Source organism: Arabidopsis lyrata (genome assembly GCF_000004255.2).
Source record: "Arabidopsis lyrata subsp. lyrata unplaced genomic scaffold ARALYscaffold_8, whole genome shotgun sequence".
Classification (NCBI taxonomy): Eukaryota; Viridiplantae; Streptophyta; class Magnoliopsida; order Brassicales; family Brassicaceae; genus Arabidopsis; species Arabidopsis lyrata.
Window position 1 is genome coordinate 18,066,095 of NW_003302548.1, and position 68,002 is coordinate 18,134,096.

The following is a 68,002-nucleotide window of genomic DNA, read 5'->3' on the forward strand; positions in this document are numbered from 1 at the left end:
GCAAGCGCGACACTCCTGGATTTTACCCCATTTGGCCACTGCCACATCCTTAGCGATGGGATAACGTGAACCCGGTATGTAAGGCCACCAGGACCACACTTGAGGGCAATGCCCAATACGGTGCTAGTCGGGACCATAAGTGGTGGGGCCCGGACAACTTGCTATATGGTCAATATATATTGTTCTATATAATTTAGCCTGTTTATACAGTTATACTCTCATTGATGCTCTCAAAACTTTTTTATATTATGTTTTACTCATGTTCAAAAACTTTCTCTTTTTCTGTTAGACCATACGCAACGGTGCACTCATCGACCGGGTGTAAGTATTAAAGAAAAGAAAAATAATGGAAAAGTTGTCTCTCTCTTCTCACTCGGGTGTAAGTTTACACTCGGATGTAAGACACTCTCTCTCTTTCTCTCTCTTTCTTTTTCTCTCTCTTTTTTCTCTCACTTTAAATTATAATAATAATAAAAATTTCACACTCACATCCACACTTATCCTACTGTGGGTGATCTTATAGTGCTTAGCATGTACATCTGCCTATATAACAATCATGCATGTCACATACGAACTGTGTTCAAAACTAAAGGTTTTCTCAATAGTAATAATTTGGAACGTATTACCAAAAATATTTTGGTACATAGTCTTTAACGTTTTTTTTTTTTTTTGTCATCTAGATTTGTATTGATAAAGGGAGTTACATCAAAGGCCTGGACATAAACCAAATGCATAAAGGTTAGTGATACAAGAATTTACACTAACCACCAAAAAATGAGACTATCTAAACGTCCACTTAGTAGTCAAAAGGGAAACTGATCTCCACAATCATCAGAAACAGAGGCAGCCCTTTAACGTTTATCCCAAAAAAAAAAAAAAAACGTTTATCCCTGGCTAGTAATATTCCTTTCTAATAGGTAGGTATTCTAATTATTAGTTAAGATACAAATATAATTATGAAAAATAATTAGAAAAAAGTTGGATTGTGGGGACAAATTACGCAGCGTTGCAACATATGTATCGTGAAATGATGGTTCGTACAATTTCACGTACACAATCCACTCAAAGTGACGTAGTTTCTTTGGACTTTGCCTTTGATGCATCTCATGTTCTCCTGGTCCCACGATCCTACCTCAATTTTAGATCACACAAACCCATCCTAATTGCTTCATAAAGGTTATTAGTTTTTGTAAACACACTCAAAAAGTCTTAAAATTAGAATATTACTTCTTTTTTTGTTCAAAAAAGATCCTTAGGCATTTTTAAATGTACATACAAAATTCCTTTAATATATATTTCTAGATTTTCTACTTTAAACGTTTTAATGTGTTTAACACTTTTCAATCAACAGTATACGTGTATGAATAAACATGTTTTCGACATTCCACCTATGTCAATATCAAATACAACACATAATTTTTATGGCTAACCCTTAACCACCAACTGATGTGTAAAATCACACTTTGAAGTTTATTTAGCCTACATCTCTCTACTACTCATGATGCATTGGCAATAACAAGATGACAACAAATTTTACAAAATAATGCTCATAACATGTGGCATAAGAGAAAAGACCAGCAAATTTATTCGAACCCAACATAGTGAAGAGGTCTTTTTTTATATCAATCCTCTCCTTTTAGTATACTTTTTTTTTTTTTTGGTAAATTTAATTTAGTGAATTTACGTTCATCTTGAATCATACTTTTTATTTTCAATTCAGTTTTGTTGACAGTATATAGATTATTTCATGAACGAACAAGGTTCTAAAAGATAATAATAATAATAAAGGGTGAAACAAAACACATGATAACAGAATCTAATAAACAAGAGAAATAAAAAAGAAATAAACTCGAGGTGATGAATAAATGTAGAAATCGAATCATACAAGGGGTGCTTGTTGAAAGATCGTTGGACCAACGCCTATTTTGATATTCATGTTCGTATTCTCAATAGTTTTTTTTTTTAATCATCCCAGTACAATGTAGTTATTTATTTTTTAGAAAATTACTATACATGAATATCTGAAACAATTAATCATGATATTATGGAATTTTTTCCTCTTTCAAAATTTGTATAAAGAAAAGGAATACTATAGTGGGGGATTTTAGCATCTCGTGGAAGATATGAATGAATAGAGAATTTTGCAAAGTGTAAAGAAACAACCGACCAAACCCACTTGTTCTCTCACGTCCTTTTTTATGTGTTGAAATATCTTGAGAAATCAAGTTTCATTTTAAATTGTAACACATAAAATAATAATTGGTATTTTTTTAGTTAAAAAAAAACTATATAATGACAAAATTTATATGATTTTTATATTTATTTCAATAATACAAGTATGATTTTTTTATATATTTCAATAATGCAAATGAAAAGCGCTATATTTTACACTTTTGTTTAATCTTTTCAATTGAGAATTTATTTTATATTTTATGGCATTATATTACTATATTAGTTAATAGTTATATAGAAGGAGGTGAAGAAGGTAGGGAAAAAGAGAAGGTGACTAAGAATTTTGACCTATTTGCTAAGGGAAAATATAATGCTACGTTAAAAAAAAAAAAAAAAAACAAAAAAAATAACGCTACGTTGTTTTTTTTTTTTTTTGGTCAAAGATAATGCTATTTTGTTTGTTGTTATTGTTTATATAAAACTAAACTTGCGTTAAATCTTAATTCCAATTCAGTTGATTGATGTTAGTTTGAAAGTCTGTTTGCACCTATGATATACCGAACCGATTTAATTAACCGGTAGTTGTGAAAAGTTATTGTTTCAACTAACTCCACTACTATTGATCTAACTTTTCTTGTCCTCTGCATATAAAAGGAACATTGCAGAACAGATTAAACTAAGGATAGACAAATTGATAATTGAGAGGGTTTCAAAAAAGAGTAAAAACGATAGAAAGATAAAGTTTGGAAAAATCATAAGAAGAAGTTTTTTTTTTGATAAATGTGAGATTTTATTTGTTCCATAGTAAGCAAGATATGTTAAAATAAATCTTAGACAGTTTTCTATTGCGGAAATAGTGATTTTAACATGTTAGTTTTTATGTAGAAATCTAATTATATTATAAAATACATGAATTTTTTATTATTATTATTTTGAAGTGTTCAAATTTTCGAAGTTTGTTTCGGGAAAGCTATTTTCCAAAAGTTTCCCAAATTTTTGATGAATTACGAAATTCAGTCACAAAATCTCATATTTACGTATAATTTACTGGACTATGATGGGCTTTATTGTACTAAGATGTGAGCCGGAAGTATGCTCCAGTTCATCTAAAGAGTCCAAAAAGTAAAACAATCTACTTGACCCGACAGAGAAATCCGGATCCGGATAAAATCCGACCCGTTAAAACTCATACGGCCGAGATTTTTCCACCAAACTCGACGGTTACCACTCGTTCTTTGTCCACCATCTTCCCTCTCTCTCAACCCCCACAAATCTCTTTCTCCCAGATTTTCCGATTATCTCACGCCGGATTGTTTTCATAATCTCCGGCGACTGAATTTGTCTCGTAACTCTTTGAAATTTCATGGAGTGGGACAGTGGTTCCGATCTAAGCGCCGATGATGCTTCGTCAGTATCGGATGATGAAGAGGGAGGACTTTTTCCCGGCGGCGGACCAATTCCATTTCCCGTTGGGAATTTGCTTCATACGGCGCCTTGTGGATTCGTTGTTACTGATGCTGTTGAGCCGGACCACCCTATTATCTATGTCAACACCGTCTTCGAAATGGTTACTGGATATCGTGCTGAGGAGGTTCTCGGAGGAAATTGGTTAGTTGTTTTTGTTATCTTGGAGATTAGCGTTCTAATTGATACGAGGGATTTTGATTTTTGCTTATTGGCTCACGTATCTGCTTTACCGAATTTTGGCTGCTTGGTGGAGTTTGATTAAGAAAGGATCGTGTAGTTTGAGTTTAGGTGAGGAACGTAGAGTTGTTTACCAATCGATTTTCGTTGGAATTCATGTTTAATATTATCTGTGAATTTAGAGATGAAGTTGCTTCTGAGAACGCTACTATTCATTGATCACTTGATTTGGAGATTTTGGTGGAATACAAACGAATAGATGTCTTGATTGATAATCATAGGTGAGGTCGCGGAATTTCAGATAATCTTTGGACTCAGTGGACTATTTGTGTGTCCATCAATCTTAAGTGCGTAAGCAATTCAGTGATTGTGATGTTTTTATATTAATGGAGCTTTCATGGCTGTTGTTGAGCTGTTTCAGCTGCTACGTGTGTTAAGCAAACTTAAACGTGTATATATATATGTGTCTACCGAGATAAATCGAGCTATCCCTGTGTAGTTTCTCGGGGTGTGTAGCGAACACATAAAACTCTTTAGAATGTTGATGTGTAGTGAACCAGTGACTAGTTGGTTCATTTGAAAGGTTAAGTCCATTGCGTTTCGCTGTGTGTTCGTTTACCATGGGGGAACTGCTAGTAGCTTCCTTTTCTTTTCTCAGTATTGCTAAGCTTAGATCTTACAGGGAGGAGCTGATCAATTCAAAATAGTTGTTACTGTTGAACAGAATCAAACTCTGGCTATGTTATAACCTATGCTTGTTTGGTTATTTTGGTTTTGTTTTCAGTCTCTACATGCACGGCCAAAGTTTTTGTCTATTGCTTTTGCGCATCAGTAAGTTGGAGATAAATTTTGTTTTTGGTCTTATATTGTTTCTAAATTGATTTCTCGGATTTTGCAGCCGCTTCTTGCAATGTAGAGGACCGTTTGCTAAAAGAAGGCATCCATTAGTTGACTCTATGGTTGTTTCCGAGATAAGAAAATGTATTGATGAGGGCATTGAATTTCAAGGCGAGTTGTTGAACTTTAGGAAAGATGGATCTCCGTTGATGAATAGACTGCGGCTTACTCCTATATATGGAGACGACGATACCATCACCCATATAATCGGAATCCAGTTCTTTATTGAGACAGACATTGACCTTGGACCTGTTCTTGGATCTTCAACAAAAGAAAAATCAATCGATGGGATATACTCAGCTTTAGCCGCTGGGGAGCGGAATGTGTCCCGAGGGATGTGTGGATTATTCCAGCTGAGTGATGAGGTTGTGTCTATGAAGATATTGTCACGCCTGACACCAAGAGACGTTGCATCTGTTAGCTCTGTATGTCGTAGGCTATATGTGCTGACAAAGAACGAGGATCTTTGGCGAAGGGTTTGTCAGAATGCATGGGGAAGTGAAACAACACGCGTATTAGAGACTGTTCCTGGTGCTAAAAGACTCGGTTGGGGCCGCCTGGCTAGAGAACTGACCACCCTTGAAGCTGCAGCTTGGAGAAAACTTACTGTTGGAGGTTCTGTTGAGCCGTCTCGCTGTAATTTCAGTGCTTGTGCTGTTGGGAATAGAGTGGTTCTGTTTGGAGGAGAAGGTGTGAATATGCAGCCTATGAATGATACCTTTGTTTTAGATCTTAATTCGGATTACCCTGAATGGCAACATGTCAAAGTGAGCTCCCCTCCTCCGGGACGCTGGGGCCACACGCTCTCTTGTGTAAATGGCTCCAATCTGGTTGTATTTGGTGGCTGTGGTCAGCAAGGTTTGTTGAACGATGTGTTTGTCTTGAATCTTGATGCAAAGCCGCCTACTTGGAGGGAGATTTCGGGTTTGGCTCCGCCTCTACCAAGATCATGGCACAGCTCATGCACCCTTGATGGAACCAAACTGATTGTCTCTGGAGGCTGTGCAGATTCCGGCGTTCTTCTAAGTGACACGTTCCTCCTCGACCTTTCGATAGAGAAACCAGTGTGGAGAGAGATTCCAGCTGCCTGGACCCCGCCTTCCCGGTTAGGCCACACACTATCGGTTTATGGAGGAAGAAAGATCTTGATGTTTGGTGGTCTTGCTAAAAGCGGGCCTTTGAGATTCCGTTCGAGCGATGTCTTCACAATGGATCTAAGCGAAGAGGAGCCTTGTTGGAGGTGTTTGACCGGTAGCGGAATGCCTGGAGCAGGAAACCCAGGAGGAGTAGCCCCACCACCGAGGCTGGATCACGTAGCAGTTAACCTCCCTGGAGGCAGAATCTTGATCTTTGGCGGTTCGGTGGCAGGGCTTCACTCAGCGTCTCAGCTTTATCTACTTGACCCAACGGAGGACAAACCGACTTGGAGAATACTAAACATCCCAGGGAGACCGCCTCGGTTTGCTTGGGGACATGGCACTTGTGTTGTGGGAGGAACACGAGCCATAGTGCTGGGTGGTCAGACCGGACAAGAGTGGATGCTAAGTGAGCTACACGAGTTATCACTAGCGAGCTATCTCACGTAACCAAAGAGAGCCTATGAATGAAAGAGGTGCAGCCATAGAAGAAGATGGATCGAGAAAGGGTTCTCTGTTAGGATACTGGAGCTTTAGGGGAGAGATACTCAGTGGTGGGACTTTGGTGCTGCTCATATTTTTTTAGTCCTCCTTCTTCTTCCTCCTCATTAGGACTTTTAGTTTCATCTCTCTCTATCTGTCTGTAGGGCTTGTTTCTGTTGTTCTCTTTGAAGTTTGAGGAGTGCATTTGTGTTCATATTCTGTAAATTCTATTTATGATTACAAATTTCAGTAAGATGCTTTCTCTTCTTATGTTATTGGAACATAATCTTCAAGTCCAGTTTCATATTTTATACTACTAGGTCGGAGACCTAACTCCTATTTATAAAGGTTGCTTTGTAAACGCATGTTGTGTGATTATTATTATTTTACTAGCGACTAATAATGTATTAATTTATATAATGATTATAAAAAATTGGAAAAATAGAGAAGAAAAAAAAAACCCAAAGTTTTCATTTTTAATAGATAAGAGGGAGAGGAAAAAAAAAAATAATAGATAAGAGGGAAAAAAAAAATTGGGGAAAATTTTCAGTGTCTCTCCGTCGAAATTGGTTAAACCCTGACACTACCACCTTCCTCAGTCGCATCACCACCATGTCAGAGCGCGACCGCCACGAACGAGGGAGGGATAGGGACCGTGAACGCGACCGTGATAGACGCCGAGGTAGAGACGACCGTGACCGTGACCGTGATCGAGACCGGGAAAGAGATAGAGAGCGCGACCGTGACCGAGGGCTAAGAAGCAAGAAATCCCGATCTCGTACTCCAGACCACCACGCTCGTGCTCGCCACGTGCGTTCTCCGGAGAGATATCGGTCTCGTTCCCGCTCGATTGACCGTGACCGGGACCGTCAACGACACCACAGGCGCAGGACTCCTTCCCCAGATGCGTCGTCGCGAAAACGGTCTCGCCAGGGTTCAGTAGACGATGAGAAAGAAAGGAATCGCAAACGAAGTGTATCTGATTTCGTTGACGAGATTGGGAAAGAGCTTACTACTACTAAGAAGAAGGATAAACAACCAAGTGATGCTGCTGCTGATAATGGCGGAGGCGAAGCTGAAGAAGGAATGGATGTGAATGAGGTTGAGATGATGAAGATGTTAGGGATTCCTACTGGATTTGATTCCACCAAAGGTAAACCAGTTGCTGGTGCTGATGTTAGTGGGATTAGAGCTGTGACCAAGCGTCAGCCAAGACAGTACATGAACCGTCGCGGTGGATTTAACCGTCCTTTACCTGCTGAGCGTAATCGCTAGTCTTCTCAAGGTTAGGCTTCACTCTAAGCTTCTCAAGTTTATGCTTAGGTTTAGATATTTTGTCTAGGTTGTACTTGTATGATTCAACAACTAGGACTTAGGTTTTAGACTTGTTGGCTGCATTGAAGTTGAACTCAGCAACATCTTTTCAGATTTAACCCTCTTTCAATCTTTGTTTCAGGACATATATTCACAAGCTCTATATAGATAGTTCACTCGGTTCTTTTTGCCATTTGCATTATCAACTAGTTTTAGTTTTTTTTTATCATGCCTTGGAACATTTGACTCCGTGGTAACATCCTACAAGTTTACAAGATTAAGTTGTGTGAGTCACTGCAGAAAAACGATCCATTTAGAATTTACTTGCCCTTGGAAATGGACATGAGTCCGCATCATTTACTCTGAAGAAATTAACCAGTTTCAGTTTGTTTGATAATTACCTTGAATCTTGTCGTGTCTCTTTATCCTTTTTTTTACTTCGGCTCACCAATTTTCCTCTTCTTTGAACATATCTTGCAGGTCCTTGTCACGCTGTCTTAAACACTAGTCAAAAAGATGAGGGTTCGACCTGCATTTCCCAGGTAGTAGTTACTCGTTACTGCAATTCTTCCCCAGACGCTGTTCTGATATCCTTTAGAGAACAAACATGTACTCTCCAAATTTGGAAACAGCTCATGAGTTATCTATTTCGATTTTTAAAAGTGTTAATGTTTGTGTGTACTCTCCCGGCTCTAACTTTCAGACTATGATTCAGTTGAAATCATGCCTATTCATTTTTGAGGTTTTCACTAGACATCAGAAAGAAATTGGAAATGTGTACTTACATAATTTCACTTCAAAATATCGTTATGGTGTAGAATATCAAGAAAGTTAATAAATAGACCGATTTCAAAAGCATTAATGCCAAAGCTTGAGGCAGATTCCAGCAGGTACAACACCACTTGTTGATGATCTTTTGCTCACTATGCATTCTGAGAATGTATCCACAAGCTGTTCTCCCAAAGAAGGCAGATCCTCCACAAAGGTCTCAACAAAAATCTTCACAACTCTAACTTCTCGGTGAGTAGCTCTTAAACTATACCATGTCAAGAACCTTTCCCTAAAACTCTTGTCTATATGTCCTTCTTGCTCTAAACATCTAATCGTCTTCACAATTTGACCCAAGTCTTTATCTCCTACCCCATTTGCGGCATTATTGATCTCAGGTTTCTCGTTCACCGATATTGTTCTTGATTTGAATCTTTTATTCCCTCCTTGCTTCCCCTTAGAAATATCTCTTTTGCAGGGTGTTACAAGCAAGTCTCTTCCATCTATCTTGTTAGCTTTCCTCTTTACAAGCCTCTCTTCTTCAAGCTTGGATTCTACTTCTCCTGCACTACAGTGTTCGGTGTTGTCCTTGTTACCGTTTTCTTCGCTGCAGCTCTTATGGACATTATTAGATTCATCTTCGTGCAAAGATGGATTACTACAAAGACCACTGCTTGAGTTTGTCAAAGGGCTTTGCCGGTCCCGAGCTTCATCTATATTGTCTTTCAATGTTGAGAACTGAAGCTCGGACTCATCTAAGTCACCTTCCTTGTTAAAGGACACGACTCTGAGACAGAACTCGGTGTCGGGTTCAAGTCCTTGGATGGTAGACCTTGTTTCAGGTAGATACGCAACACAGTTCACCTCAGACGAGCACTCTTCGTCCTTCGACTTTCGACAAAACACCCTGAAACCTGTGATCTGGTTTTGTGTAGAAGAAGACGGCACCTCGGACTCTAATCTCACAGTGACTGATCTTGCTTGAATCTCTTCTACTATCACGGTCATCTTGTCAACTAACGAGAACTAAAGTCAACATCTTCGACTTTAAAACAAAAGTAATGTATGAACACACTAACCTTGTCCTGAAACAGATTCCGATGGTGAGACCACTTTGTCCAGAGCTTCCATTGCCTGAGAACACAGCTTCTGGACTTGTGATCCCGACGAAAGTCTATTGACGATACCTCGAGCCATCTTCATCGCCCAACCCGACAACGGACCCACATCACCTTCGAGCTTCTTCACCGCCTCATCCATGAGTTCCAAAAGATTCCGATACTTCCTTGTTCCTCTCAACAGCTTTTGTCCTAAAGAAAGACGATAACAAAGTATATCCACACGGCGTGTCTCTTTCGCCACCTTCACTTGTTTCCTCCAGCATCTGTAAGCACTCGCATACACACACACACACACACACACACATTACATTACATTATCCAAACATTCTCTTTTCATTTGTATATCCATCATAGATTTCAATATCGAAAGAACCTTACCCGAGCAAGTCATTATCTTTGCCGCAATACGCGCAATAAAACCTACAATCAAGATCATCACTCCCAATCCCATACCTATCTTGCTTCAAACCACATTCCAAATGACAAGACGATCCACAAGCCTCACAAGTAAGCCATAAACTCGGATCCTTATTATCATCAAACTTTTGACAAATGCAGCAAGAACACCTTCTGCAAAAAGTATCATCGCTTCCAAGCGCAGCTCTACAAGCTAAATTCTCACAGCAAATGATGTAACCGATCATCTTCTTCTGCTTCTTCCTCGAGTTTCTACGGTCAGAATAAGAAGTCTCTCCAAGAGGACGAGACACAAGATTGAGTAGATTCTCAATGAGTTTTGGTTTGTTCAGACCAGTGTACTTCCTCTCTTTACCCATCTCAGCACATATGATCTTCATTATCTCATTTCTGCTCCATGAATTCAAAAGCTCGGAAGCTTCTTGTGGCTGGTTAGACAATGCGTGGATCAATTCTCTCCTTTCACTTACATTCAAAACGTTTGGTTTACAAGTCTCAATGCATTCATTATCTGCACCAACCATAAAAGACCAATCTTTTAACCCTAAAAATCTCCTCAAGATAAAAAAAAGGAGAGGATCACCATTTTCTGAATCTTTTTTTTGGGTAAAAATTATGAAAAAAGTTTGAATGAATCTCAACAACCCAGAAACAAAATGACGACGAATCCAATGCGAGAGAAATAAACGTTTGTTGATATTGAATAAAACGGCGTCGTGTTAACGCCCTAAAACGCATGAAACTAGGAACAGTGAGAGAGACGTTCACGTCGAGAAAATATCGTACCTTGAAATGGAGAAGAATCCATGTTCTCTGGACCCACATTTCCATCAAAACGCCAGGTCTTTGAGAGCTGCAGAGATCCGATTTCAGACTAAAGGTTTGATTATGTCAAAGTTAAAGCAAGAACCAAAAAAACCATCACAACAATCCGAGATATAGTTCAGACAACGAAAAAAATGTAACAGAACTTACGGTGATGAAGAACAATCAAGATCGAATTATTTTTTTCGAATTTTGTTTTAAAGTTTTAATCTTTAAACAAGCCAAAGAGATCCCATGAAATACTCCCCCTCTCTCTCTGTGTAAGAACTAAGAACTTATATTCGAGGATGACTCGGTCTTAAGAACAAATATTTGATAATTTCTTGGATTAAAAAAATAAATACTGAGAGAGTAAATAAATATGTAAAATAAATTAAGCAAAAACGAGATTGGTTGGTTGTTTACGAATGAGAAACCTTCAAAACAAATATAACAAAATACATTAAAAAAAAACGCTATTTACCGAAGCAGCTTGCATTTTTTTTCGTTCTTCGTGTTCTTCGTTTTTTTCTCTGATTTTTTTCTTTCTTTCTAGGTTTAGTTTAGAGATCTTTAATGGGGAATTTGTACAAAGGAAAAGATGTTTCTCTGGTGGTTCTTCTCTCTCCTTTTTTTTTTTCTAGATGTTTCTAAGAGGAAACCCTCTAAGGGATGAAACTTCTGCTCTGAGCGCTTTTTTTTTTTAAGTTCTTATAGAATTTTGGTTTTGTATATTTTAATATTAAAAAAAAGTTGGAAATATCTTCACGTGCTTTCGAAGATATTATATACGCAAATGCTTTGATTTGACCTGTAACCAATGCTGGACTGATATTGTATATATATATATATGTATCTTTTCTAGGATATCGCTGAAGACTCCTTATATGTTACAATTAACTTATATTTACTACCGTCATAAAACATTTATTAATATATATATATATATATTTTTTTTTTCCTTACAAAAATGCTTCTTTTTTTTTCCTTTTCTTGCAAACCAAATTCTGATAACAAGAGAGGAGAAGAGATTGTGATAATGTTGTTATGTTGATATTAGTGTACGGAACTAGTCCTTGGTATCTGGGTATTCAGTTCGATTCCAGTTATGTATTTTTGAAGGTTTTGGGTATTTCCGTTTTAGAGTTTAGATAGAATCTTTTTAGATATTTTAAAATTTTGGTTTGGATTTGGTTCGGCTTTTATCGCTTTCGTTTTGGTTCATTTTTTATTTATTGAAGAACTGGCTTAGAACCAAACTATATATCGCGGTTCTAAAACAATTATATAATTTAAGAATTTTGAGTTTAGATTTTGTGAGAAAAAGGTTATTAGTTTTTATGAAGTTTCAAAAATGATAATATTTAAAAAACTTTCACAATTTTTTTTTTTTTTTTTGCATCACATGAAAATGAGAAATCCCGTTAGAACAACACTAAACTACAATTCCACGGGGAAAAAAAGGTGGAGAAACTTTGTTTTCTAAATCAACCGATGCTAAAGATTTCCTTAAATAATTAATTGCCCAGCTCATCTTTAACATTAGTATAGTACTTTCATTCTACAAATACTTTAATAGTTTACATTATAGCTATTATACAAGTACTAATATAGCCAGCCATTAACAATTTAGTTTGCCTATGAAGACGGTCCAGATACCAAAAAAAGGTATTTGCCATGTAACCAGTCTTTTTTTTATTAGCATCCCATGTAGAATTTCTTCAACTAATTCTTGGGACGAGTGACTTTTTGGCCAAAGAATAATCAAGAATCCATATTCGATTAATATGTTAGAATTCATGAACGAGTGATTATGACAAAGACGTGGAAAAATACACTATACTTAGTTTTGTAGAAGATATCCATAAACATATAATTTTCTATATCTGAACCCAAGTTATTTCAGGTTAGAAAGTTGTATTGTGAATCAAAAGAGGGATTCGACTAAAATGTGTTAAATGAGCCATCATTTTGATCGATCATGTTCCAAATCTCTTACGTAAAGAGATGGGATAAGGTGATAAGGGGTGGGGTAGGGCTAATCCGGTCCAAACCACAGTTTTAAATCCGCATACATACTTTTAGTTTGGTCATGTTGATCAACTAAATAATTAGAGTGTTGGAGTTATGGTTTAGATTTCATAATTTCTTGTTTAGATATAGAAACAATAAATAATCAAATGAGGAACAAGAACAATGCTTTTACATGGTAAACACGTAAAAATTCATATGAAGTTTGTACCATAACATATCCGATGAAAGTTTCTAATATTATTGTATCGTTAGCCTTTGTCGTATAAGTAACAACTATATTGCGCTAGAACTTGAAATTAGCAGAAAATGTTAAAGAAAGTTCACTTGCAGTAACATTTTAAAACAACTGGAAGAGAGAAATGTGCTAATACTTGGACACAAATTGGGAAGAGAGCATGGACGAAAAGCAAATCAGGAAAAAGGTTAAATGATAAAAAAAAAAAAAAATCAGGAAAAAGGTTAAATGATAGTTACTAAACATTATGGATGCAATTATGATTTTGAAAAGTGTTTCATGAACAATTAATTGTATATTTGATCTTGATAATAATTTGTGTGGTCGTCTCATAAAAAATGTGATATGAACATTTAAAACAGTATATATATATGATGATTGATTATTGGGCAAGTGTAAATCAAGAAAAAAAAAGCATTTCTATCACGTTGATTATTTCATAATTAATCTCCAGGATGCAAAATATGAAGATTTATGTTTATCAACTTTAACCCATTGAAATGAACAATAAAGGGAGAATATTAGAGATAAAGTTAAAATTTGACGTAGTTGTTGTCATTTTTTTTTTTACTAGTTTGGAATCTTTGCATGTATGATTACTTACTTCTTCAGGCGGCTAATCCATATTTAATGGACTCATTATGTTCACTTCCTTGACCAATTAGTAATTACCATTGCAAAAGATAATACTAATAACTTTGTATATAGTCTTCAAATCTTTAACTGTGCTAACTACCAAAATTAATGTGTTTTTTTTCTTTCATCTGAAGTTTGTTTCTTTTTTCTTCATAGGATAGGAAGATTTTCTTTGGCGATGGTCATCGTGTTGCACTGGTTTGACATCTCACGCTAAACTCTCCGTACAATATTTTGGACGCTTTTATCTACGTTTGGTTTTTGACACACTGTTGAAAAATAAATGAACTAAACCACTTAATATACGATTTAGAGTCACTTAATATTAACACTTGTGTTGATGAATTCCGATGATCCTCCGACATGCAAGGGAACAAAACAATTTTTCTTTCACTTTATTGTATACACACTTTTTAACTTAAGATGTCAGAGGTTGAATTCCAAGATGAAATTCCGAACGTAGGAAGATCCAGATGACTATCTCTTTCACTGATCACATTGTGACAAATATAGATAAATGAAAAGGCCTTCTTCAAAAGGATGTCACAAAAAAAAAAGGCTTTATACATTTGCAGTTTCATATACAATAATAACAAAAAAATAAAATGACGAAACAACACCATGCAGACGATATTTAAGTTACCGAATATGGTTTGATTTCCACCTTTCATTTATTCACATATTGTCCACACAACATAAAAAATGAAAAAAATAAATAAAAAAGTAAATAAAAAAGTTCTGGAAAGTGGAAAGAGAACCCCATAAGGTCATTAAACAAAGAGTTAGTACTGTCAGATCCAGCTAAATTCGCGGTCAGCAGACAAACATAAAAGTGAAAAACTTTATATTTTAAACTACTTAAATAATCTAAGAAGAAAATATCTGATTTCTTCAAACAGAGCCTTTTTTATCTTTCTTTCTTACATCCTTTTTTTTGGTCTATGAGAGAACTCATTCTAACCCAAAAACTGGTGTCTGCAAAACAGAGAGATTAGACTTTGCAGTTTGGTAAGAATCTGAAATGTTGTTATTAATCCAGTTAATGTTTCCACCATACCCTTCGTTACCATTCGTTGTCGATGACAGCGGAATTGCTGAGACCGGGCTCGAATGAGCGGAATGATTGTTATACACTTCAGACCCAACAAAACTACCACCAAAGTTGTTTTCGCCTTCTTGCATTACCGGCATTATAGCATAACCTGGGGAGGGGTTATGAAGATCCGACCCAAAGGTTGCTATTGGTCGCATCTCGGCTTTCGGGTTTGCCTGGAATCCAAAGATGCTGGACCAATAATGATCAGCCGGGTCTGGTTTGATTGGTATTCCAGTGTGGTAAAAAGTTCCTCCATGGTCATGGACCGTTGTTGCCACATTGAAGGTCAGAGACGGTGTCGTCGGTGATGGAGTGTCGGATGGAGATAAATCAACGGTTTTCTCAGCTGCTGCGGTTGCTGGAGACGGTTTAGGCATTAGTCCACCCACAGGGAGATTACAGCTAGCTATAGATTTGACGTCATATCGACTGATGTCGAAATTGGTGACTGCATTTAGACCGCGGAATTTGATCGCTGCTATATCGTAAGCTTCTGCAGCCTCCTCTTGAGTGCCTGAAGTTAAATATCCAATACTTTCTGTTAATTCATAATCATAACAAATATTTCAAATCAGATTCATAAAAATATTGAAATGGGACTCACTAAATGTGCCAAGATAAAGGTCTTTGTTGCCGGCAACTCTTCCAATTCGTGCCTGCCATCGACCATGCTGATGATGTCTGCATAATTGTAATAAAGTTAAATCATTATACTAGAAACATACACGATAGACTATTTCATAGAACTTATCATTGAAAATAAATATCTACTGGTTAGAGAATAAACTAACCTAGTGACACCTCTGTACATGGAGGCACCCCTAGAGAATCCACTGCTTTAAAAACAAATAGTATTTTGGTTAACAAATAGTATTTTGGTTTTCTTGAAACAACTATGAGAAAAAAACATATCTAAGAAAAAATGATTACCGTCTTAGAGAAGCAACGAACTCTTGTCGAGTCATGTGTTTCATCTCTTCAAGTTCAGACTCGTAATTTGATATCTAATCACAAGTATTTATCCAGAAAATTAAAAAACAATCCTGAAAAATTCAGATAGACATACAAAAACGAGAGACAAATTACCGGGAAATTAGTCGTAGTTGTAGGACCCCAATACTTAAGAGCTGCAAGGTCGTAAGCTCTAGCTGCTTTCTCTTCTTTATCATAACCACCTGAACATAACGAAAAAATACATTTCAAAATAATTATTTAAAATTGCAAATTTAAAATCGAGAGAGAATGACAACGTTTCAGAGGGAATTAAATAGACAAGAAAGAGATATAAATATGATGATGAAATAAATTATTTAAAAGAGAATTCATTGGAACTCACCTAAATAAACTGTAGAAACAATTAAAATCATCACAAATTTCAGATCGTCCACGGTTGGGTAATCATTTCACGTCACATAGACAAAACACAACATAAAAAGCGACGTTAGATTTTGCCGTGACCTCACAAGTAAAAAAGTAAAAAGTAAAAGTAAAACCATAAATACAAGATGCGCATTATAGTAAACATCAACGGAATCTTCCTAACACGCGCAGAATAAGCGCATTTTAAGACAAAAATGTACCTTGTCTTCCTTTTCTACTTTGGCCTTCTCTTCGGCAACTATTATCCCATAGATGAGCTTCGTATCTTCCAGTCCATCGATGTCTGTTTAAATAAATCAAAATTCAATTATACATTTTCACTAATAATAAACTCATGAATGAATTTACACATATAAAGACAATGTACAAAAAATGTTATATTATCTTCTAATCATATGAAATAAAGGAACAATTTGGTTAAACGCACCTTGTGACTCCTCTATAAATCGAAGTACGTTGTCCAAAACTCTCTACGTTCTTCTTTGGAGTGGGCGAAGCCTCTGAGACAGCTAGAGGGTTCTGTTGTTGCTTATGAACGCTAGAGACTTCTGACGAGTGTCCACCGGAGTAGTTTCCGAGGAAGCTAGCGGCTATTGATTTGAGCTCCGAGTCGTAGATCTCGGCCGCGGAGGGAGGATGAAGCGGTGGCTGTAGGTCGGAAGAGAAGACAACACCTCCGAGAGATTGCACTTGTTGCATTGATCTTGTTGTCGTCGTTGTGGCTCCTCCGCCGAGGAAGTTCTCAAGTTTAGGACCGCCGGGGTAAATGGAAAGAACCGCCGTGGCATCGCCGGTTGAAACTCCCGGTGACCCATCTTGCCGTTCGACTGAAATTTGGTTTCGTTTTACGAGGGTATTGAAGTAATTAGTGTTTTACTTTGAAGGAGACAATATCTAGTGAAAGATTCTGTAGGAAAAATTTATAGATATTTAATTTTTAACTAGATCTTATAGATAGGAAGATAAAACTAGATCTAGTTTATAAATCTAGATTTTAATAGATTCTATAGGATACACTAGAATAGATTTACTGATAGTACACCGAACCAAAAAAAAAAAAAAAAAGAAGATAAAAGAGATAACTAATTAAAAATTGACTACTTACTAAATCTAAATAAGCAAAAGTTTAGTTAAACCAAAAAAGGTAAGGAACTGGTCAAGGTGCAACAGAACTCAAAGTTGGTCTGTCCTAATTCATACAAAATTTTCAAAAGACAAAAACACTAATAAGTTGAGAGGGGGAGAGAAAGAGAACCTGGAGAAGTGGAGAAAGCTTGAAAGAGAGAGAGATGAGAAGGGTGAGGATGATGATGATCTGATGTAGAGGAAGTGAGATTAGGGTTTGAGGAAGAATTGAAGTTGTTATTGGAGAGAGAGAAAGAGAGCCAGTTCTGGTGAGAGGAAGATGAAGAAGAAGGAGACAAAGAAGAATCATAGCTAGAAGAAGAAGAAGATTTGTTGTTATTGTTCTTCATCTTTGGAAATAGGGTTTTTTTTTTCTCTTTGGGGACTCGTGAAGTCTTTTGGATGAGAGAGAGAGGTATATCTAAATCTCTGGTGATTTCACGACTTTGGAAATAGTGGAAGGTCTCTCGTCTTTTAACTCCTTCCTCTAGGGTTTGAGAGAGAGATAGATAGAGAGAGAAAGAGAGAGGACACGACACAGATATAGAGGGCAAAAGGTGAGAGAGACGAGTGAGGAAATGTATGAGAGAGACGAGCACGAGGGTCGAGACTCTGTAGTCTATATTCCAAGCTAAATAAATTTATATTCATAATTTTTGTTAGAAAATCACATGCAGAGACCACGTATAATCATACTATAAAACAATTAGAATGTCGGATGCATATATTTAGCTAAATGATAGATCTATGTTTACTAATTTTAGTATTTAACACACAATAACTTAACCTAACGTTCGCACATATTTTGTTTTTGGATTACCACATCTTCCACTTAATCTTAAGGTTTTTTATTCTTTTAACCTGATAATAAAACATAAGAAAATCAATTCAAATTAGTGATCTTAATGTAGTCACCAGCTAGCTGCTACAAAAAAAGTCATATGTTTACCAAATAATGTAATGATGAAACTAAATTATTTATAGAAAAAAAAACAGTAAAAAACAAAATGAAAATAGTAGAGCAAAGAGAGAGAGAGAGAGAGAAAGGAAGACAGCAAAAGGGCAAGTGGAAGCTTTTGATGGGATGAACTGGGCGGCGACTGATCTCACGTCACTTTCGTTTTATTTTATTTGCTATTTCATTATTTATTTCTGTTTTTGTGAATTTCTTCTTGTGATGTGAAGGACGAACGGTCTACGTATTATCTACACAAACGGTGAATCTTTTGAACATTTGTTTTTCTAAGTAAATATATTTATAAATGTTATGCAAGTTGGGAACCACTTCCAAAATAGAATCCAAAAGTTATTAGTATCTTATAAATGTAGCATTATTAGAATAACTTTTGATTTCATAAGATTTATAAGTAAATATATTTATAAATGTTATGCAAGTTGGGAACCACTTCCAAAATAGAATCCAAAAGTTATTAGTATCTTATAAATGTAGCATTATTAGAATAACTTTTGATTTCATAAGATTTATAAGTAAATATATTTGTTATGCCAATGTCAATATTGAACCAGTAATCTTGATCCTAGGCTAATTTTTAAAAAATAATTTGAATTATGCTTTTATTATAAATAGAGCTGATTACTACAAAATAGTGCAAGGAAAGTGGAATAATTGGAGATGGTCCAAAAAGGTGACGCGTGTCCCCTCTGTTCTGTATCCAATTATTACAAACTTTGGCCTTCCTCCTAATCTTTTTCGTCATTCTTTGACCACTCCAATACAATGCGATATTTTCGGACATCTCCTTTAAGAAGAAAATATTTAAATGAATAATTTTGGTTCTTTTTTCACTACGTTCTAGTTTTCTACGATTCATAAAAATATTTAAAATACTTTAATTAACAAACGAAAAAGGAGAGACAGAACTCGCGCGTCTTGTGGACTCGCTATTCATATGAAAGCTTTGGCGCCAATTTCCATTCTTTTCATCACCATCTGCTTTTTTTCTTTTAATTTGTAATGATGTTAAATTGCTAGGAATTCGGTGAATACACATATCAAATTTAAGAAAGCATTTTACATTTTTCTAATTATAAAATAAAACAAAATTCGCCAATCTTATCTAGCTTTTGTCGTGGCAAAACAAAAGGTTGGTTGGTATACAAAACTTATGTTTCTCGCAATAATTTCTTATATAATCGTTTGATTAATCTACATTTATGTTACTTCTGTTTCCTTTTCATTTTTAAAAATAAATACTAATATAAGACAATACTTTGCATTGAAAATAATTTATTTAATATGCATAAATATATTGAAGAAAGTCGGAATGCACCTTGTTATAGTACCAAATTTCGTGTGCCACGATGCACTAATGCAGCACCGTACAACACATTAACAAACCAAAACATGTTTTTTTCCTCTATAATTGCCTTTCGGACTTGATGCCATGCCATTAGCAACACATCATGCACGTAAATGGGCTATTGGTGCGTTTTCCAAGTTTTTTCGATACACCAATGACCGAAAATTTCAGTTATAACAATAATAGCGTTTTATGTTTAGCGTTTCGAGTTTGAGCCAAACGCGTGGGAAAAGGAGCGTGAGATTAGGGACTGACGTGAGACTATAAAGAGAAGTGTCAATATAAGGATTATATTCGATGAGATTTGCTAAAACCAAATTTAATTACGTGTTTGGACCTAAAAGAAGAAATATAGATGAGGTTTAAATTATGTGGTAATGGCGAGCACATGGTTTGCATGTAAACCGCCCACACGTGTCACCTATTATACACACGTGTCATCTGCATGCTGCGTTATCCCATTGTTTATCTCTTCACCCTGCACCATTATCTTGTTTTTAACAACTATAGTATATGCTTTCTTTCAATTATTGTTTTCTACGCATCAAGCCATCAACATTATTTTATACACCAGAATTAAAAACAATTAGTCAATACACGTCTTCTTCTTTTATGTACATGTATGTTCTACTGTTATATATAATCTCTTCAAATTGCTTATTTAATATGATCATTGACATACCTATGGCTATGAACTCTGAATCGTATGTTCATGGATACGATTTAATACGATATAGGTGCAAATACACTGGATATATAGAATGTACAATATGAACTTGTTAAATAACACTTTAGCCTTTTAACAGAAAAAATAATAGTAACACTTTTTTTTTTTTGGTTTAAAAAATAATAATAACACTTGAAAACAAGGAATGTAAAATATATGCCCGCTTTTAAAGCACGTATTTGGTTTTCAGGTCGCGTCATGAATTCGGAGTATCACGTGTTAAATAATAGTGTAGCCTTTTTTTCCCTTCATTTTGTTCTATTATCTCTGTAAGTATATTCTAATGCTACTTTTTCCACTTAAAGCGGTCGGGGCTAGAGTTATTTAATGGAATGTGCGGTCAAAGAATGTGAAACCACAAGTTTATTATTATGATTGTGGAACCACAAGTTTAATATAAGTTGAACAAGATTCCAAAAAGAGGGTCACGGTGGATCGATCGAAAGTAATGGCATCAAAACCGGAGTGGGTGTAGTGTAGTTTACTTTTGGACTAAGCAACTCACTTATATACGATTAGTTATTATGTGAAGTTATATCTGTTCTAATTCAAATGCTGAAAAAAATGGAAACGAATTGAAGTTTATGTTTAGTATAATGGTCCAACAATCACTATTCAATTCATTGAGCTTAAAACTTGATTTCCATTTAATGTATAGTTTATCTCTTTACTCAATAACTCATATTTCCTATGTTTGTTATCAATGTATTTTTAAGATTTTCACACATATTAAAAAAATATATTAGAAGTTGATTCTAAATGTATTATTTTTTTGTAAGTTACTAATTTCTATAACTCTAAATAAATAGTATTTAGTATTTTTTTTTTTGAAACTTACATTTCATCAACAATAACTAACAAATATTGCAAAAAGTTTACAATATCTATTTTTTGAAACAACAAACATTTCCTAGAAAATAGGATAATAAAAAACAGAGAGAGTAATAGATTTTACACAAAATAGTATTAAACCGGTATTTAAATCGATATTTTTAGTGATAAAAAATCAAATTGTTTTTATTTAGCAACTGGTATATGGTATTTTTTTGTACTTTTAAATATTTTGTATTTATAAATATGTAACGTTTTACGTTTCAACTTAAAGAAAAGAGAAAAAGAAGGTGTAACGAGGTGTGATAAAAACAAATAAAAAAGCCAAAAGAGAACTTAAAAGAAAATGAATAGAAGAAATTTTGCCAAAGAGTTCGGCGCCGAAATATATTTTACTTATTTGACTATCATGTTTTTAGATTTCATTGTCAATCATGAAAAACAAATACTCTTACATTTTTTCTAAGAAGATGTTATTTAATGATGGAGTTAAAGTTAATTTTTTAAAGTTTAAATTTGCTTTTTAATATTGTTTTAGTAAATGCGGATGAGATAAGATAAATTGCAGAAAATAAATGAGATAAAAACCTTGTTAATGAGGTTCAGTTTTTTCTACTCCCTAGGATCATGTCCAGATTTCGATTTCACTAAAACAAGAAAGCAAATACAATCTATTCGCAAACGCGTTAAACCAAGCATAACCCTCTTGATTCACCGCTCCGTTCTATTAACATGAAATCTTATGGATAAATTTCTACCTTTAACTAAACTCTCATGAGCCTAGATTTAATCAAGATAACCCAACCCTGAACTAAACTCCCTATGAGTCTAGACTTTAATTCTCCAAAGTTTCTCGAACGACCACCACACACAAATCGTCACACGAACGAACCAAACGATCACCAAAATACTCCAACACGTATGTCAACACCAACACACAAATAAGCTTGATCACACAAGCAAAAACCCGCGAAACTACGTCGCACACGATCACACACAATCTCTCACATCGAATGTCTTTGGGATTTTTCTATTCTTCAAATCCCCATTCTCATAAGGTCACGTCTTTTATATATAACAAACAGAAACTTGTGTCTCAAGTTCTTCTAATCACACATAAGAGAAAGTTTCCAAATCTCATGCCAATTTTCTTTTCTCTTCAAGCAAACTTCTCCTTTTATTTACATGATTCATTTTGTCTTCAAAGATAATTTTCCTTTTTCCGACTTGACAAACGCTCCAACACCCAAGTACTCGAGCTCCCCATCAGCAGTTATGCATCTCATCTTCATGAATTACTTCTTGTACTACTTTCTGTACTACTTCGACGACTACTACAGAACACAAAAATAACTGTATCTTCAGTTTATAAAAATCTGTTTTTGTTAAATATGATACACGAAGGTGATTGATTTAAACCGAGCTATAAAAACATTGTACAAACCGATCCAGAATCAAATGCAGGCCTTCTTATCATACCATTTTAATATCAAAAAGCTTGTTTTAAAAACACTAAGGATGTGACTAGTGTGATTTAAAAAGAAAAGAGAAGAAAAATAAGAAAAAAATGAGAATGAGAAGAAAAGAAAAGCAAATAGTAGAAGAAATTTGTATACCATGTATTTATGGGAACAAATTTTTATACTGAAAACTAGGAAAGCAAATTATTGGTTTCTTATGAAAAGTAGAAGAATTGAGAATAAAAAATTTATTTTGGTTGGTGAACAAATTTTTTTTTATTGGAGAAATGATAAAGTAACTGAGAAAAATTATTTTTCTTTCCAATTCTTTTTCTCTATTTATAATAACCAGTCACACCCTAACTAAATATTATGAATAATACGACTACAGATAAAAACAAAATGAGAAAACGAATATAAATGGGTCGGATTTTGAAAAGCTACATCAAATCATTCCCCCACGTTCGCTTTGTCATCCTACTATTTTGTTATAATTGCAAATTGTGAATTATCGCATGACACTTTCCTATTTTTTCATATAATACACACAACACGTTCAGTTTTGTCTTTTTTAACTAGAAAAGACCTTTATACTAACAAATACGATTTGCCGCTTATTGGACAATGAAATAGGCGTTTGTTTTCTTTTCTTCATTTTAGTGGGAGCTATCTCAATCGTTCAAAAATGACATTATTTTTGTTGGCTAAAGAATATCTGACGGCTACAATCTCTTGTATGTTTGGTCCAGTGTATCACAGTGCACATGAGCTGATGCAGTTAAAGCCCGAAGACTTTTTGTAAATTAGTAATAAGTCGACAAATTCTTATTACGTGGTACTGGGTACATCTAATTTATTTCTAACCGGTTTATAATCTTTGTTATTCAGTAACCCAAGTTGATAAGCTCATTTTTTTCTTTGTCCAGGACAATACGCTTACTAAATATGATTTGTTATGTGGAGATGAAATATTTGGTTTTGGATAACAGATAGGGAATGAAGGCAGCTCAAATATTTATGGGAAAAATCATTGCCAACTACACGAATTATACGCCAACACATCACCACACATGCAGACTATTTTAATGTCTCGCTAACTACACGAACTATTGGTATTACATACGGATATACCCGAACTATCATCGGTTATGTGTGCAACACCATAACCATCATTTTTAGATAATATAAATGTCTTGTTAACTACACGAAATATTTTTTTTTTTGTCAATAACACGAAATATTTTCCATCAAATTTTTTTTTAAAAAAGTAATTAAAAAATAAAAAATAACTAAAAAGTAAATATTACACTATTATAAATTATATATATATATATATTATAACTTTTAATGCATTATACTTTTAAGTTAAATTAATTTAACTAATTTAATATTTATTATATTAAATTGTTAAAAATTTAAAATAGTCACTTAGTTAAATTATACATCACTATAAGTTAAATAAAACTATATAATATATCAATATAAATTATATATACCAAAACCATCATTTCCAGATAATATAAATGTATTGTTAACTACACGAAATATTTCCATCATTTTTTAAAAACTAAATTACAAAATGAAAAAATAACTAAAAGTAAATAATACACTATTGTTAATTATATATATGCATTATAACTTTTAAAGTTTAAATTCTACATATGCAATATCCCTTATAATTTTAAGTTAAATTAATTAACTAATTTTTAATGCACACATATGTTTTATATGAAAATAATTTAACTAAATTTTTAAAAGTGTCACTTAATTAAATTATACATGTTCATTATAGGTTTAAGTTAATTAACAAATTTTTAATGAACACATATATTTTTTATGGAACTAGTTTAGTCTTTATTACATTAAAATTTTAAAGTTAGAATAGTTATAATGTACATATATAATTTACATTGATATATTATATAGTTTTATTTAATTTATTAGTTTTAAAAAAAAATTGATGAAAATACTTCGTGTAGTTGACAAAAAAAAGAAATACTTTGTGTAGTTAACAAGACATTTATATTATTTGGAAATGATGGTTATAGTGTTGCACACATAACCGATGATAGTTCGGGGATATCCGTATGTAATACCAATTATTCGTGTAGTTAGCGAAACATTAAAATAGTCTGCATGTGTGGTGATGTGTTGGCGTATAGTTCGTGTAGCTGGCAATAATTTTTCCAATATTTAGTTGGGGTATTTCATGAAACTTAGCAAAGTATTACTGATTTTAGTGATACTTTTGACATATTTGCCAGTGCCACTTCTATCTCATACTTGGATCTACCCAATTGAATATCTATATAGTAGGTTTAAGATAACAGGCCCAGTGACACTACAATACCAATAGAATGTAATATTAACATTTCTCTCCAACATTGGAAAGATGCCGAGTACTATTTGAGAGACCGATGAAGATTAAGAACTAACGATCGAATATATTAATTTTTTTGGTGGGCAAAGGAGAGATAATTGTCTCCCACATTTTATTAACTTAAAACAATAAAGAATTACACACGCAAATCACGTCGAGTTCCTATCCCATTTGCATCTTCTAACAAAATGGAACGAACTATATCAGGACATGAATCAAAAGAATGAAAGCCTAAACTTACCAACGATCGAATATAATCAAATGGTCAAAAGACTATCCGAAAAATCAATTATAAAATAATAAATAAGATTTAGAAAATTATTGATATTTGTCAATTATTTTAATTTAGACCAAATTTAGTTTTTAGATTTATACCTATCTAGATTTGAAAAAGTCAAAATCTATTTTATTTTTATACAAAAGAATGCAATTTGTACAATTATTTTTATGAAAATGTTATAATTCTTCCGTAATATCTTTAATTTTCGTAGCATATCTACAAGTTGCTCATTTACATGCTTATTATTTAGTCAGAGATAACATATTAATGAACAAATAAGATTACGGTTACAAATTTTGATATGCAGACCTCATAATGATATTGACGATTGAATTACGATATTAATTGGGAAAATGTTTGGCAATTACATGAAAAAGACGTCATCACGTAACCACACATCAGTTCAACTATCAAATAAATTTAATAAAAAATGTTAATAATAGTAATTGAAAACTTGATCGATACAAATAAATAAGACAGGAAAATACGAATGTTTACACAATAGTCGGATAACTTTAGATCTAGTCTAATTTTATTATTTTTATATAAGAGGGGGACAATTGTCACCCTCCCTCCATCTATATATACATTTTTGGATGACTTTTAGCAAATAAATCCTAGGGTTGGGCAGTATTTACAAAGAATGCCATTGGCATTTATTATTAATTTTACAAAATTTAAATAAAAGATATTAACCAAACAATATCTTGCCTAATTTGTTTCTAAAAATATTTACACAATCTTTCTATATATCTTCAAAAAAATTTATAGCAAATATTTATATTAACATTTTGCATAGCAATAAAAATACTATTTTATAATAATCAAAATATTCACATAGAAAAATCAAATACACATACAGGAAAAGAACTATATCTATCATCATTTAAGCCGTTTTTTTATTTAAATAAAAAAAAACACAAAAAACTTGAAATCATATACTTTATATGATAAATTTAAAATATATATTAGTAGTATAAATTTAAAATCGTTCAAATAACGGTATACTACGGGTGAGATCCTAAAATTATTAGATTTTATAACAATAATAATTTATTTTCTTGGATTTTATAATACTAATAATTTAGCTAACGAGATAATATAGACGGGTTTATATGGGATGACGGGTTTGGGTCGATATTAATAAATAACGGTATATCACGGATGAAATCCTAAAATTAACAATCAAAATACAATTATACAATCTTAAACACAAAACAAAAGAAACAATATTAACAAAACAAATCCAACTTAAATTTAAAATTTTCAGTTATAAAAAACCCGACCCACGGTATACTGCAGAGTAAAATATTCAAAATTTTAAAATTCACCATACATCGTTACTTAAAAAAAATGTATGTTTTCGTATTTATACTTCAAAAATTGATAAATAGATATCTACATTTTAAAATACAAATTAATATGATATATCTTCAGTTAGTCTTTTAAAAAATAACATTACATTTTTTAAAAAAATATAGCCCCGCGGTATACCGCAGGTTAAATTCTAGTTTAGTATAATTCTGATACTAATTTTTGCTTTTTTTCTTCTTATTGTCTAACTATTAATCTGGTACAAAACAATAATTCAAGAGTATAACTTTAATGAAAACCGGTATGATTGTTTCTTGAATTCCGAGATGGACAACCGCTAAACCATTGACGTGGTGAAGCCTTTATCAATCTCCGATCTTTCGAGGAAGACGACGACGAAGAAGAACATGAGCTCGACCTGTAATCCTTAAACTCCTCGAATCTCTCCAATTCATCACAAGAATTTGAATTACCGTCACGAGAAATATGATAATCTGTTGGATCATACGTGAAAATGTATATGTAAGAGATGTTACACATATAAATTAACAATGTTTTCAAAATAACTAAAGAATCACATTGATTACAATAATACCTATAGTATAATCAATCACACAATTCTATGATATATTATTCCTTAACTATCAAGATTAATGACAAAAAACTGATTCAATAAACGCAACTTTTTTTTTAGTGAATCCGTTATTCTGATTCCGCATTTTACTTTTCACAATATTCTTTCATTTCATATAGTGTAATCATTCAAAATCTAAATTAGTCATAAGATATATTTTAGGTTAGACTTGACCGAAATATCAATAGAAAAATCCAGTACATAAAAGTTATCATAATACACTTAACGTTTTAATTACCTTTATTAAGCATGCTTTGGCTTGACCATCTAGAGAGATATCTCTTACGCAGATTCTTCCATCTCCAAAGCTTAAGATTCGCCGGGAAAAGAGAATGTTTATTAGAACCTCCGACGACTGAGATTGAGGGTTTAGGGAAACCAAGGCTGAGAAACGCCGGAGGAGGTGTAATCGGACGAATGATTTCTTCCGGCGGAGGATTGATCGGTGTTCCCGGCTGCATCTCCCACTTAAAAGGAACTCCTTCGTTGAAACTTCGATGATGGTAGTAATAGAACAATCTAGAAGAAACTCCCACCGATGAGTTTCTTGAGATCTCTGATTCTCTCTTGCATAGATCATCCTCTAGTAACAATAATGAAGCTTTTGGTATTGGAGTTGTGGTATTGTGTTCTTGATTCATGGTGATGGTCGTTTGCATAAAGAGAGAAGATACGTGAGATTTATGGAGATGATATAGAGTGCAAATATGTGTATGTGTATGTATGTATATATATATATATATATACATATACATTTATGGAAAGAGAGATATTCTTGCCCGAGAAAATGGTTGTAAGAATGGATATAAATTGATTTAATGGGAAGAAGAGTTGACTATGTGAATCTTAGACGCATAATGTGTTGTGTAATACATGTAACGAGTTTGATATAATAATGTCTTGTTTATAGAATAATATAATGATGAATGGGTTTGACTTTCTATTATACAAAAAACTTTATTTCTTACTTTCTTAATTTTAGTTCTATCGTTATAGCTGAATTATCAAAATTTATTCAAAGTTTTAATGGTTTCATAGATTTAGAGTTGATGGATAAGATCGATTTATATTTAATGCACATTTGGTTGATGCAGCATTTACGTAGCGAATCCGATATTTATTCTAAAGTACGATTAAAGAAACTCTGTTTTCCAAAAGAAGAAATAAACCATAAGTGTTTAAACATTCATTGTATATATCCACCAAGAAACTATTTATGTAATCTGCTATACAAAGATAGTTTTAAATGTTATTTTTGGAATTACCCCAAAAATATTTGTTTCGTGATTCGGTGGCCTATTGTATATTTTTTTTTGGTTGATCTTAAAATGATGTCAAAAACTAATTATTATTGGAACATATAAAAAGCTATGTATTTTTGTCATTTAAAAACACTAGATTTACTCGCCCGCGCGTTGCGCGGGATACCAAATTTCAACGGGTTACAATATAAAATGTTAAAACTAATCATAATCGTTTGAATTTCAAAAGATGGTTGTAGGTTTGTGGTTTCATCGATTTAGTCGGAGGATAAGACCCATTTTTGTTTGTAATGCACATAAAGTTGTTGCCATTTACATTTACATGGCAATTACGATTAAAGAAACTCCTTTATCCAGCAGAAGAAATAAATCATAACTATTAAACACATTTATTGTATATCTTTTTGGTTTATAAAGAAAGCTTTTAATCTTTTTGGAAAATTTCCAAAGAAAATATTTGATTTCCTTTAAACATAGAGCTAGATATTTTAAAATCAATGTGTTTACTTTAAGATGAAGCGCACGTTAATACAGTTTAAAGGACGGCTGATTTCAAATGCGCATGTGAGGAGGCAATGACCAATCCCTTAAGAGACGCCAAACTTTGCGTACTCCTCAATTTCATATTGTTAGTTCTTTTCTTTAACCCACTTTTGTATTAATCTTCACACTAATAACGCAATAACCACCATCAAAACCCACTTTTACGAAAACATACGAATTAATCATAATTTAAAACAGGTTACAGCAAAAACTTAGGATTATAGAAACACGGTTCTAATATACTTTTACTCTTGTTGGTCGGTAAAAGTTGATTTCATTGTAAAAAGTAAATACGATTTAACCAAATTAGACACCCCTAGTATCTATCACTCTTCTAGAGTTATGAAATTGAGAAAGTTCAGAAGAAGAAGCCCCATAAGTCTCCTAAATTATACTGGACCGACAAAAGCAATCAAATCATGAAATGGTTTCAAAGTGATTTGATTAGTTTGGTTCATTGGTTGGAACTTGGAACAATGAACATGGTGTTCTCTATGACTTACTGTGTGATTACTAATTTAAAAGATATGATAATGTAATAGAGACTACCAACCTTGAATTTTTGACACTAAACAACCATATATAATAAGATTATGGTATCCCAATCGGATAAAAGATCTCTCATTTGTCACAACTAAAAGCTGAATATACATACATAACTTAGATATCAAAGGAGAGTTTTGGTGATACTGAATACAATACTAAGACCACATTTTGCGACAAGTCTCGTTTCGCAACATACTTGAATCCAGAGATTTTTAGCTCCTAGACATTTTCATACTCCCTGTAGAGATACATTATATAAATACAGATCAAGCAAGATTCATTACTAATCTTTTTAGGAAGAACGTAAAGGAGAAATGAAGGAGAGAGGAATCTATAAGTATACCTCGGCTGCCAATGGAACTACCGATTGCCTGCAAAAAGTTTCGCCATTGTTAATTGTTTCACATGATCATCTTTATTTAAGCCAAATCAAAGAATATAAAGTGATACCTTCGCTTCTCTGATTTTGGGAGATGTTTCGACATTATAGACTCCTGCAATAGCATTGCTCTTGTCAGTTTCTCAACAGCAGTCAAGAGATAGTGTTTCTCCAAAACATCATAATGTAGAGAGTAAAAGAGTCTCTGAGCCATTAATAAAGAAAAATGAGAAAGAGGACCTGTTCTTGGATTATGCTTCTTGCCTCGACGAGCTGAGCTTCGAGTTCAAGCTCTCTCTCTGTTGCTTCAGATGTAACAGATGCTCCTTTGGGTGCATCTTGTAACTGAACCATGCGTTCCTTCATTTTTATGTCCAAACAGCAAAAAAAGTTAACCACGGATACGAATTGTATTTCGTTCTGTAAACGCAAAATGTTGTTAAGAAAAAACCTTAATGGAAGCCATCTTAGTGCGCAAACTTTCTTCTATTTGACCTCTAGCCATCCGGTAAGGTAGATCAAACACGTCCTGTGTAATGACTAGTTAGTTAGATTCTGGGGAAATCAATTATATAAGATTATAAACAAGAACCATTCAATTATCCAAGATTATGCATACCGTCTTCCCGCCCAGTGGAGATTGTGAAGCATCAGCCTCACGTTTCTCACTTCCAGCCAATGAAGGATTAGCTGACCCGTTTGGAGCATTTAAGAAATCACGCATATCCGTCTGCAAAAAAACCAAAGATAAAAAACGTCTCTTATGAATAAAACATGTTAAGTTACTCAAGTTAAGGTTAGCATGAAAAAGAGCTTACCTGCATGGATCGAAGTAATGCTCTTAGATTAGTGTTCTCAGCCATCAATTCTTGATTTTTCGCTTCATACGCATCCACCTGCAGGGAGGACATTTGTAAGGAATGCTCTTGAAACTTTGCATAAGTTAATTAATTTGTAGTTAGACTCTTACTATCTTTTTGTAGAAGTCAGTATCAGTCTTCTTGCCATTCCAGGTACCACGTTGCCTCCCTTCTTTCTATTATATACATCAGATAATCAGTCAAGTGGGAAAATCCCTTGAGTGCAAAAAACAAGAAGGTGGTAAAGAACCTGTAATAAATTCATAATCTCCATTCCAGATCTTGATTCTTTCTTTTTCTCCATTAATACTTGATTCAGCCGTTCCTACGAGAGAACAAAGCGTTCAAGATGCAGAATTAAAACAGGATACAGAAAAAAAGTCAGTTCCACGAGATAAGATAGACAACCTGCAACTTAATGTAATCCTTCTCCTTTTTCTTCATTTCGTGTATCTGTTGAGCCTTGACTTGCTATTCAGTGATTAAAGAATAAATGCAGAGAATCCATCAGTACAAATATCCTCAAGATAAAGTAGTGTTAATGCAAGCAGCAAACACAATCAGACCTGGTTACCAATCACCATCCTTTGGAATTCATCCCTCTCCTGCTGTAACTTTTCAATCTGAGACTTCAAAGCTGCAGCGTTTTTGGCTTCCTGTCAAAAGAGTGAATTCATAATCAAACCCTCCTATATCAAGAGCCTAAGTAAAAACCATTTCAGCTGACACTTTATAGGACTTACGGTTCTGGTAATTGTTGCAATTTCCCTGTCCTTCTGTTGGAGTAATGCTTCAAGCCTCTCAACTTTAGCTTCAAGTCTAGCTATATCCGATTGTTGTCTACACATAGTAAGGGAAATCCACATAAACCACAAGAAAACCCTTCCACAAATCAAAGTAGATAAGCTCAAACATCAAACTCGATTAAAGCAAGATAAACCAATAACACTACTAGAATCCTCAAAGAACAATTCAATAACCACAGTGCAATGCAAAGCAAATTGCAAGAAGGAAGAAAAACAAAATTCACCTCTGTCTCAGCTCATTAGCAGATTCTCTAAACTCTATATCACGTTGTCGTTGCTGCAGCAACGAGTACATACAATTGCAAGTCCTTGAGATAGAAACCTAAATCAACAAAACCCTAATTAAAACATCCAAACAATGTCATGATTACGACGAGAATCAATAATAATAAAAAAAAAAAAAACCCAACCGGATCGTTCGAAAAGAGATCGAGCGAGGCGGGAAATCCAAATGTAACCATCGTCTGATTCAAATACTTCGTACAATGCTCCAAATTATCCACATTCGCGAATGTGTAATCCCTTCTCAAAAAAAAAAAATCAGTACTAATCGGAGATTCTAAAGTAAACCCTAGGGGGACGAAGAAGAAGAAGAAAACTAACCCAGTCGCAGATTGAGATAAAACCTGTGAAGAAGAAACCATAGAATGAATCATGGAGCTTGAAAGTCGAGAGAAGTATTGAGAAAAAACAATCGGAAAACAGTAAACTTACTTTGAGATCGTACTCAGCATCATTCGCCGGCATTTTCGAAACGACGATGTGAAGAACTTCCTTCTCCGGCGAAACCGACGGCGTGAGAAACACGATTGAACAGAGAATCAATTCACAGGAACAGATCTAAATCTAAGCAGAGAGAGAGAGCGAAAACAAATTCAAAAATCAAAAATATCTGAAACGGAATGTTTCTAGAGAAGAGCGAAAATAAAGTTTTAAAACCTCTATTTTTTTTCACTTTGCTTTTTATTTCAGTCATAATAATCAAAAGGATTTGGTTTTGATAATGAGCTTTTAAGGTAATGATCCGGTGCGGATACACCCACTTGCTTCAGTGCTCCTCCACTTGATTTTGACGCGCCAACTGTTTAGGCTTTAAGCAAGGAGGAATGTGGGCCCACACGGTTTTAATTAGGGCTTCATAAGGCTTATTGGGCTCCTGTGTAAGGCCTGTTTAGACTTGCGGTAATGTTAGATGAGCATGACAAAAATGATTTATCATTGTTTGGTTAGAAACAGACCAAAACAGCGGGTAACTTTTGTTTTGATTGTTATCGGGGAGTGAAATAAGCAAACATTAACGTATGTCTGTAGAATCGAAAAAAACATAAATCGAGACAAATTAATTAGATGATTAAATATAAAATGTACTAGTAATGTGTTAAACTATACTACTTCTAAATTGAAATCTATGAAACCGAGGTAAGTTTTAAACATTTCCATGCCTCCCATGTCGGATCTTCTAGTCTTCTTATTCGAATCCCAAGTTTAAATTTTAAATGTATAGAATAAATTATTGTTTGCTTCAAACTTAAGAAAATATGCTTCTTGTGCTTCGTTTTATGTCTTCTTGGGTTTGCTTTAGCTTATTCACCTCTCGCTTGTTGGATCCACCGTTAAATTTTTCATTCAACAGACAAAAAGTTCCAAATGAAAATTAACATTTCAGCATAATCTCATAATTGTAGGCGTAATTATTTGACTCATACATATGATTTAAGTATACTTTTGGTCATTGTACTTATTTGCGATTTTAAAATAGTGTATAATGTTTGAATGACTATTGATTTGGAATTAGTAGTGTCCCTAGCTAATATAATTTTTAATTAGTTTCAATTTTCTAACTAATTTTAGGTAGATTGTTCAAACTTTTTATTTGGGGTCGAATTTTATTTATGAACGTTTGTAGACTGCAACTAACGCCAATCATCCGAATTAGTATACGTCCATTACCTATTCGTGTAAACCGCATTTGTGGTCTAACAGTCTCTTCTTTACTTTGAACGATTCCTCCCATATATCATTCGAACCAAGAGAAACACCAGATTTTATTTTTTAAAAGGGTGATGTCGCGTCTGCATTTTGGACCAAGTGCTAATCCGAAAGTATATATGCGTATGAGATATATGGGTATGCATGTATCTATATTCTATATGACATTGATGTGTGGTCGTGTGGATATATGCGTGTGTTAAACCGTTTAATTAAATTTTATATTCTTCGTATGCTTGATGTGTATTAGTGTGTGAAAAGAAAATGACGTGGAACTCCCGACCAGGCGCGAGTCAAGGAAGCGAGTCGTTCGGCGACGGCAGCGCGGTCGTCTCCGCAGCCCATGCGTTACAATTTACAAGATCTCTTTTTCTATGATACCTTCTTCCATTATTTAATTCATCACCATTTTATTATACTGTCCTTAATTTGGAGTTTTCTAGTTCTTACTCTTATTATATTGACTCTTGTAAACTGTTTTTATGTTTTCTCGTCAGCTTTCTTCTTGTCCACGTAAACCTTTCCAGCTTATGCTTTACATTTCTTCATACTTGTATGCATATATATCTTGCTGGTACTCTATGGTAAAAAAATAAATTAAGTGAAACCTTAGAACATTTTCTGTATCAGCTCTTGCTCTCACAGTCGCAGTGATAGTCTTATATAGTTAGATTAGCAAAATAAAATAAGTGTAAAAATACATTTAATACATATGCTGATATGCATTTACGTGAATCCAATTGTTCATTGAATAACTAAATATTAAATTGATTTTTAACTGAGAGGATTCATTGTTTAACGAGAAGTCCAAAGAGCAGATGTACTTTCAAATAAAATGAAAAATTTAAGACAACATTAAACCAAAAAAAAAAAAGTAAAAATAAAAGACACCTTTGTTTGCACACAATTTACGCCTTCTCTCTATCTATTTATATGTACATACATTCACTTTCACCAGAATCTCATCAACACACAGTCTCTCTCTAGCTTAAGAAAAAAAACACGAAACACTTTGAGTTCCATATAACCGTCTGTTGTCTTCTCTAAGTCACAAAAACCCTAAAAGCCTTCAATATGAACAGTTTCGAGCCACAAACCCAAGACTCATTGCAAAGAAGGTTTCATCAAGACAACACCACCACACATCAACCTCGTGACACCACGACACCTTTCATATCCAAACCGGCTTCGAAAAACCATAACAATAGCAACTCCAGCTCCGAAGCGGCCGGTAGATCATTCCAAGGGTTTGGCCTTAACGTGGAGGACGATCTAGTTTCATCGGTGGTTCCTCCGGTTACGGTTGTGCTCGAGGGACGTTCGATTTGCCAACGCATAAGCCTAGACAAGCATGGGAGTTATCAGAGCTTGGCTTTGGCTCTAAGACAAATGTTTGTCGATGGGGCTGATTCGACAGACGATCTTGATCTGTCAAACGCCATTCCTGGCCATCTTATTGCTTATGAAGACATGGAGAACGATCTCCTTCTTGCCGGCGATCTTACATGGAAGTAATTTTCCTCCCCTTAATTAGTCTTCTTTATTGTTGTCAGGACAGCCATATATACACACTATAAAACGAGGCCTTATTTTAAAAATAGGAAAACCTTAGTAGATTTTTTTTCCCTAGTTCATAACGGTATATACTACAAACACAAGTTTTCTAGCTGCCAAAAAAAACACAAGTTTTCTGCTTTTCTAAAAAGACAAAAATACAATAATTTAGTGAAATGATATTTTGTTGCTATTCTTATTCTTTAAACTCAATTTTGCTGCTGGCTATAGTTATTGTGTTTGATACCGTTATCCTTTCTTAAAAAAATATTTTCGTTCAATGGTTAGTTCAATTAGTTGTTTAAGGTTTTGTGATCTTAAACAACTGTTTTCTCGTACATTTGAAGTTATATAAATACTTGGACGTTAACGAGAAATTAAAATTGGCTTGTGGACACAGGGACTTTGTTCGTGTAGCAAAGAGAATTCGAATCTTGCCGGTCAAGGGAAACACAAGAAAAGTGAAAAGAAACGAGTGAAGAGAAAGACCGTTTTGGCAACGATGTTTTGTAACAGCCCATGTCGGTGAATCCTAATGGCATTATTGTAAGATTATCATCGGATGTGTTTGCTTCTTTGTTCACTTACAATATGATAAAAACAAATTGAATCGACGAAAAAGTTGACAAAGATGGTGCTGAGAAATCGACATGAAAACTGAATCAAATTTTTATTTCGTATGTTTTTTAGATTTCACAGGTTTAAAACAAGTTGTAATACTAAATTTACCCTATTTTTCTTTAGTATAGTGTAATGATCTTTACATTGACAAATATAAAACATTAAATTTGAAGAAAGGACGAGAGTATTAATTTTATGCAGTAACAACACATGTTAGTGATGCGTAAAGAAGAGAGATTCCAAACCATAAAGAGGAATCAATTCAGCTATCCCGACAAGAACAAAATAAGATAAGCCAATGTTGAAACTTGTGGGTAAGAGTAGTTGTACAAAAAAAATTTGTTTAAACGTTGAGGCAATTTTTTGTTTGGTCTCTCGTCATGTCACCACTTGGTTTATTTTTATATCTTCAATAGCCAGAAAATCATAGAACCCTTGACGACATAATGCAGCATGGCCTTGTCATGTACATGCCAAAACGATATAATAAAGACAAAGACTAAGCTTCTCACCATTTCATGATTTGAGTTTTTATCATTACCTTGAAGACGCTTGTATCGTTTAGTTTGAATCTTCGAATGGAGGCAAACCCCACTCCTCCGGTTTAAAATCGAGTAGAGAGGTTATAATTTGATCTGCAACATCTTGGTAAGTGATATCTAGTCTAGGATCCGGTACCATCACCACGTTCCTGTAGATAGAAATCAAGATGAATGAAACTTGTTTCTTGGGCGTAAATACAATAAATGTCTCGGGTTTTTATTGGTTTTACATGAAGAGAAACCCACTTACATTCCGGCGTTTTTAGCAGCAAGAACTCCAGATGGAGCATCTTCGAACACCAGAACCTTTTGTGAATCCACAGGACCGTCCTAAGGAATCCAGACGAAGCGGAAACTCATTTTAGAGATGAAATAGTAATGGAGAATATTGGAGATTGTTGCCTGTTAGTTACCTTAAATCTCCTAGCTGCAGCGAGGAACCCGTCTGGGGCAGGCTTTCCTTGCTTCACCTCTGGATCATCACCACGAACTATGTGATGCATCAATGAGAAAAGCTCTCTGTGTCTTTGGGTTTTTAGATCATAATGTCGTGTGTGAGTACTGCAACCGTACATTCAAACATAACAAGTCAGTTTCTGGATTGTAAAGAAAAGAAGCTGAAAATGAGAATGGAAGCTTAATGGATGTGTTGATGAGGTGAAAAAGATACCCGGTAGCGATACATATTGGAATATTCTTTGAATGGAGATGCTTGATGAGTCGGCTAGCCCCTGAAAGTGTGGAAGAGAATTGGTTCGTGACCAGAAAAGTATAAGGGCTTAGTGCTGGTATATTTCAGCTGTTATTTTCTTGTAGCATAAATGGTCAGATTCACGCAACTAAGATCAACGGAGATGAACAACGAAATGAAACTAAAAGCAGAGACTGAGTATTCTTTCTTCTAAATGGATGATTACGATTCAGCACAAAGGCAGTGCCTTTTTGGGTCTACCCACATACATGTAATCTTCCTGCTAATAAATATGTAACAGAGAGGAGAATGTACCTGGCATGAGCTCACTAGTAGGGAAAAGGTCTTGCAACATTGACTCTCTCTCGACAAGGAAGTCCTCAGCTGAAAGAGAGTCGCTAATCCCGCTGTCTTCAACAAAGATCCTGGCAGCTTCTATTGCTTTTCTACCCATCATTTTAGCCTTAAGAGACCAATCAAATTTTTTATTGAACCTAGCAAGTATAATCTCTTGGACCTCAGTGTAAAACTTCTCAGTGTCTGCAACAGAAAACCAAATCAGCATGAGATTTTGAATACACAGAACAAAAAACTCAATTGTCCGATTTTCGATCAGATTCAAGCTAATTGCTTTAGCATCTTAACCTCAATGGTATGAAATTTAGCCAGTGGGAACTAAAAACTCACTCCTTAAGAAAACAGCAATCTAAACAACGATAGTGACAGTAGTACGATCTAATAAAGCTTGAGATTGAAGATCAGATGCAACGAGATTACCGAGAAGAAGACCGTCCATGTCGAATATGACGTGAGTGATTGATCCTCTGCCGGCGACGGCTGCAGGATTCGACATTATTGATTCGATTTCTGATAACCACGAATCGAATCCGGTACCAGTCGGAGTTAGTTTTACGCTGTTAAGTGATGTAACTATGACGTATATAACAAAAGTGAAAAGTCTATGAACATGGGCCATATCTTGTAAATGGGCCGGGTCACATAGAGAGAAGAATTATTATTATTGCTCATAGTGAAATATTGAAACTTATACATTTGGTACAAAATAAACAAAAGTGAAGATTCGTATACAGAGTTTTTGTTAATCCAAAGACCAACAACGGCCAGAAACCATTCTTCTTGTAGAGCTCCGTCGTGTTCCTGAGATGATTCAATGGTTGTTTTTAGCTTCAGGCTTGCCCGGAATCTCTAATTCTTGTACAGATCAGATGGTGATTTAATCCTCTCGAACTGCAATTGATTCCTCTGCCACTGAATGACCACACAAAAGTAGAATAGAATCAAAGGGCAAGGACAGGAAGAGATCTTTTTGTTACTAGTAATCTGTTGTTTTAACTACATTTGCTTACCAATAAGTCAAAGAAGACAATGAAATTCAGGTGAATTACTTATGGGTTATGGCACTTCTTAAGGTATGTATCATCATATATTGTGATTTCAGTCATTTTCAGGTTATAAGAACCGAGAAATTAGCTACAGAATTAGCAGAGTTCAAGTGAAAGTAGATACAAAAATTATATCTACCAGGAAGATCAACACTACCCATTCCATAAAGATATTAGGGCCAGATATGAAGATCACATCAGCAATTTACTCATCAAAGGAAATGATATGAAGATAGCAACCAAGTGGGAAATTTTTTCGACTTCGTGCAAATTCAATGATGCAAAGGATAGAGAATCAGAGAACAAAGTGAGAAGCTTGCAGTAAGCTTAGTAGGAGCTAATAGGAATCATTTAAAAAGCTTTATCATGAAGAATTGTTCATAGCATCCTCATCAACTAAAGACAAGCACCGAAGAGATTTTCTATATCACATCTAAACAAGAGGAGAAAATCCGGAGAAAAAAACCTGGCTTTGCTGCAACCCATCTCCCGGATCCCTCTGCAATCTACATAAATAATGCACAAAAGCTCCAAAAAACACTCGTGATGCTTCGAACAAAAATTATCCTACATAGCACCAGAGATCACCTACGCTTGAACCGCACAAATCCCTTCTCTTGTGATCATGAACTCGCAAGAATTCCCAGGCAAATAAGGTGAAAAAACAATGTCAAGCCGTCTCTGAGCTCTTCTGGACACAGAACTTGAACCGCTCTCGTCCTTTGCGCTTCTATCTTTACCAATAATATCATCACTTCGTGAAATAAAAAATCTAGAATTCACGCAATTGGCCCAAGCCAAGCCTAAAGCAGGAACAACTCGTCTCCCAGACGAATACAAATACCTCAAATTCCCAATCCTCAACCCACTTAACCCATCAGAAGATTCAACGAAATCCGTAACCTGATTCGTAATCACAACAGCCAAATCAAACTTATTTGCCAACTGCTTCAATTTCCCTGATATCTTGAAAAACAAAGAAGATCTCTTCTTAAGATCAGACGGAGTATTATCAAATTCCGATCTAAACAATGCCGCTACAGAATCAAGCACAATCAACTTCAAAGGAAGCCGATTTTTCGAATTCCCAACAAACCCATCAATCCTAGGCATTATGTCGAACAGGTGGTCTACAGAATGAACATTTTGTACGAACACATGGTCACAAGGATTATCATTGTGATTCGCGTAAATACTAGGGTTTGATTGATGAAACGAATGCGAGAGCTGATGAAGACGTCGAAACGGAAATGGAAACTCGGAGTGGAGATAAAGAGAAGAACCGTTGAGTCCGCCGTGTGAAATCGGAAGCTGGGCACAGAGTGATAGCTGAAGACAGAGCTGTGTCTTCCCACAGCCACTCTCCGCCACGATTTCAGTTAAAGAATCGCAGGAAATTCCGCCGCGAATACATCCGTCGAGGATTTCACAGCCGGTGGTTAGTTTGCGACTCGTCGCCGATCGACGGGAGAGATTTTCCGGCTTCATTTTCCCATTTTGCATTTCACCGCCAAAAGCTATCAATTAAATTGCGCTACAAAATTCAAAAAGACCTAATAGTGTTTACTGTTTAGCCTACTATTGGGCTTATTTTAAAACCATGACATTAGGCCCATTAAGGTAATACACGAGTAATGTAAAAAACGGCGTCGTTTGTGAATCACTGCTTCACATCAACGAAGATCTCATTTCTCTTTCCCTTTGTCTTCTCCGACGATTCTTCTCAGATCTGATCAATTTCTACATCAGATGATGCTGCTCTGAATCATTGAGATTGAATATTCGCAATTAGTAGAAGCTTCGAGATCAATTTCGAATCGCGATCATGTCGTGTTTAGCCCTAGCTCTGCAACCAGCAAATGGATCCGACATTTTGCTCCAAACTAGAGAATGGTTTCCACCAGCAAGAGCCCTAATCGCTCTCTCGTATTTTCGTCAAATGCGTCAAGCATTAGCTTCCTCGAAGCAACAGCATCAGCAACAATCGAATCAGAAACAGAATCAAGCTTCTTCTTCTTCCTCCGTTGCGGATCCCGACGACGCCACGGCGGCGGAATTCGTAGGTGATGATCCACTTGCTGCTTCTAATGGACAGGTTATTGTTGGTGTTGAGAGCAAGTATCGTGTGGTTTATAGATTAGTGAACTCGATCTATATCCTTGGTGTTACTGTCGCGGATCATGATAATTCGATTAATGTGTTTGAGTGTATTCATATTGTGAATCAAGCTGTTAGTGTTATTGTTACTGCTTGTCGTGGAGTTGAAGTGACTCCGGAGAAGCTTGGACGGAAGTATGCCGAGGTTTATATGGCGCTTGATATTGTTTTGCGTGGTGTTAGTAATATCCGTCTTGCGGCCATGCTTGGTGCTATGCACGGGGATGGGATTGCGAAGATGGTTCATTCGGCTCTTGATACTGAGAATAAGATCCGAGGAGCGGATAGTTGGATGGCTGTGGAATCGCACGCGGCAGAGCATCAAGCTTCTGTGCACGCATTCTCAAATGCAAGATTTGAATTGCCTCTGGAGACTATCTCCGCTGGAGATGAATTCGCGGCGAGCTTGGCTCCAGTGGTGCCTGAATCAGAGCAGTTGAAGGAAGAACCAGAGCCGGAGAATAAGGATCCTTTTGCAGCTAGTGAAACGATTAACAAGGAGAAAGAACTTGTGGGTGGATTTAAGAAGACTAAGGATCCGTCCTCAACGGACTTGACTTTGGCATTGGCTGGACTCGAAGTGACAACATTGCCTCCAGCCGAAGCAACACAGTCTACGCACATCAATGTGGAAGGATTCGAAGGGCAATACGGTGGGATTGAGTTCAGCAATGAACAGGCTACGATTGGAGAAACTTTTGAATCGTTTAGTGATGCTTGGGGAGGTGGGTTGGATCCTTCAGAGTTTATGGGACCAAAGAAGATTCAAAAGAAGGAAGGACTCGGTGGGCTTGAGCTGTTGCACACCAGTGATCCTAAGGCTGTGGAAGGCAAAGATGGAGGTAATCTCGATAACTTAGTTAAAAAGCCTGAGATGAAAGGTCCTGAAATGTATATCTCTGAGGAAATTAGAACCGAGTTTAGAGAATCCTTGCTTGCTAGAGTAGGAGTAATGGGTGTGATCTATCTGAAAACGATGCCACCCAAAGGCTCTGGTGAAGAGAAAGAAACCGAGTTCTCATTCCGTGTTGAGGGTACTACTGCAGTTAAGAGATTCGCTATGCAGAGTTCTCGGATCAGTAGCTTAGGGAACGGTTTGTTTCACGTGAGAACTGCTCCATCAGAAGAACCAATACCTATCCTTAAATATAGCTTGCAACCTAAACTAACCCCATTGCCTCTTAGAGTCCGAATGGTGAAACGAACCAGCGGGACTTTACTCTCACTTATGATACAATACGTCTCAAATCCGGATCTACCTCAGCCTCTGAAAAACGTCGACTTTATCCTGAAACTCCCGGTTGATCCCACATTGCTCAAGGTTTCGCCTAAAGCAATACTAAACAGAACCGATCGAGAACTGAAATGGCAAATTCCGGAGATTCCTCTGAAAGGAAGTCCCGGGAGACTAAGAGCACGGATGCCTATCGATTCAGATAACAGCGAGGAAGAACCAGAAATCATCTGCTATGTGAAATTCTCGGTTCAGGGAAATACTTCTTTGTCTGGTATCAGTCTACGTGCAGCTGCTGAGGGAAATACAGATTTCTATGAGGTAGATCACAGGTACGAAACCGGAGTCTATATGTGCAATTGATTAAGTTTCTCTCTAAAAGATTTACATTGTTTATAAATTTCTCTAATGTTTTCGAGTTTGGCCTTTGTTGAGAGTTAATTCTATTTTTGTTTTGTGTCATGTAAGGTTTTGTGTACTTGTGTATCTTGACATCTCTTCATTGTTATGATATCTGTTTTACTCGATTTTCTTTCACATTTTTTTATTATTGAAATAAGGAATATTTAAGTTTATCAAATATACTTTGCAAATGGTAAAGTGGAAGATTCTCCTAATTGTTGTGATAAAAGTATCAAAATAATTGTGGTGGTTGTTGAAGTACAAAGACTATTATTTTGTAAAGATAATCACAAACAATTTGAAATTGTTGATCTCTAAATATCATATTACATTGTAACATAAGAAACGTAAGCTATGAACTATATGCTAAAAAGTAAAAAGTATAGATGTACAAACTGTGCATGCAATGGCCAATTTTGTTGAGTGACATTAACAATAACAATTATGGTTTTAGTATGATCTCCCTTGAATAAGGCTTGATGGGCCTTAACCTCATTAAAGATACGTATCTTTTTTTTCTCTCTAAATAAATTATACTCATTTTGGGTAGATTTATTTTACTATACATAATGTTTATTTTAGAAAGTGGGATTGATTCAATATAATTCTTAACATCTAGTCAGATAGATCTTTCTGCTGTCACTTATATGATGCATTATAAAATTTCAGTTGAGTATTATATTAACAATTAAAAAATGCTAATCTCACACCATACCAGCTGAATTAAATCCATAGAACATGTCATTCTTAGGTAAATTATCCACTATGACATATCTTTATTTAAAATGATAATGTCATGTAGGTATAAGCACCAAGTACAAATCCGTTCCTAATTACGGTTTACAAAATTTAAAATATCATCAATAATAATTTACATATTCGTCTCTTATTTCTAGAGTGACATGTCTAGTGGCCAGGTTTATTATAATAAAGTAGTTGACTAATAACATAATTTCTTTTTAAAGAACTCAAAAAGTAAGCAGAAGCTGTGGGATCCTAAACACAAACCTCTAAAAAGATGATGAAAAAAAAAAGAGATTTTGATCAACTTGGCCTACCAGATCGTCAACTTTAAGTCTTTAACACTTCACATTTGATTAATAAAACATATAATTTGAGTGTTCATTGACATATAAGAACGTATTCATAACAATATTATAATGCATGGGATGATTCTAAACCACATACCTAATATATGACAGCTCTATTAATCACTACACAAAACTGACCAATTATTTGTTTGGTTTTACACCTATTATAACAATCACTATATTAAATAAATGGCGAGTACATGCTATACACGAAGGTTAGTAGGAGAAAGATGTATGAAAACAATTAAGTATTCAATGTAGTCTTGATTCGAGAATCATGTGTCTTCAATAAACAATGCATACTTTTATCCGTTTTGTTGTATATGAAAAAACAATAATAGCCACTGTATTTTTTGTATTTTAGTAATTGAGATTAGGTGTTTGGGTTATTAAACTCTTAAAACTGGATAACTTTTGTATTAAAATTATTAAAAGTTTTCATTGCTTCCAAACCTTGTAATAAACATATCATTATCCAACCCAAACCTCAATACCGAACCAAGAAGAGAATAGATCGGCCGATAGAATTAACGGAATTTTTCTTATTTTTCTTTTAGAATTATGATCTTAAGCTGTATTCTATAAATCCAAATTGGATTAAATTTATGTTGAAGTAGATAAACTAATCGCTTTTTTGGATAATGAAAAGTTGAAGTTGAGTTAAAAAAAAATATACCGAACCGTGTTCGATTGTACGTAGTAAAATAACGGGTACAAAACGATCAATTGATACTTTAAATAATATCCAAACGGGAAAAAAATACTATTATTGAAATGTTCAAATGCTATTGACTAACGCATTGTTATAGTTTGACAAATATTTGGTCCAATTTTATTTTATACATAGTGCTCAATGGTGCCCAATGAGATCCACTTTTTGCATTTCCTATTCCCCACATACAAAATCTTCATCAACCATTTGCCTTTTGAAACTCCTTTTTAACCTTTTTTTTTTGTTAGTCTATCTCTTCTCTATACTTCAAAACTTTTCTCATTCTAACAAATTTTTCTTCTTTCACTTTCTGACTTCCATAGTTTTATCTACTTGTAACAACCAAAAGAAGAAGAAAGATCACAACTTTTGACCATTATGTTCTACATTATAAAGCTTTAGATAAACTACAACAACAAAAACACATTTTAATCTTCTCTTGTCTTACATATGTTATCCTCAAGCTCAATTTCTTCTTCATCATGATCCTCATCTTCATTTTGACTATCTATAGCCCTCTTCTCTTGTTCCTCCACAACTTCCAACTCAGTCAAAATCCCACTTCCACCCCTCAATTTCCCATCTTTCACATTTCTCTCCCCTCTACTTTTCAAATCCTCCAACAACTCCCTAATCGCCTTCTCTTTATCCCTCCTATTCTTAATCAAAGCCTCGCTTACATCAGCAGGCGTCATCTCAGCCTTCTCCACCACTCTCTCCATCTCCTTTAAAACGTCGTCGTTTATATCCTCCTCCTCATACCCCAAATAATTCTTCAACAAAATCTTCAACGATGGGAAATTACAAAAACTCATGTAAATATGCATATCCATTCTCCCACTTCTAAGCAATGCAGGATCAAGCTTCTCTATATGATTCGTCGTAAACACAAAGATCCTCTCACTTCCACAACAAGACCAAAGCCCATCTGTGAAATTCAACAAACCCGACAAAGTTATAGTATTCCCATTACCACCCTCTTCTCCCGAACCCGACCCGTTTCTTGTTTCCGCGTCGTAAAAACTCCGTTGCGACGCGGCATTACTACTATTCTTCTTCCTATTAGTCAAATTGATCGAACAATCAATATCTTCAATCACAATGATCGACTTAGAACTCGTTTTCATCAACAACTTCCTCAACTCCGAGTTACTATGAACCTCAGTGAGCTCAAGATCATAAATATCGTAACCGAGATAATTCGCCATCGCTGCGATCATACTCGACTTACCAGTCCCTGGTGGTCCGTACAACAAATAACCTCTCTTCCAGGCCCGACCAGTCTTCTGATAAAACAACTGTCCTTGAGCAAAATCTTTAAGATCATCCATAATCTGTTGCTTCTTTATCGGATCCATAGCTAAAGTTTCGAAAGTACTTGGATGCTTAAAAGGAACAGATTCCCATGGATGTCCTCTTGAATCAAGAGACCCACCTCTTGAGTTAGTATAAAGCAACCGATCTTGATTTTTCCGACGAATCTCATTAGCTCTCTCCATGATGTAATCAAGGTAAGAATTGAGTATCAAAGTCTTGTCCTTTTTCTTGATTCGTAGAGTGAATCCACGTTTCTCTTCAGGTAATGGTCTCCAAGCAAAAGTTTGAGTTTGACGTTGTGTAACGACGTGTTCCCATAGAACTGTAACGCCGTTAAAGGTGTCGACGATGGAGTCGTTGTTGGAGAGACCGAAAGTGATGGAGGAAGAGTTAACGGCGCGGGTGAGACTTAAACGGTTTCCGGCGATTGAAACGGAGGAGCTTAAGTAAAGCTGAACGGCGTTGTAAAGCTCGTTGGTGTTGACGCCGTCGATCTCTGTGATGTCGAAGTAGCAGTAAATAGAGAAGAGGTGGAAGATTCTGTTGAAGAATTTGAGGAAAGCGAAACGGAGCTCCGGTGGGAATATTGATTGCATTAAGCTTTGACAAAAAGCTAAAACTCCGAGTAGTGAAGCTAATGATGTCCAATACTCTTTCATTTTTTTGCTTTGAGATCAAAACAGAGTGAAGAAAACAGAGGATTTTTGTAAAAGGTGAGAGAGAATTGTGGGGTTTGAGAGATTGGGAGAGATAAAAGATGGGTTTCGTTGAATTTATCGATTGGAGATTATTTCCAATGAAAACTTGAGGGAGAAGAAGGGAAAAGGTGAAAGCTTTGAGAGATCAAGAAGAGAGAAGAGAGAAAAGAAAATATGTGAAAGCTATAATATTAGCCTGGTGATGGTGAAAGAGGAAAGAGGGAGATATAGCCATATAGGTGGGGACATTAAAAGAGAACAAGTGTAGAAATAAGAAAAGAGTATATACAAAATTGGGTTTTGGGGTTTTTCTTTGAATATGAAATGTTGAATTTAAGGCTAATTAGTAATGGAGTTGCTGGATTTGAGTGATTTATTGTCAATATTTGTTTGGGACTTTCCTTTTTGTTTTCTTTCTTTTCGTAAATAAATGGATTTAATGTCTAGACTTTTCCTTTGCTTTTTCAAGTAACGTCTTTAGACTTTTTTTAGATAAATAACAAAATTTGTAACGGATTTCTAGTGTGTGTCAAAATTGTCATCTTTTCAATCTTGATTAATAATGTAACAGTATGTGTTTTCTTTTTGTTTTACATTTTTAGGAGAAATGAAAGTAATTCACTTGATTATTAGGCACGCAACCTTTGGGTTTTAGGTCTAGTAATTACAGTGTAAATTGAATAAAATAACCAAAATTTGATTTCCATTTAACGAAAAAGAAATATATTATTTCCAGGAGGTATGAATATAAAAAGGTAAAGAGTTGATGTGATGATGTGATAGTTCACAAAAGTGAATAAGGTTAAAAAGATTTTGGGGTTGTTGCAGAGTAAAAGTTATAGACAAGTACAGCTATTTAAAATGCCCTTTGAAAAATCTAACATGGAGAAGAAAAATACATTTTGGTATTTGTTTGTGATTTTTAAATATGGAAAAACGTTACAATTTTTTGGAGATATGTTCACGAAATAATATTCACGTTGAGTGACGAAAAAAATTGTTCACGTTGAGTTTCCTCCAATCCAAGGAAAATTGTCTAGTAATCTACTGATATTTTATTTTATTAATTCGAACTATTGTATTGTATAGGGGTTATTACGGATTTAGGGCTTTTTTGGGCCCAAACTTTCAATATGGGAACTAGTTACTCAGTCTTACAATATTAGGTATTTTCTAACTAAAGAAAAGACTTTTTTACCCCTGTATTCTCTATCTCTTTCTCCTTCTTCTCCCAAACCACAGCCACCGTTTCTTCTCTTCCCTGTATTTTCCGATCAACACTTCTACGTTAAATCCATCACCTTTAACTTCATCGACACCATCGATAAACACAAAACATCTCCACCAACAACATCATATCAGAGCTCCGATGAATTCAATAATTAATTGTGTTTTGAATAAACAAAACTAAACCCTAAGGGATAGTATCTAGTAAACCCAAGGGCTCCTATTGCAGATCCTGGAAAAATCGCGACTAGAACTGTTGGTGATAGCTCCTATCTTCTTCTTTTTTGAACAAACAGCTCTGTTTTTCTTTCCTCATAATAATCCGAACGAACAAACCAAGCTCTGTTAAACAATCTTAACTCTAACCTATGATCGATTTCATTAGTTTAATTATCGCTGGAGATATATTATTATCATCGGCCATCGGCCATCGCAGGAATTGAAAAGAGAGAGAAAATTGTCGTCATGATTTTGGCTGTCACAATCGACAATGTGATAAGGGTCATTTTCGTCTTTTTATCATCTCATAAATGCCTAAAAACCTAAGTCCAGACTATCAGACCTGAATTCGTAAGAAGTTGGTGGGAAAGTACCAATCCAGTAATTAATTCTATTGTATATGCTTCTTGTGAAATAAAAAACTACATTATTAACAAGCACAGTAGTTTTAACAACAACGAAAAAAAGAGGTAGTTTTAACCCCTGTTCTAAAAATCCCCGCCTAGATTCGATTACTCTCCGTTTAATCGCTAGGCCCACTCTATCCGCCTCGATTAATGACTAATCCCTTAAAGAAATCAGTCACCCGATTACTCTCCGCCTAATCCGATTATTTCCCGCCTAATCCGATTATTTTTAGATTGCTAGTATAAAAAAACTTTTTATTTTTGTTATTCAATCATTTGAATTGGGAGTTTGTAATGTTTTACAATAATTTATGTTCAAATTTTAATAAAAATCATAAATTTGTAATAAAAATCATAAAAATTTGTCTCAAAAATATATTTTTATGTGTTTACTGCAATTTTGAAAACAATATTGGATTAATATGTTTTAAAAATATTAAAATAACCCTAAAACTAATCCCCGATTAATCGCCGATTTTAATCCGATTTTTCGATTAATCGCTAGGCCCATGCCGAGCGCCCGACTAGCGCCTAGCGATTTTTCAAACAAGGGTTTTAACACAGAATAAACCAAGTTTGGAATCAATAGAGGCAAACATTTCATGTGCGGCAGTTCAAAACAATGCAAATAATTTGGAATAGAAAATTTTAAAGACATGACAGTTTGACAGATACATTAAGTACATTGTATGAGTTGGACTAAATTATATAACATTTGTCATTTCCAATTTTGATGTTTGGGACCCTAAAAATCGAATTTAAATATATATCATAGTATCTTCACATTATCAAAATAAAAGTGACATTAAGGGAAACATGATCAAAGCGTAGATTACAAGACAAAATAAACTTCATATGCATAGCACCAAGAATCACCTAAGCTATTGTTTTGAATCTACAATACAATAAATGTTGCTTTGTCATTCCTTACACAAATGAAAAACATACCATACAGATAATATTCTCTTTACAGAAACAAGTTAACTCTTTTTTGTTTTATTTTATTCTTAATTAATGGGCAAATGTAATGAGCAAACTTGTTACTTTTTGGTCAACAAAATATTGGTATTTGAAGTTTGCAAGTTATGAAGATTAAACGGAAATTATCTCTACAAGAATACAGAAATGTCAAAGATGTTGAACACTTGAGAACATTAAATATCGGTCAAGACTCTGACCTTAAATACATGGTTGTAAATATTGGTCAAGATTTTTGACCTTAAATATATGGTTGTAATACTACAAGCGAAATAATTCATTTTATATACACTGAGTAAAAATGGTTATCTCTAGATGAACCTATACAAAACAATCGCAAACTCAAATAAAATTAGAAAAAACAAATTATTACTATATGTTTTGCTATACACAAGTGGATAGTTCCCAATAATAATTTTACCATTCCCCACATACAAAATCATCCGCTCTTATTTTTTACTTAACCAAATCCACTTGCCTTTTGATCTCTCTCTCATTTTTAGGTAATTACAACATACAGTATTAGCCCATGCATAGATTTAATAGGTTGCATCTAACATTTTTTGGTGCGGATGGGCCGGCCCGGGACGGCCCACACAACAGTTGTGATTTCTACGAATGAAGCCAATTTATTTGCTTACTACGACTGATCTATCCCTTTGAATTTTTCTTCTCTTTGTTATGGGGGAAATCGGAAATAACCGTTTATAATAGGGAGAATTTGCGCAGAAGTAAAAATGGGAGAGTAAATTAGCTAATAGACAATAGCGTTGGACGTCCAAGACAATGCTAAAAAAAACTTGGTAAAGAGGCTCGGGGTTTGAAGTAATTACAAAAAAAACTACCAGCGTGGTACGTATGCGCGTGGGCGAAGAGAGGTGGCTCTATGTGCAACCGAAAGAACATTCTGACTTGCCTTTAATATGTCAGATAGAAGTGATAGTTATTCAGCAAAAGTCAATACGAGGTGATGGTTATTTAATGCGTGTGTCTCTCGTTTGAGGGTGTGGAATTTGAAATCAAAAGACAAAGTTTAGGCGCTGCGTTTATAGATAAATATAGTTATCTATAACAGCAGTTTATAGAAATTAGAAAGGGATGTAACTGTATATCTAAACGAATGTCGCTTGACAAAAACTGGACATTTATATAAACACATAGAGGTCTAATATACTAAATTTACATAAGATATATGACTCTATGAAAATATATGAACATGTATTTAAATTTATAGATAAATATTAATTCATTAACTAATTGAGAATTTTTGATTAAATTCGATTTTTTTCCAAAAAAAAACATGTTTCGATTGATTTCATGCATAGCATATGCTCCGTCGTCTTCTCCCTTTTCACTCCAAAATTTCTTGTTTTGTTTGTGCTCTTAGTCACAGTCGTTGGTTTTAAATCTAATGTTTCTTCATCGTTTGCAAAAAAACTCTAGCTATGTATCTTGGTCGTTTCTTCTTCCCAGATCCACTTACGTCTTTACCTATTTTCTTAGATCCGGTTTGGACATTCACAAATCTGCATAGATCTATACTTTTGTGTTTGCATGTTCGTAAGTTTTCTTGCGGGTCCATTAACTGTTCATCCCCCTCGTAATCCACATCCAGCAAGACCAACCTTGTTCTGTCTCTACATGTTCATGTTTTTAGCAATCCAAGTTAATACATGGATATTCACAATTGGATAAGACTCATTATTTGCAAACGTAGAGCTCTAGCTATCTAATAAGTAGATATACAAGTAGAGATACATTATTTGCAAACTCTAGCTATCTAATAAGTAGAGATACAAGTAGATCCGGAGAGGCCTAACAGAAAAGTTAGAGTGTAAGATTGGAAAACACCAGTCAAAATTAGAGTGAAACAATTGAAACGACGGGTGATAAGATCGGAAAAACAAAAAAAAATCGAGAAACAAAACTTCGTGTAAATTCTACCCTCTGACTTACCGAATTAGAGAGGAAGACGCTTTGAGACGGCGACTTAATAGTGACAACGGCATAATTTATGTACTTCACCGGAGCAAAAACAAGTTCTCGAAGACGAAGATGAGAGGACGACGAGACTAAGAGAAAGGTTTTGAGAGAGAAAAAATATGAGACAAAGATGAAGATGGTTTACGGCGACGGTGGCGTGAAGACTTAAGGCGACAGAGGGATATTATAGAGGAGAGATAAAATGGAACAATGAGGAAAGTTAAATGGGTATCCAAAAGTCTGATATTAACAAAAAAGGAGAAGCGCGTGAGGATATTTTGGACCGAAATGTGGGCTAAATATTTACGTTGTCTTGGACCTGACAACGTTTTACCGAAAAACTAATTTGATTCAGATCGGTTGTCTCTCACCCAATTATCTCTTTATAATATCCGTTACCCGCGAGAAAAACAAACGGATCTTGTGCTAATTGACTTGTTTATCGGAATGGATTGATTCTTGCTAGCAATCACGAGACGAAGACGGTGTCGTATATACAGATCGAGTGAATCAAATGAAACCAAAGTCTAACAAAGAAACAAAAACTAAGTTCCATCTCAAAAAATTGGGTTTTGCTCACTCCCTCTTTTTTCACATCACAATGAAAAAACAAATATTAATGCAAAAGTTAAATTTAATACCCCTACAAACCTTTCGTTTGGGGGTGATTTTTTTAGCAACTTGGTGAAAATTTGAATTGTTTAATTTGTTTTCCAAACTGATAAAAGCTCTTTTCTTGTTTTATGGTTTGAGGGCGAGGGCGAGACCAAGCCTCGGTGAAGAGGTCACAGCCTTTGAGTCATACTCAGCTGACAAAGTGATGAGAGACTTCGGTCTCCATTCTCTCTGGACCACCATCCCTGCTTTCCCATTGTTAGAAAATCTGGTCTTAACCACTGTGAATTGATCCAAAGAGTGAGAGCTTCCAACGGTGAAGCTGTTGTTATAATTGGAGAAGCGACGGATCAGTTCTGCACCAAAGGATGTGGTTGGGTTCACTGTGTGGACGTAAGTAGCTCTCAGACTCTCACCTTTATCCTCCCTACAAATATTAACCGTCCCATTAAGCCATAACCAAAAGCAGATTGAAAAATGGAGCATTGTGTTGTTTCTTACAGTATGAGTGCAGCAGAGACGCCTTGGTTGTTGAAACCGATCCCTGCATTGTACTTGGTTAGTGATGATGAAGCTGTGTCGAAACTGACTTCACCACCAAGGCAAACACTCTGGCTTCCGATAGTTGCTGATAGATCTAACAGAGGAGTTGGGTTGAGGCCAATGCTGGAATTGAGCGTAGCATGAGGATGAACATATTGCACATCCAGCTGAAAACACAGCAAAGACACAAACTACTGAGTACAGAAATTGACAAACATTTCCATAAGACTGAGAGTATAATACTCATTTCTCATATGGGCTATGCACTGACCTTGCCAGACTTGTGATCAGGTATCTTGAAACTAATAACAGCTTTAGCAGACGGCATGAGATTTTTGACAGTTACTTTTGTCGACACCTGCATAAGAAATATATGTTCAGTAATATGGTCTAGGACAGTTAAGGTGCAAAAACATGTATCACTAGAGAAATTTTTCTTACACTAGAGTGGCTGTCGATTTTCAGATCAACAATGGTGTTTTGACCTTTATATAGTGTGCTTATATCGCCAAAAAAGAAATCATCCTTCTTCAAACCAGTAGCCACAAATTCCTGTTGGAAAAGAAAATATCATTATGCAGTATACAGTTTACATAGGTTTAAAGCAATTAAAGAACATTACTTTGAGGGGGGAACAACCCTATTTAGATGACACTAGAATGACAACAAAGTTTCACCAACTTACTATACATCAAACGCCACGTTTGAATACCAAAGTAATGTACATTAACTGGATCTATAGATATCAAAGAGCATGCTTACTGCAATAATTTTGGTTCAAAAAGCATGTAATACCACAGTTCATAAGCACTTCCCTGGTATGTTGAGCATAGTCTATTAAAGTAAAAGGATCCAAGTGATATCGTACTTACCGTTCCTGTAGCACTCAGCATTGTGAGAGTAAACTTGTGGTCAAAAATGTAATCCTTATTCAGGAGATCTGCAGGTTTTCAAATCACAAATAGTCAATAAATGGGAACCGCAAACACCAAAGCAATGTGCCAATGTCCACGAATCTGCCAAGTTACCTTTAGCTTTCTTGCCAATATCGGCAAATGGAGCTGGACTGCTTCCCATCTTCGGATGTAGAAAACAACAATGCCTACAAAAGTAAAGCAGAAACACATTAATCAACCAATTAGATATGCTTCAAGTTCTTCTATTGCTTACAACTACAGTTCTCATCTTCCTCCCAAATAATATCCAAACAAGTAACCAAAAACTATTTCAATTTATCTATAGAATCGAAGCAAACACGAATCGAATCGATCAAAAAAGGCAATCTCCAGAAGCTAACGTTCCCGTAACGCAATCAAAAACAAAATATCATCTCAGCTCCGAGAAGAAGAAGAATCAAAACTAACGATAAGAAGAGAGGAGGAAGATTCCTTACGAAAATGGAAGATCGACGAATAAAAACGGAACCGATGACAATCAAACGGAGCTTCGTTGGATAAACCCTAGAAAACTGCTTCCGTCGCCTTCGATGATGAAATCCGGCGACGGCGGCTGAAGACAGTAACCACTATTTAGCAGTAAAATTGAAAAAAAAAAAGGACCCTCGAGAAACTCAAAGGTGAAGAAGAGAAGAGCAATGATAATGTCACTTGACGTTGAGGTTCGTTAGGTCACGCATTTGCTTTTTCTGAGTAAAGAAGAAAGGGCTTTTTTGCTTATTCGTCTGTGATTTAACTTATATCACAGGCAAAACTGTATCTTCTAATTCGTGAGGCCCATTCACTCCCCAAGCCGCCTTCGCTTCAGCTGTGTAAATGACGATTATACCCCTGATGTTGGTGACGAATTTTTTGATTTTTCCTTTAATTTGGTTACTTCATGAGTTAATGTAATAATCTGTACTATTGAAGATGGACACACAAAGAAAAGAGACCAAAAATTGTAGACGTTGCACGTTGCTTTGTGGGCAACTATAAAAAGAAGCCCACAAGATTGACTTTTGAACAATCCTTAATTAGTTTACTTACTACTACACATCCCACCAAAAAAATTATCGACTATTAGAGAGCCTTATTTAACGATCACTATAACAAATTAAGTATGAAATATAAGAAAGAATCCGATGAAAGCAAACGAAAAGACTATCTACGGTATGTGGTATAATTTTGAAGGCTTGAGATTGCTAGTAACATTGAAATAGTTCAATGTTCGTATCCACTTCTCTTGGTTCTTCAACAAATGAACCGCGATAGTGTCTGGCCAAAGCTCATGTGTGCATCGAGTTGGTGGCTCGGGGAAATTATACATCGACCATTTAGCGTTAAACCGGTTTTTTCCTCGTCTTCCTTCTCGAATCCAATCGCCAAACACTTTGTCTTCAGGACCTTCTAGATGTTTCTTAGGAATTTCCGAGTCTTTGAGCCAAACCGCTATGTCCCATGACACTAAGTAACCCATTCCTGACATGTAATGAACAAATGGGTCCATGCTTGGACATGGAATTACATAGCCGTAGTAAAGATCTTCTCGAGCGAGTGGTCTTAAAGATGCAACGAGACTTTCTAGTCTTATGTATGTGTCGTCGTCGGCTTTCATTACGTAATGGTACGGTGGGTTCGGTGCATCGGTCTCATTGAATAGGTCTGGTAAGCTTGAGAAGTATGTGTAAGTCTTGCCTGTAGATATTTGGAAAAATCGAATTAGTTGAAAATGTTACAATTATAACTTTTCGTTTCATATAAAACACAACCTTGGTAGATATTGAACCAAAAAAAAAAAAACTAACAATTACCAAGTTTCTTTATGATTATGCCAAATAATAACCAAGCCTCTGTATATATATACCAAACCAAAAGAAGAACCAATTACCTTTGTTCATATTCTCATTGCAATTGAGTATAATGATGTCATCATAACGCATAATCTCCAAAGCCACGAGCACTTTTTGATCTTCTTTAGTCAAATTACAGAACACAAACTTCACATCAACCTTAACACCGTCGGGAACATTCTGTGTCCCGTAGATCATCCGGAGAAAATGCCGACGTGGATACTGATCAGGAAGTGTAAGAATGCCAATAAGAATCCGAATCTCATCATCAACAGAAGAAGAAGACAACAATGGAGTCTCCGATGAACCGTTATTCATCGGAACATTTGACAAAGCACATCTTCCAAAACTCAATAAGCTATCGAATCTAATCTCGTTGATGAAAGCTAATACACAAAGAGCTATGATGAAGAAGAAAGAAGGGATTATGAACTTTCTTCCTTCTGATCTTGGAGAAGATTTCATCTTCCTTGTTCAATGAAAGCTTAGAGATGTTGAGAAACAGAGGAAGTAAGAAATTAAATAAAAACGAAAAAAAAAATTACCTTAAAGGAAACGCATTAGGTTTTTTTTTTTTTTTTTGGGTGATATTTTTGTTGTTGTTGTTATGGGGAATCAAAAAAGAGCTTTAGAGAAGCTTAAGGAACGTGAGGTTCAAAGTAGAGTTTGTAAACGAAGCAAGTGTGTTGCTTCAGTATTTCACGCCATTTATCATGCTAGTGTCTCTATTTATTTATTTTGCACAAAAAAGTGTCTCTATTTATTTATGTGATACTTGTCAAATTTTAACAGAAGATATGCACTAACTTTTTTGGAAGATTTTTTTAGAAAGATCGTTTGAGAAATACCGGTTTTTATTTTTATTTTTTATAAAATATATTTGATGATTACAAATATTTTTGTTTTAAAATTAATATATGCGTAAAAGTTTTTTTCTTATCGTAATTTTTGGTCAATAGATTAACCAGAAAATGAGTTTAGTAATTCACTATAGTTACGCCTAATTTGTGAATTTTTAAATCCGTTTGTATATATAATAGAATGTTATTTTATTGTAAATTTTTTAGATTCTATTGGATGATCATCTTATTTGTTACCTACAATCTTTTCTTTTTTTTTTTCTCCCTCAAACCCCATACATTAACAAATATAAGTCAAATATGTTCAACTTGAAAAAGGTCTTGTACTATATGGGATATTTTACTTTGAAGCAAAAAGAGGTGGTGGATCTAAGCCTAACGTCTGGCCAAAAATGTTAATATAAAAAATGTTTGTTTAAGTTTTAAAGTATTTAAATATAGCTTGCAAAATTGAAAGCAGGTTGATTGGAGTCAAATTTAAATTTGGTAAAATAAAACTAAGAACGTGGTGGGTTCGAATTTCGTGATCCGCAACAATCTCATCTTGCCACTTCTTCTTCCCTAAACTTAATTAAGTCGTTGACTTCTTTTAGATCTTACTACACGCTTTACCTTTTTCCTCAGACCTCATATTTTATTGTCTTATGGGATTTAAGATTTGAGAAAATATTATTCATAAGAACATTTGATCTAAATGCAAAAGTGTTTGTGAAATAAATAAAAACGGTAAAAGTGTTCTTGGAATTTACTGTATATCTTAAAAGTTGACTTCACTTTGAAGTCAAAACGAGAAAAACAGAGATCAACTAGATTTTTGTGTGGGCCTAAAAGGATAGGTCAACATAGCCATTAGGCCATAAAGTCCAATATCCAAACTCAGCCCAATTAGGTCATATCCATTAGAAGAATGTATGCCGATGGACCACAACCACGATACGACTCAGTGGAAGATTAAAACAAGAGATATGATGGTCGCAAGAAACTTTTAGGCACCTAATGATTGTGGTACAATATATATTTTTTGTTACATGATTGTGGTACATGAAACATGATCTTGATCTGTGTATTGGATGCTCTATGTAATAGAAATGAAATTTGAAAATGTCTTTGTACAACTTAGATTTAAATCCAAATTCGGACAGTACTGTGTGGTTAATTAGTTCTTGAAGAATAATGTTGTTTTAATAAGTGATGATAGTAAAACACTTAAACTGATTATACGAAAGTTTGAAACGTTAACACAATTCCGAATTCCAAACTGGGTGATGGACCACTTGTTTTTTTAGCGACTACTATATATAGTCCAATAAATCTAAAATTTCTAACGAAACGAATATAAAATTCTATAACTTACAGCAGTAAAATCAAATGATTTTGAAAATATATATATACTTGTAGTTGGCCAAATAGTTCAATGAAAAGTATTTAATAGAAGCTTTGAATGCAATAGCAATCAATAAATTTTTGATACTCATATCAATAACATAACATTATATCATCACATTTCATTACATAAATGAATTATAAAATGTAAATGAACAAATGTGACTCACACTAATGACAATGGATAAGCCTACTACTACAAAAAAATAGCAGGCCAACTCATCATTAGCTAAGACCCAATGAAAATTATAGATCTTAGTATTACAACAAATAAACGAATGTATAAATAAAAATATGAACATTATATTAAGGCGATCTGTAGTTGAAACTCTGATTATTACCCTGAAAATATTTAAGTTCCAAAGAGATTTGTCTCTCAATCTTAAGCTGTCTGTAGAAGTTAGCTATGAACATCTCAGCTTTGTTGTCTATGTCTTCATCTGAAGATTGATCATAACTCACGGTTCTATACAACGCTCCCCTTGAAGAACCGTTTAAGTCCGGTTCATTCTCTGCAAAAGCCGCTGTTAAACCGGGTCTATCGTTGAAACTTAACCGAAGAGACGAAGAAGAAGAGGAAGAACCAAGCATCGGTACGAGATCCCAGAGGCTGTTTATCTTGAAACTTAACACGAATCTTACTTTATTCACGGCTTGTCTCAACCGGTTTAGTAGCGAACGGTCTTTGCTCTTTGCCATGTCAGCTATACTTTGCTTGTTGAATAAATTGGTATCGATGGATCTTTGTTTTTGCGTTTGTGTGGATTTTTTTTTTGTGTATGATTTTTGAGATTTGTTTGGAAATGAAAAAGTATGAGTCTTATAAATAGACAGAGATAATGTCGGCTGCAGCCTTATGTTCTACGCAGTTTTTCAAGAAAACATGTACATGACATATATTTTTTAATTATTTTAATGTATAGATATACATAGGAATAGGAAACTGATTGGAATTTACGTACCAATATATATTGAGGCGTATCAATTTGGTATAGCGAGTGAGATTGTAAAATTCCTTTTATATTTTTCTCAGAATTTTCTAAAAGAGAAGCAGTGGGGTGCAAGTACATGCACAAGATCGTATATTATATGGTTTTATGGTTACTAGTTAGTTACAAACCATATATTTAAATTTATAAGCTCTCAAGCATGGGAACTCAAGCTAAATTGAGAATGACATTTGAAGATTTAGCACCGGACCATTTAACTCATTTAACTCATAACTGATCTAACATTCAGAAATCAGACGCCTCTAGTCTCTAGTTTACATATTTTCAATTGAACACATGTTATTTAATTAATCGAAAAATAACGTAAATAGAAAGGGAAAGAAAAACCAAGAAAAGAATGAGTCAGTCAACTTTGCGGGCGAAGACTTACCTGTATGTTTTCTTAATCGCGTTATTAGTTTTATCCGATTTCGTGTAAGACACGAATGATAATAGCGACTGTTTTCTTTTATTTTATTTTGGTCAACCTATTGTTCTACTTATGTTTTATTTATTAATCGGGCTTATATTAAGAAAATAACTGGGATTCATCAAATATAATATTGATAAAATCATTTTAAACTATAAAGAATAAATCATTCGTCATTGTAATCATTTTTTCTTGTACCTTTTCTGATGACAGTTATATGGTTTTCTGATGACAGTTATATGGAAAAAATAAATAAATTTGTAAGCTTCATTATATCTAAAAAGTTATGTTGTTGTTCATAAATTCATTGTATTTTAATTGGTTATTAATAGTATAAAAATTACAGTATTTAGATTTTGAAAAATACTTACTTTCAGCTAAACTTTAATTTAAATGATCATATATAAATTTTAGTTTGATAACAGTGTATAGTAAACAAAGACGAAAAGCATGAACCAGAATTAAACAGAAATGAAATTTTAAATGAAGACAGGAAATAATGAAGCCTGTTAATTACTACAAAGCCTATTTGGAATGGGCCATTTCCATTAATGAAGCCTGTCTTTAACAGTTGCCCCAAGAGATCCAGAGGCTATAGGCCTATAGCTCTTTTTTTCTTTTTTCAAACATCGAAATGTCTATTCTTAATCTCAGCTAAATGCTTAAAACTGTATTAAAGTTTATGAATTATCTTTACACCTTTATTGTATGTATATCTTATTATATCATTGTATAAAATACTTGAAATTTTTTTGAAAGAAAATAACAATCGACTGGATAGTAGAAATAACTGTTTCTGTTTTGTCGGATACGGCCTTTTATATTATAGGTATTATTTACAAATTACGACATCATCACATCCAGTATATTGTTAATGACTGATCCAAAATACTAAAAAGCTAAAGATTATAACATCTCGTAACCAAAAAAAAAGAAAAAACGGTAAAGCGTGGAATAAATGACAAGACATCAGTTTCATGTTCACGGTTGCAGCTTCTAATTGTCAACTTTGTTTCACTCTTTTGTCTGCCACCTTTTTTCTTTGAATTCGTGTTATTTTTTTTTATTTTTTTTTGGAGTATAGTAATTTTAATTGAAATTCATAACAATTCATATCCATTTTGATTTTGTTCTCCTCTTTTTTTTTTTTTGGTCAAGTCCTCTTCTTTTTATCCTCCTTAATTTCATTAATAATGCCGGCTAATATTGTTTTTTTTTTTTTTGATAAACCCTAACTAATATTGTATTCCATTAATATAACAATAAAGTCATATACAGGAAACTATACCATAACAATACGTAACCGTGAACTATGAATTTCATGGTCGTCACTTGGTTTCTTTGATACGTGATTTAATTTCCAACCAATGTACATTCAGTAACTTTCTAAATCTGTATTACTGTATACACTATCTAAAATCTAGCTGCAACTCAAATTATTGGCATTTATTGCTGAATGGAGACGTTAGGAAACGCAGCCAAAAGGTCCAAAACAATTATGATATAGCATTGTTTCATAGCCAAACATTTCATATCACTAATCTGTCGCTATTTTCGATTGTTTAAGGATGTGTTAACTAACTCTTGGTGGATAGAAATACAAGCTTTCAATATCTATATGACAAGATGCTAAAAGAAAGTGACGTGGAGATCGGATAAGAACACAGTAAAATGATGAACTGAGATTGCATTATCAATAGTATCCTCCTCTCCTTTCAAGAATGTATATACATGAATTTTGTTGTTCATAGATTTATCCACTAACAAGTAAAGTTTATAACGATTGAAGCTTGTACAGTGACTTGCACCATATGATACAGTTAGGTTTTTTTAAGTCAGTGTTGCTTTAGGTTGGTCCATTGTAAATTTCTCCGACTCTCTCGATTAAATTTCTTACTTGGGTCATGGACCTACCAATATATCGATACAATGTTAATTGGCAAATTTAATCACAGTTTGGAAATGTGGTTTACATGTCTAATTATCCATTAACATTTTTTTTTACAGCCATTCTAATTGTCCTATAGTGTTTTATTATATTATCTTAAGAAACTTAGATATTTTGCCCAAAAAAAAGAAGAAGAAACTTCGATAATGTAGAGTAACTCTTCCCTTACATAAATGTATGCATCTAATACATTTGTTTTTATGAATGTTCAATGATATATTCACAACACAACTGTACTTTATTTTTATTTTTTTTGATAAAATGTTAAATTGATTAATCAACTGTACTTTATTTCGCATCACTCTATCCACATGTATATTATCAAGTATTATGAATTTCTATGTGGTGTGTATAAGTATAATCAATGTTTTAATGTTTTCTCTCCACATATTCTGCAAATATTTAAATAGCTAAAATTAAACCAATATTTCGCCATTAGTTAACTACAAACTTAATTAATTTGTAATACATGCAGTTCTACTATACATTTTCAAACATATTTACTATTCAAGTATTCACCGTATTATATATATATATATATATATATATTACTATAGCGTACCATTGACGAACACAAACCATGTGTGTGATTTGAGTTTGTGGTAACAAATATTGGATTTGATATCAAACTAAGATATATTGTTATTAGAAGTAGACAAAGAAAAACATGTTCACAACCATTGCCGTTTAAGTTCTTTCAATGGATATATACTTACTAGTAATCATATATATACAAATCACAGACCAAATATTGGTAACAAAGTACAAAGACTATATGCTTTGACAGAGCATAATAATATTATATCGAATTAATGTTTACTCTTCTTTAATTTTTCGCCTAATAAATCTTAATTTAGAATATGTATAGAACTAATCAAGAAAATTACATGAACATAACAAATCATGTGAAACAAATCTTGTTATGTTGTGTCTGTAATAAAGAGACAAAATGCTCAGCGCAAACCTAGCCGACTGTTTAGATTATAATCCCACAATCATGGTCTAATCTTGTTCTAATCATTCCAGTTTTCTTTTTTTTTTACATTAAAAAAGTGAATTGTGAATTTATTAATTTTATATTGATCAGATCTGATCCTCAGAATTTTTTTTTAGCATCTATCTATTGGACATATATGTGTCTCATTTTCCCTATTGGTTGACGTCGTACGCCGAATTTACAGAAACCAATCAATCTGATGAATATGTTTTTTTATCAACAAAATTATACTAATAATTATTTTCCATCGCTTTATAATTCAGTCCCAGGCACTGACTTCCCATGTGCCACCCTGAGTTGCTACTTTGCTAGAATTATTTAATTAAGATACAAATTTATTTAACAAATCAATACCTTCAACCTGCTATAAATAATAAATGTAAGAGCTTTCTAGTTTTTTAGATAACGAGGCATTTGTCTATTTTGAGTTTATTTAATTTACGTGGAATTTTAAGCTAACCACATTTGTTGGCAACTAAGAAATACCACTTTTAATAGCTAGTTTTCAAAAATGTCACGAAAATAATATCAATTCAAAAATACACCTGATTATTAGTAGTGAAACTTAAGAATTAAAATATTTCGGGATTCTTATTTTCAGATCGAAGAAAACTAGTTTTCTCAACGCTATTTTTCACAATAATTGATTTTAATTTGAAAATTTATATCTTAACTAGTACTAATATTTTTGAAAGTGAAGGTGTAGTGATTTTTTTAACTATGTCAAATTAGTGGTATTTTGCAAATCCCTTCAAATTGAATATATTCGGAAGTAGTAACACTGTTATATATATGTATATATTTAAGGAAAAATGATGAGTAAAAATATTATCAATTGTTTTTTTCAAAAAAGTAAATATTTATATTTATTTTTAATATATCAATCACTTATATTTTGTTATTAATTATATGATAATGGTTTAATTCAAAAAAAATAATATGATGGATGTATAAATCAAAATCATATATTTAAGTAGTAATATATTTGATTTATACATCCATCATATTATTTGCATGAACATATTCAAAGTTGAAGGGTTTTTCCACTAAATATATAATTGAGGGGTTTTCTTACTATTTATCTTTAATTGAGGGGTTTTATTACTAAAAACCCATTAATTAAGTAGTAATATATTTGTGCATATCACATTTTATATTTACGTTAATTAATTTTTAAGCTCTATGAGAGTAGAAAATATGAAGGTACATATTTGTGTGCATAGTATAATATGGACATTGTTGTCCAACAAAAGAGGCATGATGGACGCAATCTATCGTATAATTTATACGTCTACGTTTTGTCCAATTACTTCCTTATAAATACATAGGAACATGATAACATAGAAATATCTATGTAAAAAAAGTGTATGAGTATATTGTATTGTAGACTAATCGTCACATGAAGTATTAATGTCGTCCCATCGTAGGACAAATAGATTTGAGGTGGACAGCAACATAGTCCAACCTTCTTTTTTAATTTTACTTTGGTCGCCTCATCTTCCACGTCTCCTCATAATCAAACCACATAATTGCATTCAGTTTTCGTAACAGCAAAAATAAAGATAAATTATACTCTCTCCGTTTCGTTTTAATTGTCGTTTAAGGTTTTTTCACACAAATTAATAAAACATTAAATTTTCTATTTTACCTTTTATTAATATATTTTATAAAAAAATTTATTAGCCAAAACATTAAAACAGTAGGGATAAAACTGGAATTTTCACCAAACATTTGCATTGAAAACCTAAAACGACAACTATTATGAAACAAAATTTAAATCCTAAAACGACAACTAAACTGAAACGGAGGGAGTACTTAATTTTGTCGCCGTTTTATATTTCAAGGTTTATTTTGCTTCATATTTCATGTTTTGGTTTATAAATATGATTTGTCACTAATTGAGTGGTAAAAACAAACTTACAAGGACTAAATTTGAACAAAAAAATAGGAGTTTTTAAATAAGTATATAACAGCAAACAAATTCGTCAGACTGGTTTTAAATAATGTTTTATAATAAAGTGTTCAGTTAAAGTATTGGTTCTGTTTCATTTCAGATTTTACTTTTAGCTTCTTCTTCTTTTTCCATTGGTTTAGGATAAATAGTGACCATAGAAATAAAATTTATGTATGAATAAGTATAACAAGATGGTTTGAGTTTCGGTTTATATTCAGATTTAATCGAAATATATCACTAATTTTTGTAAGAAAATCTAAATTTCAGTTTGGTTCCATTTTTTTTTTTATCATAAAATATATAATTCAGTTTGGTTTTTTAGGTCCCATTCATCTACTTTATACGATAAATATTATTGAGATTCTCCCAATGATCTATTTTGTTTGAGTTGCATGCATATGATAATTTTAAACTTATACGACATTCAAACAGAAGTTTTTTTTTGTTGTTAGTAGCTGTTCAAAAATTAATAATTGATCAATCAATTTCACTTGGCTGGTTAGCAAGTACCATAAAATTTAAAATCCATAAAACACAAAAATTAATTAAAGAAAGCGAAACAAGCTTGAAAGATTAGTACAAAAACGTAACCTCTCTCAATCTTTAAACGACAAAAGTCTTAATGAAACATATGTACACATGACATTGATGTGTCTTCATTGATCGAAAGTAATTAAATTAATTGAATTTAGATGAAATAATTCAAACTGAAATGACTTCTACGATTATAATAAACTCACGAAAGGCAAAACGTGATATATCCAAAGTAGGTTCACTGTGGCGCAGTCCACATCTTATCTGGTACGAACTCCTTGTGAACCGTTGGATTGGGAGATTGATCGTACGGTGGGCGATGATTTCAATTAATTGGAAGTTAACATCATCTTACATGTTTAAGCTGAGTCAAAAAGCTTTATCTCGTTAAGTGTTCATTGCCATTACTGGAAACTTGATAAGAGAGCTTTGATCTTAACTTAAGTCTTTCATTTTTTTCATAAATTATTTAATGAACCTTAAAAAAAAAAAAAAAAATTATTTAATGAACCTAACAGCTGTTTTGATTGAAACTCTATTAACTTTTTGTGTAGACAATTATACCCCTGATAAAAAAATTTGGTTAAACTTTTGGACAAATTTTATGATTTTCTTTTACCATTTACTAGAATTGAACCCGCGGTACACCGCGGGACTATAATTTTTTAAAAAAATTATTGATATGAATTTTTTTTTATATATAAAACCGATTGATCGTATATGATTTTTAATAAGATGTAGCTCTTATAGTTAAAGTATAGTATTATTTAGCTTTATATGGCTACATATTTATAGAATAAGATTTTAACATGATCCATCAAAATCACGGAATTTTAACCAGCAGTACATTGTATGACAAACTTTTAGTTATTGTATTTTATGTAATAATTTTCACTTTATTTCCATAATATATATATTTATAATTTCATAGAGTTCAAATATAATAGTACTCTAAATATATAGTTATATATATTCGGTATATTCTAAATTTGATACTTATAATTATTGGAAAAGAGTAATGATGTAATTGCGATTTAGTATTGTTATAAGGAATATGCCATTTATGTAGATTGGTTGTTGCAATTAGTTTTTTATTAGCATTTTTTTAAAAAAAAATTATAGCTATCTCACTTTAAGAATAATTTAGATTTTCTTGTTTTATTGTCATAAATTCGTCATATTTTCACCCATATCAGAAAATATTATCAAAAAGAGTACGTAATTTAGCATATTATGTTTTCGACAATATGTGCTGTCATACGGGATATATACAATTTGTATGGAAAATTTTCTAGGTCGGGTGGTCCGACTGCCGACCATGTAACCTCACGGGCACGAGTTCGAACCCACCCCGCCTTAATTTTTTTTCTTTGTATATTCGTTGATACAAACGAAAAGACAGTAATACCCTTGTCTTCTTCCTAGGATCAAACTCTCTGTAAACCTAGCCGCCTCATCTCTTTTTTATTTCCACGATTCTCATTCATTTTTCTTATTTTTCCTTGTTGTTTATGTTAAAACATGATAGAGCCAACTAAATATTAACGATTCAAACTTGAATTGGCGAAATAATGATTTCAAAATCCAGATTTTCTTATCGAAAATGGCATACTGTCGACGGATTTCATAGATCTTGATTTTATATGAACTTTAAAAGGCAAATGAATCATAACTATCCGATCTAAGTTTCTTTGATTCGAAAACGTAAATTTTGATTATCTTTTTTTTTTATGTCTTTGATGATCTAATGCCAAAACTGCACAAAAAAGTGAAAATAAAAGATCCGATTATTGGGACGCGGATCTTAGTTGACCCGACCCGCCAGTGGCATTTTTCGTAAATATATTGTAACCCCAGGATTTATTTGCTAAAAGTCATCCAAAAATGTATATATAGATAAGTATTAATACTCAGAGTTAAGAAATTTAACTCCTAATATCATTTATGAACATTACTATTTAAAAACTTTAGACAAATATAGTGAGAGTTTTTTTCAATCATAGATCATTAATCTAATGATATTACCGATATAAATTTGTGATATAATTATTTTTTTACTAACAATATGTTTGAGCTTGATTCCGAATGGTAACACAACAACTGACACTAGCTAGTATAAACTACTAGGTTACATGTCCTAAATTATAATAGAACTAATTTGAATGAATTTACTTTTCCTCTATAATCAAATGACTTTAAACCATTTTATTAGATGTATAGTTGATAATTAATAGAATGACATCATCTTAAACGATGTCTTACCAAAGTCATAGAATCTGACTTTTCTATTTATATGATGTCTTTATAGCTCGTAGTATTTTTGGTATGAATTTAAATTTTGAAGACAAATAGATTTCTTGGTTATGCTTAGAAAACTTTGGTGTGAATGGAAAACTCTAAAGAATTAGCAGATATCGAAAACTCTATACAATCAAAGTAATTTAAGCAAGTCTATGGTATAACCTACTTTCAATAAGAAAAAAAGCATAAACTAACTACAATGCTCAAATTAAAACTGATATCTTCTGTGTCCGGTCTTAACAACTAGCACATGGGACATCATTCTTAAGGTGTTCAATACTCTAAAACGATGCCATTAGATATAATAAAATAGTGTATTGAGAAATATATAAAACTCGGAGGAAAATAATATCAGATGGACCGACAAAGGGTTCAAAGGGTGCCATTAATGGAGGCGACAACACTTGGATTCCCACTGATTCTTTCAGCTTCTATGTCTCATCTCTCTCCATACTTTACAGTCGAAGTTGCACCCAACATGAGTTTTGAGCAAACCTACGCATCTTTACACCTTAAATATAATGCCCCTCAAGCCCAAATTCTTCAAACACACTTCTCTCATCTCTCTAATCTCTCTTTCTCTCTCTATCTCTAAAATTAAAGGTATGGACTTTCAGCCAAACACATCTCTACGTCTAAGCCTACCAAGTTACAAGAACCACCAACTAAACCTAGAACTTGTTCTCGAGCCTTCTTCTATGTCTTCTTCTTCTTCTTCTTCCACGAACTCATCATCATGTTTGGAGCAGCCTAGGGTATTCTCATGTAACTATTGTCAAAGAAAGTTTTACAGCTCTCAAGCTCTTGGTGGTCATCAAAACGCTCATAAGCTTGAGAGAACCTTAGCCAAGAAGAGTCGAGAACTTTTTAGATCCTCAAACACTGTTGATTCCGACCAGCCTTACCCGTTCTCCGGCCGGTTTGAACTCTACGGCCGTGGCTACGAAGGATTTCTCGAAAGTGGCGGCTCGAGGGACTTCTCCTCTCGCCGTGTGCCGGAGAGTGGTCTTGACCAGGATCAGGAGAAGAGTCACCTTGACTTATCCTTAAGGCTCTAAAATAATCTTATATTTTGTTAGTCATATTATCGTATCGATTGTTTATCTTAATAGTAATTGTTTTACTTATTAGTCATTACTCTTATCTGAAAATTCTCTTTGTAACTATGGTCCTAAATTCAAATCAAAATTTGATTTTGGAAGATGGTACCTATCTATATATAGATGGATCTGTATTATATAGATGATTATTTTAATTATACATAGTATGAGCATATATATTACAACTGCATTATAAAATGAATGAATGTCGCTTGTGTATAATACATTATTGATCAATCTAACAATGTGCCCCGACAAGGAGACATGTGCTGCGAAACTATACTTAGTTAAGTAAATTTCTATTTATATAACATTTATCCACATATGACATCAATAAATATATATATACGTATCTATCCGTATATTCACTAATAATTGTATATTCTGAGCTCATTACGTCATCTAGTCATAAGATTGTTTTCTTCAAATATTACTAGTATTTTAGTGAAATCCAGAGATTTACATGATGTTTTCACTTTATGTAACATTCTTTGTTTTTAGTGATATTTTATTTTTCTTCATGCTGAAGAAGATACTTTAAAAATATTATTTATAACAAATTAAATGATTTGATATGAAATTGAAAGGGATAAGTCTAAATTAAAGATGACAAAAAAGTCTAAATTAAAATTATCAAATAAATGATTATAACGAAATAGCAGGGTAATTAAGATTTTGTTTTTTTTTTTTCAATTTAGTATTCTACTTTAAAAAATAGTAAATATATTAT

General features: G+C 33.9%; 15 protein-coding genes and 1 long non-coding RNA gene across 18 annotated transcripts; 5 read left to right on the forward strand and 11 right to left on the reverse strand.

Moving 5' to 3' along the window:
* The first annotated feature begins 3,373 nt into the window (after positions 1 to 3,373).
* Positions 3,374 to 6,630, forward strand: LOC9302276 (adagio protein 1). The gene is made up of 2 exons (XM_002864469.2): positions 3,374 to 3,780; positions 4,715 to 6,630. Exons 1-2 carry the CDS (start codon positions 3,536 to 3,538, stop codon positions 6,297 to 6,299), a joined length of 1,830 nt encoding a protein of 609 aa, XP_002864515.1. The 5' UTR covers positions 3,374 to 3,535; the 3' UTR covers positions 6,300 to 6,630.
* A 205-nt stretch (positions 6,631 to 6,835) lies between these two features.
* Positions 6,836 to 8,382, forward strand: LOC9300592 (U4/U6.U5 small nuclear ribonucleoprotein 27 kDa protein). The gene is made up of 2 exons (XM_002864470.2): positions 6,836 to 7,617; positions 8,127 to 8,382. The coding sequence occupies exon 1, from the start codon at positions 6,945 to 6,947 to the stop codon at positions 7,605 to 7,607; it is 663 nt and encodes a 220-aa protein (XP_002864516.1). The 5' UTR covers positions 6,836 to 6,944; the 3' UTR covers positions 7,608 to 7,617; positions 8,127 to 8,382.
* Positions 8,377 to 11,451, reverse strand: LOC9300593 (protein VERNALIZATION INSENSITIVE 3). 2 transcript variants are annotated; one of them, XM_002866156.2, is made up of 5 exons: positions 11,241 to 11,451; positions 10,739 to 10,805; positions 9,914 to 10,463; positions 9,494 to 9,798; positions 8,377 to 9,430 (listed from the first exon to the last, which is right to left on the reverse strand). In XM_002866156.2, exons 1-5 carry the CDS (start codon positions 11,253 to 11,255, stop codon positions 8,505 to 8,507), a joined length of 1,863 nt encoding a protein of 620 aa, XP_002866202.1. In that variant the 5' UTR covers positions 11,256 to 11,451; the 3' UTR covers positions 8,377 to 8,504. The 2 variants fall into 2 exon arrangements, with proteins under 2 accessions (XP_002866202.1, XP_020889913.1); XM_021034254.1 differs by lacking the exon at positions 11,241 to 11,451 and adding an exon at positions 10,928 to 11,156 and having other exon boundaries at positions 8,381 to 9,430.
* A 2,843-nt stretch (positions 11,452 to 14,294) lies between these two features.
* LOC9302277 (AP2-like ethylene-responsive transcription factor AIL5) lies at positions 14,295 to 17,874 on the reverse strand. The gene is made up of 9 exons (XM_021016088.1): positions 17,393 to 17,874; positions 16,565 to 16,964; positions 16,338 to 16,420; positions 16,094 to 16,102; positions 15,844 to 15,932; positions 15,688 to 15,761; positions 15,549 to 15,593; positions 15,362 to 15,438; positions 14,295 to 15,271 (listed from the first exon to the last, which is right to left on the reverse strand). Exons 1-9 carry the CDS (start codon positions 17,610 to 17,612, stop codon positions 14,613 to 14,615), a joined length of 1,656 nt encoding a protein of 551 aa, XP_020871747.1. The 5' UTR covers positions 17,613 to 17,874; the 3' UTR covers positions 14,295 to 14,612.
* An 8,922-nt stretch (positions 17,875 to 26,796) lies between these two features.
* Positions 26,797 to 27,936, reverse strand: LOC9302278 (the record flags this gene model as incomplete). The annotated part of the gene is given in 3 exon segments (XM_002866158.2): positions 26,797 to 27,069; positions 27,448 to 27,889; positions 27,892 to 27,936. Coding segments are annotated over 3 exon segments (693 nt in total), but the record flags the coding sequence as incomplete, so codon positions are not given.
* Positions 27,937 to 29,555: 1,619 nt separating this feature from the next.
* LOC9302279 (afadin- and alpha-actinin-binding protein) lies at positions 29,556 to 32,831 on the reverse strand. Its single transcript, XM_021016074.1, has 16 exons — positions 32,320 to 32,831; positions 32,209 to 32,231; positions 32,016 to 32,127; positions 31,830 to 31,927; positions 31,543 to 31,639; positions 31,366 to 31,455; positions 31,208 to 31,270; positions 31,050 to 31,124; positions 30,910 to 30,975; positions 30,758 to 30,835; positions 30,559 to 30,669; positions 30,391 to 30,468; positions 30,180 to 30,299; positions 30,011 to 30,054; positions 29,904 to 29,931; positions 29,556 to 29,798 (listed from the first exon to the last, which is right to left on the reverse strand). Exons 1-16 carry the CDS (start codon positions 32,350 to 32,352, stop codon positions 29,790 to 29,792), a joined length of 1,125 nt encoding a protein of 374 aa, XP_020871733.1. The 5' UTR covers positions 32,353 to 32,831; the 3' UTR covers positions 29,556 to 29,789.
* A 1,389-nt stretch (positions 32,832 to 34,220) lies between these two features.
* On the forward strand, positions 34,221 to 35,778 carry LOC9302280 (auxin-responsive protein IAA33). The gene is made up of 2 exons (XM_002864471.2): positions 34,221 to 35,105; positions 35,549 to 35,778. Exons 1-2 carry the CDS (start codon positions 34,669 to 34,671, stop codon positions 35,625 to 35,627), a joined length of 516 nt encoding a protein of 171 aa, XP_002864517.1. The 5' UTR covers positions 34,221 to 34,668; the 3' UTR covers positions 35,628 to 35,778.
* Positions 35,779 to 35,935: 157 nt separating this feature from the next.
* Positions 35,936 to 37,983, reverse strand: LOC9300594 ((DL)-glycerol-3-phosphatase 2). Of its 2 annotated transcripts, XM_021027619.1 has the most exons (7): positions 37,780 to 37,913; positions 37,318 to 37,542; positions 36,982 to 37,042; positions 36,725 to 36,872; positions 36,562 to 36,641; positions 36,311 to 36,460; positions 35,936 to 36,227 (listed from the first exon to the last, which is right to left on the reverse strand). In XM_021027619.1, exons 1-6 carry the CDS (start codon positions 37,853 to 37,855, stop codon positions 36,331 to 36,333), a joined length of 720 nt encoding a protein of 239 aa, XP_020883278.1. In that variant the 5' UTR covers positions 37,856 to 37,913; the 3' UTR covers positions 35,936 to 36,227; positions 36,311 to 36,330. The 2 variants fall into 2 exon arrangements, with proteins under 2 accessions (XP_020883278.1, XP_020883273.1); XM_021027614.1 differs by having other exon boundaries at positions 35,936 to 36,460; positions 37,780 to 37,983.
* A 19-nt stretch (positions 37,984 to 38,002) lies between these two features.
* Positions 38,003 to 40,012, reverse strand: LOC110228990 (DNA repair protein XRCC3 homolog). The gene is made up of 2 exons (XM_021027606.1): positions 38,872 to 40,012; positions 38,003 to 38,271 (listed from the first exon to the last, which is right to left on the reverse strand). Exon 1 carries the CDS (start codon positions 39,906 to 39,908, stop codon positions 38,994 to 38,996), a length of 915 nt encoding a protein of 304 aa, XP_020883265.1. The 5' UTR covers positions 39,909 to 40,012; the 3' UTR covers positions 38,003 to 38,271; positions 38,872 to 38,993.
* A 10-nt stretch (positions 40,013 to 40,022) lies between these two features.
* On the forward strand, positions 40,023 to 42,334 carry LOC9302281. The gene has a single exon (XM_021027598.1). It carries the CDS (start codon positions 40,231 to 40,233, stop codon positions 42,157 to 42,159), a length of 1,929 nt encoding a protein of 642 aa, XP_020883257.1. The 5' UTR covers positions 40,023 to 40,230; the 3' UTR covers positions 42,160 to 42,334.
* A 1,941-nt stretch (positions 42,335 to 44,275) lies between these two features.
* On the reverse strand, positions 44,276 to 46,370 carry LOC9300595 (AAA-ATPase At5g57480). The gene has a single exon (XM_021016148.1). It carries the CDS (start codon positions 45,975 to 45,977, stop codon positions 44,430 to 44,432), a length of 1,548 nt encoding a protein of 515 aa, XP_020871807.1. The 5' UTR covers positions 45,978 to 46,370; the 3' UTR covers positions 44,276 to 44,429.
* A 3,684-nt stretch (positions 46,371 to 50,054) lies between these two features.
* LOC110225662 lies at positions 50,055 to 51,206 on the reverse strand. Its single transcript, XR_002329885.1, has 2 exons — positions 50,804 to 51,206; positions 50,055 to 50,484 (listed from the first exon to the last, which is right to left on the reverse strand). It is a non-coding gene; the product is annotated as an uncharacterized LOC110225662 (long non-coding RNA).
* Positions 51,207 to 51,303: 97 nt separating this feature from the next.
* On the reverse strand, positions 51,304 to 53,673 carry LOC9302282 (mitochondrial outer membrane protein porin 4). Its single transcript, XM_021015522.1, has 7 exons — positions 53,382 to 53,673; positions 53,017 to 53,090; positions 52,861 to 52,928; positions 52,430 to 52,540; positions 52,260 to 52,346; positions 51,947 to 52,155; positions 51,304 to 51,872 (listed from the first exon to the last, which is right to left on the reverse strand). The coding sequence occupies exons 2-7, from the start codon at positions 53,063 to 53,065 to the stop codon at positions 51,572 to 51,574; spliced, it is 825 nt and encodes a 274-aa protein (XP_020871181.1). The 5' UTR covers positions 53,066 to 53,090; positions 53,382 to 53,673; the 3' UTR covers positions 51,304 to 51,571.
* A 212-nt stretch (positions 53,674 to 53,885) lies between these two features.
* Positions 53,886 to 55,478, reverse strand: LOC110227757 (hydroxyproline O-galactosyltransferase GALT4). The gene is made up of 2 exons (XM_021023257.1): positions 54,815 to 55,478; positions 53,886 to 54,621 (listed from the first exon to the last, which is right to left on the reverse strand). Exons 1-2 carry the CDS (start codon positions 55,239 to 55,241, stop codon positions 54,092 to 54,094), a joined length of 957 nt encoding a protein of 318 aa, XP_020878916.1. The 5' UTR covers positions 55,242 to 55,478; the 3' UTR covers positions 53,886 to 54,091.
* A 1,587-nt stretch (positions 55,479 to 57,065) lies between these two features.
* Positions 57,066 to 57,817, reverse strand: LOC110224880. The gene has a single exon (XM_021012549.1). It carries the CDS (start codon positions 57,716 to 57,718, stop codon positions 57,326 to 57,328), a length of 393 nt encoding a protein of 130 aa, XP_020868208.1. The 5' UTR covers positions 57,719 to 57,817; the 3' UTR covers positions 57,066 to 57,325.
* An 8,591-nt stretch (positions 57,818 to 66,408) lies between these two features.
* LOC110225680 (zinc finger protein 2) lies at positions 66,409 to 67,717 on the forward strand. The gene has a single exon (XM_021015571.1). The coding sequence runs from the start codon at positions 66,694 to 66,696 to the stop codon at positions 67,228 to 67,230; it is 537 nt and encodes a 178-aa protein (XP_020871230.1). The 5' UTR covers positions 66,409 to 66,693; the 3' UTR covers positions 67,231 to 67,717.
* The last annotated feature ends 285 nt before the right edge of the window (positions 67,718 to 68,002 follow it).

Coding starts and splice junctions, on each gene's coding strand:
- LOC9302276 (XM_002864469.2), top strand. CDS start 3,536: ATGGAGTGGGACAGTGGTTCCGATCTAAGCGCCGATGATGCTTCGTCA. Junction 3,781..4,714: donor GAGGTTCTCGGAGGAAATTG/GTTAGTTGTTTT, acceptor CGGATTTTGCAG/CCGCTTCTTGCAATGTAGAG.
- LOC9300592 (XM_002864470.2), top strand. CDS start 6,945: ATGTCAGAGCGCGACCGCCACGAACGAGGGAGGGATAGGGACCGTGAA.
- LOC9300593 (XM_002866156.2), bottom strand. Junction 10,464..10,738: donor GGATTCTTCTCCATTTCAAG/GTACGATATTTT, acceptor TGGTTGGTGCAG/ATAATGAATGCATTGAGACT. Junction 9,799..9,913: donor AAAGATAATGACTTGCTCGG/GTAAGGTTCTTT, acceptor GAGTGCTTACAG/ATGCTGGAGGAAACAAGTGA.
- LOC9302277 (XM_021016088.1), bottom strand. CDS start 17,612: ATGAAGAACAATAACAACAAATCTTCTTCTTCTTCTAGCTATGATTCT. Junction 15,594..15,687: donor TTCGTTGCTTCTCTAAGACG/GTAATCATTTTT, acceptor TTGTTTTTAAAG/CAGTGGATTCTCTAGGGGTG. Junction 15,272..15,361: donor CCTTTATCTTGGCACATTTA/GTGAGTCCCATT, acceptor ATTTAACTTCAG/GCACTCAAGAGGAGGCTGCA.
- LOC9302279 (XM_021016074.1), bottom strand. CDS start 32,352: ATGCCGGCGAATGATGCTGAGTACGATCTCAAA. Junction 31,271..31,365: donor GGATGGTGATTGGTAACCAG/GTCTGATTGTGT, acceptor ATCACTGAATAG/CAAGTCAAGGCTCAACAGAT. Junction 30,976..31,049: donor AGATTATGAATTTATTACAG/GTTCTTTACCAC, acceptor TGTATATAATAG/AAAGAAGGGAGGCAACGTGG.
- LOC9302280 (XM_002864471.2), top strand. CDS start 34,669: ATGAACAGTTTCGAGCCACAAACCCAAGACTCATTGCAAAGAAGGTTT. Junction 35,106..35,548: donor GCCGGCGATCTTACATGGAA/GTAATTTTCCTC, acceptor TTGTGGACACAG/GGACTTTGTTCGTGTAGCAA.
- LOC9300594 (XM_021027614.1), bottom strand. CDS start 37,978: ATGGCCCATGTTCATAGACTTTTCACTTTTGTTATATACGTCATAGTT. Junction 37,543..37,779: donor CATGGACGGTCTTCTTCTCG/GTAATCTCGTTG, acceptor TTTCTGTTGCAG/ACACTGAGAAGTTTTACACT. Junction 36,461..36,561: donor GCTGCTAAAAACGCCGGAAT/GTAAGTGGGTTT, acceptor TTCTATCTACAG/GAACGTGGTGATGGTACCGG.
- LOC110228990 (XM_021027606.1), bottom strand. CDS start 39,908: ATGCAAAATGGGAAAATGAAGCCGGAAAATCTCTCCCGTCGATCGGCG.
- LOC9302281 (XM_021027598.1), top strand. CDS start 40,231: ATGTCGTGTTTAGCCCTAGCTCTGCAACCAGCAAATGGATCCGACATT.
- LOC9300595 (XM_021016148.1), bottom strand. CDS start 45,977: ATGAAAGAGTATTGGACATCATTAGCTTCACTACTCGGAGTTTTAGCT.
- LOC9302282 (XM_021015522.1), bottom strand. CDS start 53,065: ATGGGAAGCAGTCCAGCTCCATTTGCCGATATTGGCAAGAAAGCTAAA. Junction 52,347..52,429: donor AAATCGACAGCCACTCTAGT/GTAAGAAAAATT, acceptor TTTCTTATGCAG/GTGTCGACAAAAGTAACTGT. Junction 51,873..51,946: donor GTCTCTGCTGCACTCATACT/GTAAGAAACAAC, acceptor TAATATTTGTAG/GGAGGATAAAGGTGAGAGTC.
- LOC110227757 (XM_021023257.1), bottom strand. CDS start 55,241: ATGAAATCTTCTCCAAGATCAGAAGGAAGAAAGTTCATAATCCCTTCT. Junction 54,622..54,814: donor CAATGAGAATATGAACAAAG/GTAATTGGTTCT, acceptor AAATATCTACAG/GCAAGACTTACACATACTTC.
- LOC110224880 (XM_021012549.1), bottom strand. CDS start 57,718: ATGGCAAAGAGCAAAGACCGTTCGCTACTAAACCGGTTGAGACAAGCC.
- LOC110225680 (XM_021015571.1), top strand. CDS start 66,694: ATGCCCCTCAAGCCCAAATTCTTCAAACACACTTCTCTCATCTCTCTA.